The sequence below is a fragment of the Rutidosis leptorrhynchoides genome, chromosome 8, assembly GCF_046630445.1.
Source record: "Rutidosis leptorrhynchoides isolate AG116_Rl617_1_P2 chromosome 8, CSIRO_AGI_Rlap_v1, whole genome shotgun sequence".
Taxonomy (NCBI): domain Eukaryota; kingdom Viridiplantae; phylum Streptophyta; class Magnoliopsida; order Asterales; family Asteraceae; genus Rutidosis; species Rutidosis leptorrhynchoides.
The window spans coordinates 55,354,888-55,426,976 of NC_092340.1; the positions used below are offsets into that span (position 1 = coordinate 55,354,888).

The 72,089-nt window shown below is 34.0% G+C and overlaps 1 protein-coding gene and 1 non-coding gene across 2 annotated transcripts; one reads left to right on the forward strand and one right to left on the reverse strand.

The window, feature by feature from the left end:
- Positions 1-3,937: 3,937 nt before the first annotated feature.
- Positions 3,938-4,044, forward strand: LOC139865069 (small nucleolar RNA R71). The gene has a single exon (XR_011764599.1). It is a non-coding gene; the product is annotated as a small nucleolar RNA R71 (small nucleolar RNA).
- Positions 4,045-10,583: 6,539 nt separating this feature from the next.
- Positions 10,584-39,914, reverse strand: LOC139863422 (uncharacterized). The gene is made up of 2 exons (XM_071852060.1): positions 39,047-39,914; positions 10,584-10,798 (listed from the first exon to the last, which is right to left on the reverse strand). Exons 1-2 carry the CDS (start codon positions 39,912-39,914, stop codon positions 10,584-10,586), a joined length of 1,083 nt encoding a protein of 360 aa, XP_071708161.1.
- Between the last annotated feature and the right edge of the window lie 32,175 nt (positions 39,915-72,089).

Genomic DNA, 72,089 nt, shown 5'->3' on the forward strand with positions numbered 1-72,089 from the left:
GATACATAATCAATGGTAACGAGAATGTAGAGATTATTATGAGATTTTGGAAATGGACCCATAAAGTCAATACCCCAAACGTCAAATACTTCACATACTTGAATGACATTTTGTGGCATTTCATCACGTTGACTTATTTTTCCGGCCCTTTGACAAGCATCACAGGATTTACAAAGAAGGTGTGCGTCTTTGAAAATTGTAGGCCAATAGAATCCAGCGTACTTTTCTTGCTGTGAGTTGAGGCCCATAATGCCCTCCTGTTGGTCCTGTGTGACCATGGTTTAAGATTTGAGTAGTTTCATCTCCGAATACGCATCAACGAATTATTCCATCGGGACAACTTTTAAACAAATGTGGATCTTCCCAAAAATAGTGTTTTATATCACTAAAGAATTTATTTCGTTTTTGGTATGATAACCCTTTTTTAAGGAATTCACATACTAAGTAGTTTGCATAGTCTGCAAACCATGGAATTTCATTATAATTGATTTTCAAGAGATATTCATCAGGAAAGTTATCTTGTATAGCTGATTCATTTAGAACTTCTAATTCGGGATTTTCAAGGCGAGAAAGATGATCAGCGGTGAGATTTTCTGCTCCCTTTTGGTCTCAAATTTCATTATCGAACTCTTGTAAGAGTAAGATCCAACAGATTAATCATGGTTTGGCATCTTGTTTTGAGAAAAGGTATCTAAGAGCAGAATGGTCGGTATAGACCACCGTTTTTGCTAGAACGAGATATGAACGAAATTTGTCAAAAGCAAAGACAATAGCAAGGAGTTCTTTTTTAGTAGTTATGTAATTCGTTTGTGCTCCTTGTAACGTCTTACTAGCGTAATAAATAGGTTGAAATCGTTTTTCGATTCTTTGTCCTAAAACGGCTCCCATTGCAAAATCACTTGCATCGCACATGAGTTCAAATGGTAGATTCCAATTTGGTGTTATCATGATCGGCGCATTAGTGAGTTTTTCTTTAAGAATATTAAAAGATTTGATGCATTCATCTGAAAATATGAATGGAGCATCTTTTTCTAGGAGTTTATTCATAGAAGTGGCAATTTTAGAAAAGTCTTTTATAAAACATCGGTAAAAACCGGCATGCCTTAGAAAACTCCTAACTCCTCTAACATTGGTGAGATGTGAAAGTTTAGCAATTACATCTACTTTAGCTCTATCCACTTCAATTCCTTCCTTTAATTGAATGAAATGGCATTTCTCCCCATTAAGTACTAGATTTGATTGCTCGCATCTAATAAGCATTCGTTCAAGATTAACTAGACATGTTTCAAAAGTATCACTGAAGACTGAAAAGTCATCCATGAAAACTTCCATGCATTCTTCTATCATGTCGTGAAAAATCGCCATCATGCATCTTTGAAAAGTTGCAGGGGTGTTGCAAAGTCCAAATGGCATGCGTTTGTAAGCAAAAGTACCATAAGGGCACGTGAATATGGTTTTCTCTTGATCCTCGGGTGCTATTGGAATTTGAAAGTATCCGGAGAAACCATCAAGAAAATAATAGTAACTATTCCCAGCTAATCTTTCCAACATTTGATCAATGAAAGGTAAGGGAAAGTGATCTTTTCTGGTGGCGTCATTTAGTTTTTTATAATCAATACAAACACGCCATCCTGTTACAGTCCTAGTAGGAATAAGCTCATCTTTTTCATTTATGATGACAGTCATGCCACCCTTCTTAGGTACGCATTGAACTGGGCTTACCCATGGACTATCAGAGATTGGATAAATTAAACCTGCATCTAGTAGTTTAATTATTTCTTTCTTAAGAACATCTTGCATATTTGGATAGTCTTCGTTGGCATTGCACATATGTTTTATGACCTTCTTCCATAAGGATTTTATGTGTGCAATACAAAGGACTTATGCCTTTAATTTCATGAATCTTTCATGCAATAGCTGGTTTATGAGCTTTTAGCATAGAAATGAGTCGAGATTTTTCATTTTCAGTAAGAAAAGACGATATTATTACAGGTAATTCAGATTCACCATGTAAGTAAGCGTATTCCAAATGGGTTGGAAGTGGCTTTAACTCTAATATCGGTAGTTCTTCTATCGATGATTTATATCGATATCTGTCTTCCTCTTTCAGCATTTGAAGTTCTTCTGTTATTGGTTCGTATTCATTAGCCATGAGTGTAGCTAACATTTTAGCTTCATCAATTGGTTCTGTTCCTTCTCATAAACAACATTCTCCTGTTCCTTGTAATTCTGGAAATTCTTCTAACAATTCTGCATGTGAATCTATAGTTTGAATATAATAACATGTATCATCTGCAGATTGCAGTTGTTGCATGACTCTATCAACAGAAAAGGTAACACTCTCGTCCTCTATACTTAGGGTCAGTTTCTTACCAAACACGTCTATTATTGCTTTAGCCGTGTTTAAGAATGGTCTTCCTAATATAAGAGGAACTCGAGAATCTTCTTCTATATCCAGAATAACAAAGTCTACTGAAAATACTAAAGTACCAACTTTAACTAGCATGTTCTCCATTATCCTTCTAGGATATTTTATTGATCGATCGGCTAGTTGTATGCTTATTCTTGTTGGTTTCAATTCTCCAAGGTCTAGTTTAGCGTATAGTGAATACGGCATTAAATTTATACTAGCACCTAAGTCTGCCAATGCTTCTATTGAACTAAGACTACCCAGAAAACATGGAATTGTGAAACTTCCTGGATCAGAGAGTTTTTCTGGTAGCTTATTCAACAGCACTGCAGAACAATTAGCATTCATTATAACAGCCAAGAGTTCTTCAATTTTCTTTCTATTTGTGATTAGATCTTTCAAGAATTTAGCATATCTTGGCATTCCTGAAATCACATCAATGAAAGGAAGATTTACATTTATTTGTTTAAACATATCCAAGAATTTGGATTGCTCGACTTCAAGTCTTTCTTTTCTCATTTTACTCGGGTAAGGAAGTTGTGGTTGGTATGGTTTAACATAAGGTTTAGCCTTAACTGTATTATCTTCATTAACCTTTTCAACTACCGGTTCTGTTTCCTTCTCTTGCTCAGGTTGTGGTGCCTGTGTAATAGGAATAGCGTCATCAGAAATTACAGGTATTTCAGGTGGTTTAAGTGTAATACCACTTCTCGTGGTAATGGCTTTAGCTGTTTCATTCTGGGGGTTAGCATTTGTATTGCTAGGTAGACTCTCAGGTTTTCTTTCACCTATCAACCTTGCTAGGTTGCTCACTTCTTGTTCCAGATTTTGAATAGAAGCTTGTTGATTTCTAAATGCTTGAGCATTTTGTTCATTAGTTTGTTTCTGAGATGTGAAAAACTGCGTTTGAGATTCAACTAGCTTCGATATCATATCTTCTAAATTTGGTTTTTTATCATCAGTTTGTGGTGGTTTATTTGGAAAAATAGGTCTTTGCTGGTTGTAAGTATTATTAGATACTTGTTGATTGCTAGGACCTTGTTGGTTGTTGTATGGAACATTTCGGTTATAATTCTGATTTTGATTGTAGTTTGGTCATGGCGGTTGATAATTATTTTGATAATTATTTCCAGGCCTTTGATTCATGTATGAAACATTCTCTCTTTATTCCGTTGTTTGTTCGATACTGAGATAATCTTTTGTCAAATGTGGTCCTCCACACTGCTCACAACTAATTCGTATTGCGTGAATATCTTTAGTCATCTGTTCCATTCGTCTCTCGAAAGCATCTAACTTTGCGAAAATAGAATCAAAGTCATGGCTAGAATCGGCTCTAGCCGCTTTAGATGATTTAACGATGTCTTTTTCTTGATGCCACTCATGTGAGTGGGAGGCTGTGTTATCAATAATTTTGTAAGCTTCAGTTTTGTTTTCTTCATAATGGAACCACCAGCTGCCATGTCGATGTCTTTTCGTGTAGTAATGTCGCATCCTTGGTAGAATATTTATACTATTTGATAAGTGTCTAAACCATGTTGAGGACATCCTCTCAACAACTTTCCGAATCTTGTCCACACCTCATATAATGTTTCATTCGGCTTTTGTGTAAACGTAACAATTTCTCCTTGAAGTCTCACGGCTTTAGATGCCGGAAAGAATCTTTTAAGAAATTTCTCAACTAAAACATCCCATGTATCAATCGCTCCTTAAAGTAACGATTCTAACCAATCTTTGGCTTCTCCCTTTAAAGTCCAGGGAAATAACATGAGATAGATCTGTTCATCCTCAATAACTCTGATTTTAAATAGAGTACAAATCCTATTAAAGGTTCGAAGATGCTCGTTTGGATCTTCTTTTGGCGTACCACTAAATTGGCATTGATTAGTTACCATGTGTAGGATTTGTCCTTTGATTTCATAATCTGGCGCATTAATGTCTGGTTGAGTAATGGCATGACTTTGGCCAGTGCGTGTAGCTCTCATTCGATCTTCCATACATAGAGGTTCCTGATTTTCCATGATTGAATTTATTGAATCTGAATCACTAGAGGATTCTGATTTAATGGTTTCTTCCTATACAATCTCTGGTTGAATGATTGGTGGTTCCGGAGGAATGAGTAGTGGTTCAGGATCTCTGAATTTTCCTTGAATATCCTTCGGGTTCTCAATTGTGAGGTCGGGTTCAAAAAATGGATTATCAGAAACTTGAATTGGAGTACTTGGTCGACTAGATGATGATTTTAAAGAAAAATTAACGGCGACGATATTGGCTAGATGTCTTGATCGAGTTACAGGAGGTGAACATATGAAAGGTGGTGAACGTTTTGCTCGGTGCATTCACTGAATATCCTATTAGTTATAAAAATAAAAAAATTATATAAGTTATCTAATTAATAGACTTTTCTGATTTTGCCCACGTTTCGAATAGCCAATAGATGTAGCAGGTAGCCAGGACCCTTTAAATCGGAAGCCCACAACTCGCCACTAACAAATTCAACTATTACTACGAACCAGAAAATTTTGGATGTCTATTAATTTAACCGCTTAAAATAATTTTTTCGTCGAAATTTTAAGAAAATAACAGAAATCCTATGTCCTAAAAACTAGAGCGTAGAAATGAGAAAGAAAAAGCGTGTTGAAAAATAAGAATCGAAAAACAAACGTCAAAAAATAAAAAACGTTGAAAGGAAAGCGTCGAAACTTAAAAGTCTAAAAACTAAATATTAAAAGTTGCGTCTAAAGGAATTAAAGCTTAAAAGGAATTCTATATCCAAAACGGCAATAACTTAATTAGGCACTAAAATCTATTTAAAACTAAAGCGATAAGCGAGGTTCGTAAAAATCTAAAGCGCCTAAATTTTAATCTAAAGAAAAAGCACTTAAGGGATTTTACGGCAAAGCCTAAAAATTTAGAAATATAAAAGAACTACGGCAAAAACTAAGTTTAAAACTAATTACGAACGATAAAAATACAAATTACGAATTAAACGATTAAAAATATATAATTTATAAAAAGAAACAAAAAATGATAAAATTGCTTATTTTTATAAAAATATTATTTTTATATTATTATTTTATAAAAGTATTAATTTTATAATTACTAAAACTAAATAAAACTTAAAAGTACAAATTTAAATAAAACTAAAACTAATTATTATTTAATTAAAACCCTACTTTTAATTACTTATTAATAACAATAATTATAATTCGTAACCCTAATTCTGTCATACTAGGTACCAGGCCTGTCTTTACACCTCATGCGACAGCATGAGGTTTCTATGGTTTAGCCATACGATCGCATGGCTTCGGGTTCCAGGCCAAGTCTTGGGCTGCTACAGTGCCAGGCCCGTATTCTAATGTTAATTATTTTTTTTATTTAACTTTATATAAAATATTATGTAATAAAAATTTATATTTAAAAAAAAATTACTTATTAGTTTTAATTTTTAACAAAAGAAATAAAAAGATATAAACTTTTTAATTTAAATAATTAAAAATATAGAAATATATTTTTCTATTTTTATGTTTTTATATTTTTAAAACTTATGTATTTGTTTTACAAAAATAGCTTAAAAACTAATATTTTTTTATATATAGCGTTTCGCTTTCCGGTCCCCGGCAGCGGCGCCAAAAAATACTTGATGTTAAAGTGAAGGGTACGTAATACTATTAATTTTATTACGAAATACTATTAACTACGATACAATTTTATGCAATTTGTTTATTTATTTATTGAATGGATATACCTAAACCTTGCTACAACACTTATAGGAAATGTACCTAATCGTAGAGTAGTGTAGTTTTTAGTAAGTCCGGTTCGTTCCACAGGGACCTAGCTGAGTTTAACGCTATATATATTTTAAAGTATATTTGTATATATATATATATATATATATATATATATATATATATATATATATATATATATATATATATATATATATATATATATATATATATAAGTAGTATTATTATTATTATAAAGGGGGGTTTTTTACCGTTTAATGATCGGTTTGTCGATTTTACGTTTTAATTCACAATTAAAACCTAATGTAAAATATTAAATATAAATACAATTTAATTTAAAGCGTAAAGTAAATAATTATAATTAAAAGTGCGATAATTTAAATGTGCGATAATTTAAAGTACGATAAATAAAATGACAATAAATAAAAGTACGATAAGATATAAATTAAGAGAATTATGCTTATTTAAACTTCCATAATCATGATGTTTGACTTATTGATTTTAATTTATTACCAAGGGTTAATTGTCCTTTGTCCTGGATTATTCGATATGTCCATCTGGTTTTGTCCATAATAGTCCATCGGTCATAATTATAAAGTGCTAGAGTCTTCGTCAAATTACCCTTATACCCGAAGTCAAATATTCCAACTAATTAGGGACTTAAACTGTAACAAGGTCTTAATACTTTGTTTAATGATTACACCAGGTTATCGACTGTGTGTAATCCAAGGTTTTAATACTTTGTTAACAATTACACCAATTACCCTTGAATGTAATCTACCCCTGTTTTAATGAGTCCAGTGACTATTAATCCATCCCCGTGTCCGGTCAAATGAATAATTATTGGTATTTATAGATATCCCACCCACGGTACCTAGTCAAGCGTATGTGGTTATAAATCTCTATATTAAATCAACGAGATATTATTTAATTAATATAAAGCCAACTAAAAGTCCATAGTCCAATTTCCACAAGTGTCGGTCTTTTGTCCAAATTCCAATTATGGTCCAAAGCCCAATAACCCCGTCTTTAATATTTAGTCCAACATCACGATTACTTCGGCTTAAATAAGCATAATAATAACTTAGCTACGAGACATTAATTTAAAAAGGTTGAACATAACTTACAATGAGTATTAATCGCGTAGTGTTACACGGACAGAAATTCGACTTACAAACTTAAAACATTCACCACTATAACCTTATTATTATTAACTTAATATTAAAATTATAATTATAAAATATAAATATAAATATATATTGAGAGATAGAGTGTAATTGATTGAATATGGTGTCCTCCTCTCGTCCGAATTCGATTGCTATTTATAGACCTGGCCAGCAACAGTATCCCATGCGATCGCATGGGATTAAGCCTTCATGGCCATGCGATCGCATGGCCGCCTTCCACTGGTGACATGTCGATTAAAACGTGGGCTGCTGAGTTTTATTATAATATATAATGTAATATATATAATTCTATATAATTATATATATATATATATATATATATATATATATATATATATATATATATATATATATATATATATATATATATATATATATATATATATATATATATATAATTATATATTATATTCTTGTGCATAGTTGACTTGTAATTTTAGGTCCGTTGCGTCGCGCGTTGATAGTTGGTTCATGTACCGGTTCTGGATTTTTGAACGTCCTTTCGTACGCTTAGATATCTTGTACTTTGCGTTTTGCGGCTTGTACTATTGTAATTTCGAGACGTTTCTCATCAATAAATTTGAACCACTTGGATTGTACTTTGTACTTTTTAGCATTTTGGTCGTTTGCGTCTTCAAATCTTGGAATCTGTCTTTTTTGTCTTCACCTTTTATTATTTAAACAAATATCACTTGGAAATAGAACAATTGCAACTAAAAGCTTATCTTTCTTGAAGGATAATGCTATGAAATATGTGTTCGTTTTTAGCATTATCATCCGCCGTAGTCGTCTCCTCAGGAAACAGCTGCGGATACTTCAGTCTCATTTGGTCTTCACGCTCCCACGTGAATTCTGGTCCGTTGCAGGCGTTCCATCAAACTTTAACTATCAAAATACTGCTTTGCTTTAACTATTTGACCTCGCGACCCATAATCTCAATAGGTTCCTCAACAAAATGAAGCTTAAGGTTAACTTGTATTTCCTCCAAAGGAATTACTAAACTTTCGTCTGATAAGCATTTCTTCAAGTTAGAAACATGGAAAGTGTCATGAATTTCGCTAAATTCTTGGGGTAGTTTCAGTCTGTATGCTATCGGTCCAATTCTCTCAGTAATCTTAAATAGTCCAATATATCTCGAACTTAGCTTGCCTCATTTACCAAAACGCACTACACCCTTCCAGGGTGATACTTTGAGCATAACTTTGTCTCAAACCAGAAATTCCAAATCTCGCCTTCTAACGTCGGCCCAACTCTTTTGACGACTTCACGCCGTTTTCAATCTCTCCTGTATCTGCACGATCTTCTCAGTCGTTTCATGTATGATCTCGGGACCAGTCAATTGACTATCTCCCAACTCAGTCCAACATACGGGTGATCGGCATTTCCTACCATACAGTGCTTCAAAAGGCGCGGCCGTAATGCTTGCGTGATAACATAGGTAGCAATATCAGCTTTCATGTTAGGCCACTAGTACAGTGCCTTAAGATCTTGATACATATTTTCGGATCCAGGGTGAATAGAATACCTCATCTTGTGTGCCTCATCTAGCATTAGTTCCCTTAATCCACCAAACTTTGGTACCTAAATTTTGTCTACGAAGTACCGGGTTTCATCTTCTCGTATAACAAACGTCTTATTGATTCCTCGAAGTGACTTAGTAGTAATGTTCCCTTCTTTCAACACCTCAAGTTGCGCATCACGTATCTGAGAAGTAAGGTTCGTTCGGACAGTCATGTTCAATGCTCTAACTCGGAGAGGTTTAACCTTTTCCTTCCGGATCAAGGGATCTGCAACGACATTAGCCTTGCCAGGATGGTAGCATATCTCGCAGTCATAGTCATTCAATAGCTCTATCCAACGCCTTTGCCTCATATTGAGCTGTTTCTGGTCAAAAATATTCTATAAACTCTTATGATCGGTGAAAACAGTAAACTTAGTAAAATACAAAGAGTGTCTCCACATCTTCAGTGCAAAGACCACAACACCAAGTTCCAAATCATGTGTAGTATAATTCTACTCATGTACCTTCAACTGTCGTGATCCATAGGCAATCACTTTCTTACGTTGCATTAACACGTAACCAAAACCCTATCGTGAAGCATCACAATAGATCACGAAATCTTCATTTCCTTCAGGCAAAGACAAAATCGGAGCAGTATTCAACTTCTCTTTTAACAACTGAAATGCATACTCATGTTGCTCAGTCCATTCATACTTCTTACCCTTGTGAGTCAATGCTGTTAATGGTCGGGCAATAGTAGAAAATACCTCAATGAATCTTCTATAATAACCGGCGAGACATAAGAATTGTCGTATCTACGTTGGTGACTTAAGCATATCCTATTTCTTAACCATCTCTATCTTCGCAGGATCAACTTGAATACCATTGACACCTACGATATGACCCAAAAATTGCACTTCTTGCAACTAGAAGTCATACTTCGAAAATTCCGCGTACAACTGCTCCTTCCTGAGCATCTCAAGTAGCAAACGGAGATGTTGGTCATGTTCTTCCTCGTTCTTAGAATATACCAGAATATCGTCAATAAACACAATAACAAACTTGTCTAGATATGGCTTACACACACGGTTCATGAGATCCATGAACAAAGCCGGTGCGTTTGTCAATCCAAATGGCATTATGGTAAATTCATGATGTCCATAGCGTGTTCTAAACACTGTCTTCAGTATATATGTCTCCTTAACTCTTATCTGATGGTATCCTGACCTCAAATCAATCTTAAAGTAACATCCTGATCCTTGCAACTGATCAAACAGATCATCAATCCTCGGCAACGGATATCTATTCTTGATAGTCAACTTATTCAGTTCCTTGTAGTCGATACAGAGTCTCATAGATCCATCCTTCTTCTTTATAAAAAGAACAGGAGCTCTCCATGGTGAAGAACTCGGTCGAATGAATCCTTTGTCTAAAAGCTCTGGTAATTTATTGGACAACTCTTGCAGTTCTGAAGGTACAAGCCTATACCGTACACGCGCTACAGGTGCTACTCCAGGTACTAAATTAATCTGAAATTCTACGTCTCTATGCGGAGGTAATCCGGGTAACTCGTCCAAAAAAACATCGGGGAATTCTCTAACGATCGGCAGATCTTCGAGTTTCTTGCCTTCAGATTCAGTTTTACTCACGTGAACCAGCATAGCAAGACAACCCTTTCTTATGTGTTTCTGCGCCTTCAGACAATTAATGAAGTGTAACGATGTATTGCTTCGCTCTCCTTACACCATCAAAGGCTCATCTTCGATAACAGGTATGCGAATCGCTTTCTGGTGGCAAACGATGTCGGCTCTATTCTCAGCTAACCAGTCCATTCCAACCACAAGGTTAAAACTTCCTAGCTTAATCAGTATCACATCAATTCTAAAAGACGTTCCAGCCAAAATCAAAGTACAATCACGATAGACCTTATCAGCTCTCATTAGATTACCATTCCCTAGTTCTATAGAGTATAAGTTTTCTAATGACGACACAGGATTCTTAAGATTATGGCAAAAATAAACACAAAGCTTCTATCAGCTCCAGAATTGAAAAGTACATAAACATGATGATTGTCGAGTAGAAACGTACCCGTGACTAGCTTGGGATCATCACGAGCTTCACTGGAGTTAATGTTGAAAGCTCTTCCTCTAGCAGGTTCAGCACTCTTACTTGCTGATGTGTGCGAGGGGTAGTACGAAATAGATTATATTTTACTACGAAATACTATTAAATACGATACAATTTACACAAGTTATTTATTTATTTATTGAATGGATATACCTAAACCTTGCTACAACACTTATAGGCATTGTACCTAATCGTAGAGTAGTATAGTTTTTAGTAAGTCTGGTTCGTTCCACAGGGATACAACTGAGTTTAACGCTATATTTATTTTAAACTATATATATATATATATATATATATATATATATATATATATATATATATATATATATATATATATATATATATATATATATATATATATATATATATATATATATATATATATATATATATATATAAGTATTATTATTATTATAAAAGGGGGTTTTACCGTTTAATGACCGATTTGTCGATTTTAAGTCCTAATGCAAAATATTAAATATAACTTAATTTAAAGCGTAAAGTAAATGACGATAATTAAAAATGAGATAAAATAAAAGTACGATAATTAAAAATGCAATAAAATAAAAGTACGATAAATAAAATGACGATAAATAAAAGTGCGATGAGATATAAAATAAAGGAATTATGTTTATTTAAACTTCTGTAATCATGATGTTTGACGTGTTGTGTAACGACCCTGGATTTTCCGACTTATATTTATTAATATTTATTATTAATACTTGCGTTGTATTAAATGTATTCTTATACATTTTACTTGTTACCGTAATTGACTTTCCAATGTCTTGACTTGTCTTTGTGACACACGCTTTTCACGAATAATATTTCGAATATTATTTACGTTCATAATTAATTATTATTAATTATTTCTAATTAACTAATGTAAGTAGTTAATTACTTGGGATTTTATTAATTTGTTTCTTACTTATACTTGGGCTTATATTATTGGACTTGGAAGCCCACCCTACACTACTTAATGGACTACTAGTAAGCCCAGTATTATGCTAATGACTCTTTAAGGTTAAACATGGATTAATTAGTTAAATGAGGAGACAAAAATGTTCAAGCATGCATGACCATCTTCTCATGTATTTAACTTATTACTCTTACTAGCATTCACCACCTTCCAACACTTGAAAGACAAACTTGACCTTCCCCTTTGGAGCCTCCAAAACCGACGGTTTGTGTAGCATAGGAGGGAGTTCAAATTTTTTTTCTTTTGTTACTTATATGCTTGTATTATTTCATTTCACACACACCTCATTCTTACACTACTCTCACTCTAAGACTTTTCTCTCTAATTTTAAGTAATATGATTTATTTTCTTCTTCTTTTTCCCTTTGAAAACCGAATACATTCATCATCATCATACTAGTTGCTTGTTGTTGTTAAAGATCAAACTTTATAGTTTGTATCTTCATGAATCTTGCTTCTTCTATCCTTTGTTTGATGAGAAGTCAAGAACAAGGATCTAAGCTTGTTAGCTTATGGTTCTACACTTGAAATATTATGTAGATCTAAAGTTTATAAGCTTTAAGATCTTACTTGTGTTCATGTTTTGTAAACTTAAGGTTTATTTTCTTAAGATCCAAGCTTTGGCTTGAATCTTCTTAAGTATGAAATAAACATGAACTTATTAATTGTAACATACGGAGCCATAGCCACTGACTAGGCATCTTTTTGATTTGTATAAAGGTCGTAGAAGCTGAGCGAAGTCAGCCTTTGTTTCGATCTATATTCTTGATTGAAAACTTACTTTACTTTTTTACTTATTTTGTTGATGATGATGATACTTAAGACCTAATTTACATACTTTTAAACCTTTGGGAACGATTTACTGACTTAGTAACTTTTGACTTAGGTTGAGGACCTTTCAAATAAACTACTTTCTTACTTATCTCGTACCGACTTTACTATTTTTCACTGTGAGTTATAGCATCCCTTTTTACTTTAACTATTTTGGGAACTGAGAATACATGCACGTTTTATGTTTTACATACTAGGAACGAGTACATAAACTTTATATATGTGTGGGTTATACAACGGCATAAACTTTCCCCTTAGCTCGGTAACGTTTAGTCATTGGTCTTTGAACCGGTGAACGCGAATCTTAAATATGGATCCATAGGATTTGATATCCCCACTCGGGCTAGTAGCGCTAGCATTTAACGGGTGTTTAATAATTCGTAAACTTACGCACTCGCCAAGTGTACTTTTAGGGAGTGATATTACGTTAAGTTAGTTACCAAGTGCCCACGGTTGAACATATACTTTTCATACTGTTTTGAAACAAAGAAATATTGTGGCCTACCATACATTACTGTTATACTTAAACTATAGCTCACCAACATTCGTGTTGACGTTTTCAAGCATGTTTTCTCAGGTGCTTAGTGGTTTGATGCTTCCGCTGTTGTAGTATTGCTGTGTAGACACCCGCTGCTTCTGTTAGAGATGTCTCCGCATGAAACATTTATTTTGCATTCAAACTATGTTACTTTTGAAACAATGTTTTGTAATGACCTAAGGGTCTCGTACTTATGTTAATTGCTTCTATTCATAGAAGCCTACTTTCGTTTGTAAAACTTTTGACGTTGGTTATGACGTCACCCTTTCTTGTGAATGCAAACCTATTTTAAAACAACATATAGTGTTTGACCTTGTAATGATCCTGTTGTTGATGATCCGTACACGTTAATTTTGTACGGGGCGTCACAATTGGTATCAGAGCATTGGTTGTAGGGAATTAGGTTTCATTAGTGAGTCTAGACAGGACCGAGTAGGATTCACTAATATGACTAATCTACAACTTGCTAGTTTACTTGTTTCTGCGGAACTTGCTGCATGCTGCTGCTTACTTTTACTACTATATGCCGTATACTGCTACTTGCTTTCACTACTGCATGCTACTATCTGCTTTCGATTGCATGATACTTGTCATTATTGCCATGCTACTTACTGCTATAGATGATCTAGACTGTCGTAGTTACTTTGCCTAATACGTGCTTGCTATATGACTTACTGACATGGAAAAAGTTATTTTTCCTTGTTCAGATGTCGGATATTCCACCCATCATTATTGACTTGGACAGCGACTCAGATTCATCTGCCACCTCGCCTGCTATTGCCGCCGACTCACAGATCCTGTCATCGCTACACTCCAGTGACTCTGGCGATTCATCCTCTGGGGACAGTAGCCACGCACCTGACCTGATTGATGTGCGTAGAGGTGTATACGAAATAGTTATATTTTTACTACGAAATACTATTAAATACGATACAATTTTACGCAAGTTATTTATTTATTTATAGAGTGGATATACCTAAACCTTGCTACAACACTTATAGGCAGTGTACCTAATCGTACAGTAGTGTAGTTTTTAGTAAGTCCGGTTCGTCCACAGGGAACTAGCCAAGTTTAACGTTATATTTTTAAAAACTATATTTGTATAAATATATATATAAATATAAGTAGTATTATTATTATTATAAAAAGGGGTTTTTACCGTTTAATGACCGGTTTGTCGATTTTATGTCTTAAGTCGCAGTTAAAACCTAATGTAAAATATTAAAAATAAAAATAACTTAATTTAAAGCGTAAAGTAAATGACAATAATTAAAGTGCGATAAAATAAAATGACGATAAATAAAATTGCGATAATTAAAAAGTACGATAATTAAAAATACAATAAATAAAATGACAGTAAATAAAAGTGCGATAAAATATGAAATAAAGGAATTATGCTTATTTAAACTTCCATAATCATGATGTTTGACGTGTTGATTTTAGTTTATTACCATGGGTTAATTGTCCTTTGTCCTGGATTATTCGATATGTCCATACGATTTTGTCCATAATAGTCCATCAGTCATAAATATAAAGTGCGAGAGTCTTCGTCAAATTATCCTTATACCCGAAGTCAAATATTCCAACTAATTGGGGATTCGAACTGTAACAAGGTCTTAATACTCTGTTTGATGAATACACCAGGTTATCGACTGTGTGTAATCCAAGGTTTTACTACTTTGTTAACAATTACACCAATTCCCCTTGAATGTAATCCACCCCTGTTTCAACGAGTCCATTAACTATTAATCCATCCCCGTGTCTGGTCAAATGAATAATTATTGGTATTTATAGATATCCCACCCACCGTACCCAGTCAAGCGTATGTGGTTATATATAAATACGTCAAATTATAAGTCTATATATTAAATTAACGAGGTATCATTTAGTTAATATAAAGCCCATTAATAGCCCATAGTCTAATTTCCACAAGTGTCGTTCTTTTATCCAAACTCCAATTATGGTCCAAAGCCCAATTACCCAATCTTAATATTTAGCCCAACATCACGATTACTTCGGCATTAAATAAGCATAATAATAACTTAGCTACGAGACATTAATTTAAAAAGGTTGAATATAACTTACAATGATTAATAATAGCGTAGCGTTACACGGACAGAATTTCAACTTACACACTTACAACATTCGCTAACATACTCTTATTATTATTAATCTTAAATTAAAATTAAAATTATAATTATATATATATATATATATATATATATATATATATATATATATATATATATATATATATATATATATATATATATATATATATATATATATATATATATATATATATATCTGTGAGAGAGAGATTGAATTAGGATATTGAGCTCGAGCACCAGACTGCCTTTTATAGGAATGTTGCCAGAAAAACTAGGCCATGCGATCGCATGGGAATTAGGCCTCCAGGCCATGCGATCGCATGGAGCAAGGATCCTGCTCACAATCATTTGTCTCCTAGTTTGCCGACAGTTTTTAATATATAATATAATATATATAATTCTAAGAATTAATTATATATTATATTATATTCATGTGCATAGTTGACTTGTAATTTTTAGTCCGTTGCGTCGCGCGTTGAGAGTTGACGCTGGTCCCGGTTCCGGATTTTCGAACGTCCTTTCGTACTATTTAATATCTTATACTTTGCGTTTCGTGGCTCGTACTCTTGTAAATTTTAGACGTTTCTCATCAATAATTTGAACCACTTTGATTGTACTTTGTGCTTTTGAGCTTTTTGGTCATTTGCGTCTTCAATTCGTCGAATCTGTCTTTTGTCTTCACCTTTTAATATTTAAACGAATATCACTTGTAAATAGAACAATTGCAACTAAAAGCTTGTCTTTCTCGAGGGATAATGCTATGAAATATATGTTCGTTTTTAGCATTATCAAATATTCCCACACTTGAGTGTTGCTTGTCCTCAAGCAATATAGTCTTGAAATAAAAATACTAGAATCACTTCTTTATTCTTCACACTTTGTACATTAGTGATTTCTATATGGCGGTATGAACAATGATAGTAACGTTGTGGTTTACAGTCCCACATGGCTATGAAAATTTAGATCCTTTAGGAAATTGGATCTTTATGAAAACATTTGATCTTTTGAAAATTCATTCTAGCTTTTACCCTAGATAAGTTTTCCGGAATAACCCTTCACCGGTGTTTGCGAAATTGTTTTTGTGGGTTTAGTGGGTTTCAGATTTGAAAATTTTAGCTTAAAACTTGCGGTTTTGTGTCACCCACTTGCTAACCTTGTATTAGGAAAGCAACACGTCCAGTATACTTGCTCCGTATATTACCTTTCAGTAAACTACCGTCCGGTTGTAAAGGAAAGCGTTGAACAAGCAACTGTTAAGGTAATGTCCCGTGACATGCTTTTGATTATGGTCTATATCGTGTCGGATGCAATTACTATTCTTTGTAGGAGCAATAGTAAAGATCACCCTATAGTTTTTTTGGTCTGGCACAAGGTCCTGTCTTCGACCATGCTATGCAACCACCGTTCTTACGGTTGACACCCGATTTGGTTCAGGTGACCTAATGAATTCCAGGTGAATTCCTAGGATTTTACGTTCAATGGTAATGAACGCATTGAAAATAGGTTTTCAGAAAATAAATCGGTTTGTAATTTGATCAAAATATTTTCTCGTTCAAGCTCAAGTTTAGATATCATCGAATTCCATGAGTTTGTAATTCTCAATCTTTAAGGTCAATCTCAAGGATTGAGTAATATCAGTCTTAAAAGCTGATTTTTGATCTTTAAGGAGATTATCCTTTCTGGGGATCTGATTCATTAGTCTTATAAGCTAATTTGCACGGTGCCCCCCCCCCCAATTGTACAAGACAGATCCTCCCATGGTTAGGATAAGTCTGACCACTTGGCGACCCTGTTTGATGCTGAGGTCCGTGGATTTCCAGCCAATTTTCGAGAAAACTTTTCAAGGTTTTTCGTAGACTCTACAACTAGTCTGGACGACAACTTCCAGACCTAAATCAAGAAGCACGTGTATTTTTCTCTCGGAAGACTTACTTTCTTTTAATGATGGAATTGATTCATCGTGTAGATCCATCTTTCTTTCAAATATATTACAATTTTTCGGGTAAAACAGTTAATTTTGTCCAAAACAAAAGTATCTTCAATTATTTGTACAAAAATATGTGACATATGTTCTAAATAACTTGGTAAATTTTTTCCACACTTGGCTTTTATTTTCCTTTCTTTGCCTTTTTATTTTCCTCTATTCCATTTTAAATGAATTCTAACATTTTGGGTTGTTTCTCAATTTATGTTCTTTCCGAGGTAACAATAATTTCGGTGTTAACACCTAGTTTTATCGTTCATAAATATGTATAAACATGATTTTGAATTCATTTATTTGAAAATTTTTACTAGGATTGGGTAGTCAGTATATAAGACTAGGGCTGTTCTTTATTATCAGAGAGCACTATATTCTAATACAACTACTGCGTTACTAGTATTTTTAATGGTAACCAAGTGTATAAGTAAAAAATTTTAAAAATCCGAAAGGATTTAACCCCTTCCCACACTTAAGATCTTGCAATGCCCTCATTTGCAAGAAATCAGTAACAATTTAAATTATTGAGGGTGATTAGCGTAGAAAAATGATTAAATTTTACCAAAGTTTCCAAACATATTGGCCTTTTTTGTTGAATGATAAATGGTGCACTTCATTTGTTCATTCCATCTTGTTGTTACATCACATTTGTTTTTTCGTTTTGTTTTCAAAATTAGTAGCTTTTGCTGAACTTAATGTCAGTCTTTGAAAGTTCGTTGTTTTACCCTGTTGTGTACAATTGACAATATACATACATACAAATAATAACATGCATGGTAATTTGAAATGGGACTTAACATCCCACTTTCAAATTAAATATGAAATATTAGTACAACATAATAAAAATGTTAAAACTTACATAAAAGTATCACAATATTATATGTTTTAAACAAAAGTAAATAAAAATAATAAAAGATAAAAATCACCAACTGGAACTATATCAATCTGGATAGGGGTTCCAGTTCATGTCGTCGGGCGGGTTCCATGGTTGGTTATAGGTGTACTGATAGGCCTGGTTGGGGTCGTAGAGAGTAAATGGTGGTCGCATATCGGGCTGGTGTGGAGGATAGTAAGCAGGTCGGGTCGGTACGTAGTTATTTGGTACCTGAGGTGATAGCTGTCTCATGATCTGATGCTGATGATAGTGCCATCTATCATGCTGTCGTTGCTTGGAATGCTCGTACACATTCTCGACGTGCCACTGCTCGAACTGACTAAATCTAGCCTCGTTTGTCATTTCTACCTCATCTATACGCTGATAAACGTCAGTAACAGCCTCCCTAATGACATCCCTAATGTCATCCGGTTCCTCCATTTCTTCATCTGAATGTGGATGACGACCATCATATGGTACTGCCTGATTGCGTCTGCTCTTTAATACCTTTGCACCCTGATAGACCTTCAATCCTAAAGTATCAACCTGTTCCCTATACACCATCAGTGGACCCCCTTGATTCCTATCTACACACAAATACTCTCCAATGAGAATAACAAAAATACCTCCTCCTATTATTCCCCTTTCCTGTATTCCTGCCACCATTTTGGACAGGTAAAAACCAACACAGTAGGGGATATTAACAAAGCTTCTAGGGTTTCGAATACACTTAAGGTAAAATAAATCGTGTAAGGTTATCTTCTCCTTGTTTTTACCTCTTTGTGTAATCGAATTAGCTAAAAATCTATGTATAATACGAAGCTCTGCTTTTGTCAATATCTAAATATGAGTGTCTTCCTCCCAGCGTAAAAACATTATAATTTGACATACGCCTCCAGACGGCGTCCGCGTCAAAATTCCTATCTACCCTTTCACCATGATAAATCAAATTTGTACAATCAGGTAGTAGTAATTCACCAGGAGTGTAAATCTGTAAAGCTCTGGCCATGTCCAGCATGGACGTCCTATACATCCTACGGCCATGTAAAAATCTAAAAAAATTCCTATCATCTAAACTAACTACATCCGTATTTAACGCTATAGTACTCATAAGCTCAACACACCATTCCTTATATACAGGCCTACGAATGGTGAATAAACATTCCCAATCGAGAAAAGAAGAGCTACCATACCTTTGGATCAGATGCTGTCTAACTGAGTTAACTAGTTGGACCCTTTCCAAAGGCTCCCAATCGATTACCCTCGGTACTTCTACATTTTTCGTTACCAGTTTAAATTTATTACTTTGGTACGTCGGGTAATCTCTCCAGCTTCGATCAAATCTCAAATTGGGATGCAACTGTTCTTCATGAATCGTTAGGTGTTCTATTATCGGGTGAATTGGAAATTGTACATAGGCATTAACATATTCTTGGTACGGATCATAGTATGGTATGTGTTGATCAGGTTGTTGTTGTTGTTCATGTTGTTGCTCCGGTTCATATTGCATTTCTGGTTCAGGTTCTGGAGCAGGTTGCCTAGATGATGATGATGCACCATCAGTATCGGTATATCTCTGCAAAACACATTAAACACAAAATTTGTGCATCCAAATATGCATTAGTGTTAGCAAAATAACAACTTGAAACAACTACAATAACATGTTCAATCAAAATTAAACTTATACACATTTTCACAATTTTAACAATTCTACACTTTTTCAAATAAGCATATATGAAAATGTTTACAAAGTTCATAAGTATTCAACTCAAATAACATGTTAAAATAACCATTACTAGCAATTAAACAAGTTTCAAATGGCATTTACATCAATTTAATCAAGTTCATGAATTTTAGACTTAAAAAGTCCACTTTAATTCTCAAAAATCATGTTTAGGATCAAAGTTTGGATCATTTAGCTACCTAAACATGTTACACTACTTAATTTAGCAATAATTCATGACAAAAATCGGCCATAACCTGTTTATATCAAAAAGTCCCAAATTGCTCAAGAACACAAACCCTAGATTTCTAAAAATTTTGAAGTTTTTGGCTTCAAATCATGTTAAATAGCATCAATCTAGGTTATACATGCATAATATACTAACAATTTAACTCTAATTAAACTAGAAATTAACAAAATTAAATTAGGTAAAATTTAGCTCAAGAACACTAAAACTGAAAATTTAAAGAGTTTAGGGGTGAAATTTCTACCTTCTTTGAAAAACTTCTGAACAATTTCATGATTAGAGCGGATTATAGCAAGAGATTTGGTGAATTTTGGTGAAAAAATGAAGATTTTAGGGGTGTTTTTGGAGTGTGTTCGTATGTATGTGTGTGTGTTTATGAAGAAACAGAACAGGTCAACTGAATTTTGTTCCTGCCCAGATTTTGTGCCTCATGCGATCGCATGAGTTTTACAAGGGAACCCCATGCGATCGCATGGGGTCTGTTATTTTTTTTATTTTTTTAAATATAAAAAACCTTATACTTTTAAAACAAATAATTAATTTTATTTAAAATTTTGTTTCTTTTAGAATGAGGGCGTTTCGGATCTTAGTCCTAGTTCGTCCCTCGACAAAATTTTAAAATTTGTCACTTTAAAGCGTTGTTTGAAAACCAAAGATTTTTGGGTTTTTTAAATATTTTTGGCATACTTTAATTCAATAATATTAAAAATAATGATAACAAAATTTCCCGTCCCTCCCTTGGGTAAAGCAATTTCGGTTCAACGACCTAGTCTTCAACTCACGACGAATTTTTGAAATCATATTTTTAACTCAATGAAATAAAGTAAATTTTTGTATTTAAATTCACACCAAACTTAAATTTAAAATGCATAAAATTAAAAATTCATATAAATATTATTAATATTTTTATACATTAATTTTACAAACTTATATTAAAAATATTACTTTTTAAAATATTTAAAAACTTAAATATATTGGTTCTAAAAATTTACAATATTAATTTTAAAAACATGGTAAAAATTAAATTTAAAAATCTTTTTGGTCTTTTATCCCACTTTAATCAATCAAATATTATCAAAAATATACGCCCCTCTTTTCGGTAAAGTAATTTCGGTTCCATAACCTAGTTTTACTCCTGACGAATTTTTGAAATATTTTGGGTTGATTGATTAAAGATATTTATACCTTAAGAATAAACGGTAAATTTCGCAGTGATGTAATAAATTTTTGTATGATATCAATAATTTCGGTTACGCATACCTAATTTTATTGAATATCAATTTAATACTTTATAGCGAATGATTTAGCGTTTATTATCAAAAGGTTAAAAGCAATAAAATAAAATAAAAACTGTACATACTTACCTGTGAGATAGAATTCTCAGAGACCTGCTTTAGCCGACTCATAGGAGAGTCGTGTGATTTGGTTTTCCATAGCTACATAAGCGTAACCTCGATTCTTCAATATCTTTTCTTCTAAACATATAAACGGTCATTCTTTACATAGAGTAACAAATTTGGTATTTGAATATGTTTGATTATTTGAACATTTACCTTCGTGTGACCATTTTCCGCATTTATGACATCTTTCAAGGTGTCGTGCTCTTCTTTTTGTTGTGGACTTTGATTTTCCTTTACCAAAATGTATCTTATGATGATCTTTCCTGAGTTCTTTTCTTACTCCGTCCATTTTGCCTCTTATGAATGATACCAATTCACTCGGAAGGGTGTCATTATTACGTTTAGTAATCATAGCATGTAGCATTAGACCATGGTTTAGTTCAAAGGAATTCTTCATCTCGTAAAACCCAAAAAAATAAAAATTCAGAATGGAGGGAGAAGACTAGTTCTTTAGGGTCTGCTAGGGAAAGACCATTCGGATTCCATTCTCGGAAACTACACGAAAATAGAATATCTAACTCTAACAGAAATACATATTATCCTAAAAAGATTTGATTCTCCCCACACATAGTTAGCTGTGGTTTCGAAATTGTGATTAACTTCGTTGTCAACTTCCATTGGATCATGTATGTAATGTTTAACTCTGTGACCATTAACTTTAAATTCAATCCCATTTGAATTTATTAACTCTACTGTTCCGTACGGGAAAACTCTTTTGACTATGAATGGTCCAGACCATCTTGATTTCAATTTTCCAGGAAGTAGCTTGAATCGTGAATTGAAAAGAAGAACTCTGTCTCCTTCTTTAAATTCTTTTGAACTTCTGATTCTTTTATCATTCCATTTCTTCATTCTTTCCTTATAGATTAAAGAATTTTCGTATACTTCATGTCTTAATTCTTCTAATTCGTTTAGTTGACTTAACAGTAGACGTCGGGCTTCATGTAAATCAAGATTACATGTCTTCAAAGCCCAAAATGCTTTATGTTCAATTTCTACTGGAAGATGACATGCTTTTCCGTAAACGAGTTTAAAAGGCGTGGTTTCAATTGGAGATTTGTAGGCTGTTCTAAAAGCCCAGAGTGCATCCTCCAATTTCATGGACCATTCCTTCGGATTTGAGCCTACAGTTTTCTCTAGAATACGTTTTAAAGCTCGGTTGGTATTTTCAACTTGTCCACTTGTTTGTGGATGATAAGCGGTTGAGATTTTTTTAGTTACTCCATATCTTTTGAGAACTTTCTCAAGTTTATTATTACAAAAATGAGTACCCCGGTCACTTATTAAAGCTTTCGGTGTTCCGAACCTAGCAAAAAGACGTTTTAAGAAGTTGACTACAACTCGTGCATCGTTAGTTGGGAGAGCTTGTGCTTCTGCCCATTTAGATATATAATCAATGGCAACGAGAATGTAGAGATTATTATGAGATTTTGGAAATGGACCCATAAAGTCAATACCCTAAATGTCAAATACATCACATACTTGAATAACATTTTGTGGCATTTCATCACGTTGACTTATTTTTCCGGTCCTTTGACAAGCATCACATAATTTACAAAGAAGGTGTGCATCTTTTAAAATTATAGGCCAATAAAATTCAGCATCGTAAACTTTTCTTGCTGTAAGTTGAGGCCCATAATGCCCTCCTGTTGGTCCTGTGTGACAGTGGTTTAAGATTTGACTAGCTTCATCTCCGAATACACATCGGCGTATTATTCTATCGGGACAACTTTTAAACAAATGTGAATCTTCCCAAAAATAGTGTTTTATATCACTTAAGAATTTCTTTCATTTTTGGTACGACAACCCTTTTTCAAGGAATCCACATACTAAATAGTTTGCATAATCTGCAAAACATGGAATTTCACTATAATCTATCTTCAATAGATATTCATCAGGAAAGTTATCTTGTATGGCTGATTCATTTAGAACTTCTACTTCAGGATTTTCAAGACGAGAAAGATGATCAGCGGCGAGATTTTCTGCTCCCTTTTTGTCTCGGATTTCAATATCGAACTCTTGTAAGAGTAAGATCCCACGGATTAATCGTGGTTTAGCATCTTGTTTTGAAAATAGGTATCTAAGAGCAGAATGGTCGGTATAGACCACCGTTTTATCTAGAACAAGATATGAACGAAATTTGTCAAAAGCAAAGACAATTGCAAGGAGTTCTTTTTCAGTAGTTTTGTAATTCGTTTGTGCTCCTTGTAATGTCTTACTAGCGTAATAAATAGGTTGAAATCGTTTTTCAATCCTTTGTCCTAAAACGGCTCCCATTGCAAAATCACTTGCATCACACATAAGTTCAAATGGTAAATTCCAATTTGGCGTTATCATGATCGGCGCATTAGTGAGTTTTTCTTTAAGAATATTAAAAGATTTGATACATTCATCTGAAAAGATGAATGGAGCATCCTTTTCTAGGAGTTTATTCATAGGAGTGGCAATTTTAGAAAAATCTTTTATGAAATGTCGGTAAAAACCGGCATGCCCTAGAAAACTCCTAACTCCTCTAACATTGGTGGGATGTGAAAGTTTAGCAATTACATCTACTTTGGCTCTATCCACTTCAATTCCTTCCTTTGAAATTTTATGACCAAGAACGATGCCTACTCTAACCATGAAATGGCATTTCTCCCAATTAAGAACTAGATTTGATTGCTTGCATCTAATAAGCATTCATTCAAGATTAACTAGACATGATTCAAATGTATCACCGAAGACTGAAAAGTCATCCATGAAAACTTCCATGCATTCTTCTATCATGTCATGAAAAATCGCCATCACGCACCTTTGGAAGGTTGCAGGGGCGTTACAAAGTCCAAATGGCATGCGTTTGTAAGCAAAAGTACCATAAGGGCACGCGAATGTGGTTTTATCTTGGTTCTCGGGTGCTATTGGAATTTGAAAGTATCCAAAAAAACCGTCAAGAAAATAATAGTAACTATTCCCGGCTAATCTTTCCAACATTTGATCAATGAAAGGTAAGGGAAAGTGATCTTTTCTTGTGGCGTCATTTAATTTTCTATAATCAATACTAACACGACATCCTGTTACAGTCCTAGTAGGAATAAGCTCATTTTTTTTATTTGTGATGACAGTCATGCCACCCTTCTTAGGTACACATTGAACTGGGCTTACCCATGGACTATCAGAGATTGGATAAATTAAACCTGCATCTAGCAGTTTAATAATTTCTTTCTTAACAACATCTTGCATATTAGGATTTAGTCTTCGTTGGCGTTGCACATACGTTTTATGACCTTCATCCATAAGGATTTTATGTGTGCAATACGAAGGACTTATGCCTTTAATATCATGAATCTTCCATGCAATAGCTGGTTTATGATCTTTTAGCACAAAAATGAGTCGAGATTTTTCATTTTCGGCAAGAGAAGACGATATTATTACAGGTAATTCAGATTCACCATGTAAATAAGCATATTCCAAATGGTTTGGAAGTGGCTTTAACTCTAATGTCAGTGGTTCTTCTATCGATGATTTGTATCGATATCTGTCTTCTTCTTTTAGCATTTGAATTTCTTTTGTTGTTGGTTCATATCCATTAGCCATGAGTGTAGCTAATATTTCAGCTTCATCAATTGGTTCAGTTCCTTCTCCTAAAGAATATTCTCATGTTCCTTGTAATTCTGTAAATTCTTCTAACAATTCTGCATGTGAATCTATAGTTTGGATATAATAACATGTATCATCTGCAGATTGCGGTTGTTGCATGGCTCTATCAACAGAAAAGGTAACACTCCCGTCCTCTATACTTAAGGTCAGTTTCTTACCGAACACGTCTATTATTGCTTTAGTCGTGTTTAAGAATGGTCTTCCTAATATGAGAGGAACTCTAGAATCTTCTTTCATGTCCAGAATACCAAAATCTACTGGAAATACTAAAGTACCAACTTTAACTAGCATGTTCTCCATTATCCCTCTAGGATATTTTACTGATCGATCGGCTAGTTGTATGCTTATTCGTGTTGGTTTCAATTCTCTGAGGTCTACTTTAGCGTATAGTGAATATGACATTAAATTTATACTAGCACCTAAGTCTGCCAATGCTTCTATTTAACTAAGACTACCCAGAAAACATGGAATTGTGAAACTTCCTGGATCAGAGAGTTTTTCTGGTAGCTTATTCAACAGCACTGCAGAACAATTAGCATTCATTGTAACAGCCGAGAGTTCTTCAATTTTCTTTCTATTTGTGATTAGATCTTTCAAGAATTTAGCATATTTTGGCATTCCTGAAATCACATCAATGAAAGGAAGATTTACATTTATTTGTTTAAACATATCCAAGAATTTGGATTGCTCGGCTTCAAGTCTTTCTTTTCTCATTTTACTCGAGTAAGGAAGCGGTGGTTAGTATGGTTTAACATAAGGCTTTGCCTTAACTATGTTATCTTCATTAACCTTTTCAACTACCGGTTCTGTTTCCTTATCTTGCTCAGGCTGTGGTGCCTGTGGAGTAGGAATAGCGTCATCAGAAATTACATGTATTTCAGGTGGTTTAAGTGTAATACCACTTCTTGTGGTAATGGCTTTAGTTGTTTCATTCCGGGGGTTAGCATTTGTATCGCTAAGTAGACTTCCCGGTTTTCTTTCACCTATCAACCTTGCTAGGTTGCTCACTTCTTGTTCCAGATTTTGGATTGAAACTTATTGATTTCTAAATGCTTGAGCATTTTGTTCATTCGTTTGTTTCTTTGATGTGAAAAATTGAGTTTGAGATTCAACTAGCTTCGACATCATGTCTTCTAAATTTGGATTTTTATCATCGGTTTGTGGTGGTTTAATTAGAAAAATAGGTCTTTGCTGGTTGTAAGTATTATTGGATACTTGTTGATTTCTAGGACCTTGTTGATTGTTGTATGGAACATTTCGGTTATAATTCTGGTTTTGATTGTAGATTGGTCTTGGCGGTTGATAATTATTCTGATAATTATTTCCAGGCCTTTGGTTCATGTATGAAACATTCTCTCTTTATTCCATTGTTTGTTCAATACTGAGACAATCTTTTGTCAAATGTGGTCCTCCACACTGCTCACAACTAATTCGTATTGAGTGAATATCCTTAGTCATCTTTTCCATTCGTCTCTCGACAGCATCTATCTTTGCGGAAATGTAATCAAAGTCATGGCTAGAATCGGCTCTAGCCGCTTTAGATGATCTAACGATATCTTTTTCTTGATGCCACTCATGTGAGTGGGAAGCAGTGTTATCAATAATTTTATAAGCTTCAGTTGGGGTTTTCTTCATAATGGAACCACCAGCTGCTATGTCGATGTCTTTTCTTGTAGTGATGTCGCATCTTTGGTAGAATATTTGTACTATTTGATAAGTGTCTAAACCATGTTGTGGACATCCTCTCAATAACTTTCTAAATCTTGTCTGCGCCTCATATAGAGTTTCATTTGGCTTCTGCGTGAACGTAACAATTTCTCCCCAAAGTCTCACGGCTTTAGATGCCGGAAAAAATTGTTTAAGAAATTTTTCAACTAAGACATCCCATGTATCAATCGCCCCTTCAGGTAACGATTCTAACCAATCTTTGGCTTCTCCCTTTAAAGTCCAGGGAAATAACATGAGATATATCTGTTCATCCTCCACTTCTCGGATTTTAAATAGAGTACAGATCCTATTAAAGGTACGAAGATGTTCGTTTGGATCGTCCTTCAGCGCACCACTAAATTGACATTGATTAGTTACCATGTGTAGGATTTGTCCTTTGATTTCATAATCTGGTGCATTAATGTCTGGTTGAGTAATTGCGTGACCTTGGCCAGTGCGTTTAGCTCTCATTCGGTCTTCCATACTTAGAGGTTCTAGATTTTCCATGATTGAATTTGTTGAATCTGAATCACTAAGGAATTCTGATTTAATGGTTTCTTCCTCGACAATTTCTGGATGAGTAATTTGTGGTTCAGGTGGAATGATTAGTGGTTCAGGATCTCTGAATTGTCCCTGAATATCCTCCGGATTCTCAATTGTGAGGTCGGGTTCAAAAAATGGATTATCGAAAATTTGAATTGGAGTACTTGGTCGACTAGATGACGATTCTAAAGAAAAATCAATGGCGACAATATTGGCTAGATGTCTTGATCGAGTTACAGGTGGTGAACGTATGAAAGGTGGTGAACGTTTTGCTCGGCGCATTCACTGAATATCCTATTAGTTATAAAAGATAAAAAATTATATAAGTTATCAAATTAATAGACTTTTCTGATTTTTCCCACGTTTCGAATAGCCAATAGATGCAGCAGGTAGCCAGGACCCTTTAAATCGGAAGCCCACAACTCGACACTAACAAATCCAACTATTACTACGAACCAGAAAATTTTGGAAATCTATCAATTTAACCGCTTAAAATAATTTTTTGTCGAAGTTTAAAGAAATTTTAGAGAAGAAATAGAAAATTCTATGTCCTAAAACTAGAGCGTAGAGAAATAAGAAAGAAAAAGAGCGCGTCGAAAAACGTCAAAAAAATAAAAGGTCAAAAAATAAGCGTCGAAAGGTATTAAAGCTTAAAGGAATTCTATATCCTAAACGGCAATAACTTAAAAAGTACTAAATTTATTTAAAAACTAAAGCGATAAACAACGTCCTAAAATTCTATAGTGCCTAAGTCTTAGTCTAAAGAAAAAGCACTTAAGGGATTTTACGGCAAAGCTTAAAAATATAGAAATAAAAATAACTACGGCAAATACTAAATTTAAAACTAAGTACAAACGAAAAATATACCAAATATGAATAAACGTTTAAAAAGATACCAAATATATAAAGATATAAAAAGTGATAAAATTACAATTTTATAAAAATATTATTTTTATATTACTATTTTTTATAAAAATATTAATTTATAAATTAATAAAACTAATTAATATTACAAATTAAATAATAAAACTAAAACTAATATTAAAAACTAATTAATTAAACCTAATTAGGGTTTAATAAAAATAATAATAATAATAATTAATCAATCCCTAAATCATAATTAATGCGTACAGTTTCTGGTGTGTCAGACCAGGTCATGCGGTCGCATGGCCTTAATACTCCAATCTCATGCGGTCGCATGAGAGGCAGATTCAGTTCAGATGCAGGCCCAAAATTTGTAGGTTCAACGTTTTTTTTTTCTGTTTTTAATTTAAATAGAATATTTATATAAAATAAATAAAAACTTAATTAAAAAAAACTACCTATTAGTTTTTGTAACTAAAAGAAAATACAAACTTTTTTATTTTTTTTTTATTTTGAACAACTCTTAAAAATATATATATTTTGTTTTTATTTTTATATTTTTGTATTTTTAATATTTAAAACGTATTTTTACAAAAAGAAATTAAAACTTAATAAAAATCTTTTTTATAGCGTTTCGCTTTCAGCGTTTATGTTATTTCCCCGACAGCAGTGCCAAAAATACTTGATGTGCGTAGAGGTGTATACGAAATAGTTATATTTTTACTACGAAATACTATTAAATAAGATACAATTTTACATAAGTTATTTATTTATTTATAGAGTGGATATACCTAAACCTTGCTACAACACTTATAGGCAGTGTACCTAATCGTACAGTAGTGTAGTTTTTAGTAAGTCTGGTTCGTCCACAGGGAACTAGCCAAGTTTAACGCTATATTTTTAAAAACTATATTTGTAAAATATATATATAAATATAAGTAGTATTATGATTATTATAAAAAGGGGGTTTTACCGTTTAATGACCGGTTTGTCGATTTTATGTCTTAAGTCGCAGTTAAAACCTAATGTAAAATATTAAAAATAAAAATAACTTAATTTAAAGAGTAAAGTAAATGACAATAATTAAAGTGCGATAAAATAAAATGAAGATAAATAAAATTGCGATAATTAAAAATACAATAAATAAAATGACAGTACATAAAAGTGCGATAAAATATGAAATAAAGGAATTATGCTTATTTAAACTTCCATAATCATGATGTTTGACGTGTTGATTTTAGTTTATTACCATGGGTTAATTGTCCTTTGTCCTAGATTATTCGATATATCCATACGGTTTTGTCCATAATAGTCCATCAGTCATAAATATAAAGTGCGAGAGTCTTCGTCAAATTATCCTTATACCCGAAGTCAAATATTCCAACTAATTGGGGATTCGAACTGTAACAATGTCTTAATACTTTGTTTAATGAATACACCAGGTTATCGACTGTATGTAATCCAAGGTTTTACTACTTTGTTAACAATTACACCAATTACCCTTGAATGTAATCCACCCCTGTTTCAACGAGTCCATTAACTATTAATCCATCCCCGTGTCCGGTCAAATGAATAATTATTGGTATTTATAGATGATTTTGTTTTTGTATCTTTTCTAAAAGTATATATATATATATATATATATATATATATATATATATATATATATATATATATATATATATATATTGTAGGTGATACCACAATAATAATTGATCACATTTTGTTTTATATTATAGTTTGGATTCAATTTCTATTGAATTGAGATCGACGTGTAACAAGATTTGAAAGACAATTGTATTGTAGTGTGATATGAGATCGACAAGAAGAATCAATCTGAAGAGATATCAACAAAATAAAAGAAGATCGAGAAGATTAACAGAAGTATTCGAGCCAGGGGTAACAAACAAGAAAAAGAAAAGTAGATAATGAACCTAAACAGAATTTGGTTGTATCTATGATTCAATCTCGACTGGTAACAAATTCTTGTTGTATAGAGATCGATTGGTACAATTTTGCAGATAGGAACAACAATTATATAAAGCATGATAATGATATTAAACAGATTCGTACCCTTTAGATGATATAGATGGCTAACAACTTCTTGGATTATTCTTTTGATTGAATTGTGATTTGTACGAATATTGAAAATCAAATACAGTGTAGTATTGGTGGTCGATAGCATCTTGGAGGAAGGACAGAGAATGAAGAAAAGAAGAGGAAAAAAATATAAAGTTGATTTGGATGTGCAACTGATTTTGTAATCTGTCTGTTGCAAATTTTTATTGAATTGCGGTAGATAGTGATGGAATATATATTGAGAATGATTTGTAACAAGTTAACCGCATATTTATCTGTTCTTCATTTTAGATATTAGTAAAATATAAGTATAATAATAATAATAATAATAATTATAATACTAATTAAAAATAATTATTTTAATAAGAATAATGTTGATAATATTATTTATAAAAATACTAATAATGACAAAAAATAATAGTCAAAATAATACCAATAATAAAAATGATATCAATGATATTTAATGATAATAATAATTAATAATCTATTTAACTCCTAACTAGTTTATAACCTCAACCATTCTTATTATAACATTTATTTTAAAAATCTTTATTTTGATAACCCTAAAATTTATTAGGAGTTTATTAATTATAATTATAACAGTAATAATAATAATAGTAATATTGATAATACAAATATTGATATTAGTAGTAATAATAATAATAATGAAGGTAATAATTATGTTATTACAACATTATATTTTATCTTGTAATTATTTACATATGTGTAATTATTTTAAAGTCCTACATATAATACTTATAACTTATTACAATATTCACATAATAATTGTGTATAGAAATTATATCTAATTATTTATATATACATATTTATTTACAAATAGTTGTTCGTGAATCGTCGAGAATGGCTGAAGTTAAATGAATGCAAGAAAATAGTTCAAAAATTTTGAGATTCAACCTAACAGACTTTTCTCATTGTGTCAAAAATAATTAAATTGTATCGAGAGTTTGGCTAAAAATTTGTCGAAGAATGCCCTTCTCGGGTCAAAAATAATTAAATTGTGTCAAAAATAATTATTACTATTAAAAATTTGGACTCAGATTCTTAATAGAAAGATTTGTAGTCGTCTAAGAATGTTTCATCGAAGAAAAATGTTAAGATTAAAGATTTCTCCGAGACTGATACACAAATAGTTTTATGAATGCCCTTCTCGGGTCGAGTTCGGTTTCATGATGACTTCGAATCAAGTAACATGGTTTAGGATGAATACAAGTCAAGTAACACGGTTCGTGGTGATAGTAAGGTCGATCAAGCATTACCATCATCACGTTCCATTAGAACTTCCGTTTGACTTACTGTAATATAATCACGTTGATCAAGTGTCATTATATTACATTAACTCATGCTTTCATTCCAATATTACTCAAGAATATTCAAGGATTTAAAACTTCAGGGTTTCACTGAAATTTAGAAGTCAAAATAGTTTTCGATATGATGTACTAAGGGTAGAATGACAGTGAAGATAATTACAAACAAAAAGATACCTTCGGGAATGTTGAGGATATTTACAACTAAGGAAGGTATAACTATATCATAGAAATATTGAAGATGTTTATGATGAAGAAAGAAGATTCAATCTTTTTCCGAGCTTTTCCAACGTTCCATTCTTTTGTTATCAAACTCCTGTCTTCTAAGACTTTCAGTCGTTTATACTACTTCATCAATATTCTCATATCTGAATCATTGGTTATTAATCCGTGGTGTTTCAAGAATTCCGAAGGGTTTGAACGCAAGTTGTAATCTTCAAGATATATAGGATGTTTAAGATGAAATCAAGTGGCAAACTTGAGGAATTATTTAACTGTAGCAGGTGTAATTTATTAACGATATTTTAAGTCAAAATGTTGTAATTAATATTTCCTACTCTTTTAATACTTTTTAACTGTCCACGGTTAGTAGTCCAATGTTAGTAATCCAGTAGTCCAAGGTTAGTATTGGTTTAAAGTTTTACATAATTAATTAATTGGTTACTAATCAATTTTATTTTTGTCAATTATTTTCTTCATTATGCCACTTGTCAAATCTTGACTTGGATTCTGATCGGTCAAAATCCAAATATGAAATTTGATTTGAATGAAAATAGTTGTTCTTCGGTGAACGGATACGTATATGTGTGGATTTGGGCAGTATTGTTAATGACTGCTGAATCTGAATTGAAGAATGTATAGTGTAACTTACTACTGTGAAAACTAAATATTCCTCGAGTATTACCTAGACGTTAAAATATTTTCACCATTAACAGTTTGTACAAAAGAACTTTTAATTAAAATCTTTATGAAAATATATATACACATATATTTTCTTCAGATGTAATCATGGATTTAATGAGTCAATATGATATTTAACTCATTTGATTTACCGTTAGAACAAGAATATATAATCTCTAAAACATTAGAGATTACATAATCGCCATGTCGAACGAAGATAAATGATGTAGAACGTCATGAAGAACGAAGATAATCGATGTAGGACATCATGTAGTATGATAATTATGCTGGAGGTACAGACTGTGAGTTTGAGGCATTTAGTATTGAGGCTTGTGCTGCGGATGTTGTTGTTGGTGGTACTGGTGTTGCTGGTGCTGTTGATGAAGCTAGTACGTTTTGCACCATATTTTCCAATGCTACAAATTGGGCGCGAAGCTCGTTGACTTATTACTTCGGGATAATTGTTGGTAGGAACAAGTGAATGATTAAGGTTTAGAATCTGAGTTGTGATATAGTCGTGGTGAGATACTCTGGGAATGAGAGAGAAAATGGTGTTTCGAACAGGTTCGCCAGTAAGTGCTTCAGGTTCTTCGCCAAGAGGTGAATTCAATTGGAGGGTAGAAAGGATCGCCTTCTTCACATCTCCATTGATTAAGTCGACTACCAACCCATCCCCAATTCATCCAGAATTGATGATGGCTAAATGGTTGGTCCATTCCGGTTATACTGCCTTCGGAGCTCAGGTAGAAATTCATATCGAAATAGCTGTCGGAATCCGAGGGACTTGAACTGGTTGCAGAATTCATTTTACACGGTTAGATAAAGGATTTTCAATATGAAATGATTTTCGGATATCGGATGATATTCTAATTACTTAGAATACCTAATACCTATATATAGTATAGAGTATCCCTTAGATTACGGTGGGAATTAAGGAAACGTGTTAGACAAGGTCTAATGTGATGGAATATGAATTCGTCTGTACACCATCTATGCAATATTTGCAATATGACATGTCGAGACTGAAGATGCTAGATATATATATTTATTTTTTTGACAAAGAATGATATGCAATCTTTTTACATGCAGACACGGTCGAAGTCCAGACCTACTAATGCATCTAAAAAACTATCAGTTAGACACACTAATGCAAGACTTGGTTCGCTAAGACCACCTCTCTGATACCACCTGAAGCTCATGTGAGGACAACCACCGTCCCACCCAGTGCCTTAACTATCCGGCGACCACCTGATTTTAGGGCCCGCCTCTCGGCTTCTGCCTACCCTCGTAAGGGATCGCAAGGAGTAAGAGTCAATGCTTCGCCACAGGTCATACTGTGAGAACCTCCTTTACGACTAACCTGCCACACATGGAGGCGATTATACCAGCTCTGATACCACCTGAAGTGACCTGGATGAAGTCTTCATCAGATGGTCCCATTGCGAGGTTCTGACCTCTATATGCCATGAACGACTCCAAGTAATATCTCTAAATGAGCAAATGCACAGCGAAAGACTTCTTTAATACCTGAGAATAAACATGCTTTCAAGTGTCAACCAAAAGGTTGGTGAGTTCATAGATTTATCATAAACAATAAAATTCATCATTTTGATAGACCACAAGATTTAAATACAGTACACCTATCTCGTGTACGAAACCATTTTTCATAATGCTTGGCAGAGTAGGTTCGTATCCTTTTCTCCCCCGTAGGTTGCCTCACGATTTTTAAATAACCGTACACATATCTCGTGCACAAAACTAATACACATAACCTGTGTATAAAATCATTCTCTCGATACATAACATTCATTTTTCATTCATTTCTTGGCTTGATAACCGACCTTAACATATAATGCGCATCAATAATATCCCCAAAAATAGAACATCTCGTCTGTATAATATATAAAATTCGAAGTACTAAACACCACGCCCACTAGTTCTTCCGTCTAGTGAACATTCTGGGTGGGGGTGTTAAACCCGGTAGCTACCTTTAAGATTCACGTGAATTAGGGCCATACCCGTTTCTAATTCTTAGGTTACCAAACAATAATAATCAGGGTAAATATTCACAACAATTAGTGGCAATTATAACGTCCAACTAATTCAATAATAATCCACAGAACTTCTGTCTACGTAATAATTCATTCGAGGAATGTTTTGCTTGTGTCTATCTCATCAAACATTTATAAAAGCATTTCATTTATTCTCAGTTCAAAATATATTTCAAGAGCATTTAATAAAGCAGTTGTAAAACAGCGCATGTATTCTCAGTCCCAAAAATGTAAAGAGTAAAAGGGAGCAAATGAACTCACAATACGATATTTTGTAGTAAAAATATGCATACGACGGAACTGAACAATGCAAGGTTGGCCTCAGATTCACGAACCTATATCATTTGTGTATCTATTAAAACATATAATGGAGATCACATAATTTTCATTTATTAATATATATTATTTTTATATTTATGGTTATATGAATTTATAATAATTTCCTTTTTAAAAATGTATACTTATATTATATCTTCAATTACATGTTATATATAGCTATTTGTTAAAATGATAGTTTTGTTAATAATAATTTACTAATAATAATAATAATAATAATAATAATAATAACTTTATTAATAACGATAATACTAATAATAAAAATGATAATGATAATCTTTAATAATAATAATAATAATAATAATAATAATAATAATAATAATAATAATAATAATAAGTTATTTCATTTTTATAATGAAAACAATAATATTGATAAGAATACTTATATTCCTAAAAATGATATGATAATAATAATAATAATAATAATAATAATAATAATAATAATAATAATAATAATAATAATAATAATAATAATAATAATAATAATAATAATAATAATAATAATAATAATAATAATGATAATAATAATGCTAATAGTAATACTACCTCAAAGAAGTATCCCTAAAAAAATGCCCAAGTCCGGGTTTGAACCCGCGACATCCCGCTAACTCGATAACGCATTTAACCAATCTTCCATTTATGTTTATCTGTTTAATCTCACAACCAATATATGTATAACCCGAACTTCTGTTTCTATTTTCTTCTACCATCATCATAATCATAATTATAACTCATAATAATGATCATAAATCATAATCATCATCGAACCTATTATCAATAAACGTCATCAACATGATTATTTTCTTGAATCCTCACATCATAACTATATTTTTATCATCGTCTTTAACTCTCCTCCTCATCGTTTATCACTCGCTTTATCACCTATGCAACATCACCTAACCGTCATCATCACATCATCTATCATTTTCGTTTATAATTACCATCATCACCTTCACTTACTCAACGAATCCACATCATAATTCTAACATCATCAAATCTTGTCATCATCTTCGGTTCAATCCATCTCTACGATTATGCATAACCATCGTCATCATATCTTAATCATATCATAATCATGGTTTTACTATCATTATCTTAATCCTACTCAAAACCTCCTCATCATCATAATCACAGCATCATCGTCCATCATCCTTTGATTATCTCTGTAATCTCGTATCATCATCATTATTATGTATCGCTATCCTTAACCATCATCTTAATACATATTCATTTTGTATAGGAAGTAGAATTACGGCTCACTTAAGACTATTAATTACCTTGATCAAACAACTCAATATAAAACAGCCCATTTATCATGGCCCAAGAACTTAGTCCCTTTTTTGTAGATAAATAAGTCCATTAGCCAATTATGAAAACAGATTCATAACAGCCCAATATTTACAAGTGTTTTTATTCGGATAAAAGGATTCTAGGCTCGTATTTGATACTAAGTTTCTGTCGGCATCACCTAATCAGTAATATAATAGATAATTACACTTATATAGAATCCTAGGTGTGGGATCCGGTCTCCTTTTTCTTTTTGTTTCTTTTAAATCGAGCCACTTTACAGCACACAACATCTTTATTATCATAAAATAGTTCGAAATAATTTGATGCAGTTGTTACCTTCTGAGCTGGTCTTACGTGATAGTGATGTGGGTGTGGGGTTTGTCTGGTAAAAGAAGCACCAACGTAACATCATCATCTTTAATCACCACACATATCATTATGCATCATTCCTTATTCGCTCACCATATTACAAAGTTGGTACCCATCCAACTCTTGACCCACTCATGTGTACCGAAAATAGAAATTTTAATAATCTTAATCATCTTACCGTAACCTCCACTAGCTACACGATATAAATTCACAAACGCGTTTGCAACCAGTTTAAAGAAGTCCTTCATTTATTCCCCATTTCTTATCTCGTTCATAGTAAAAAAAAATTACAGCAGACACTAGGGGTTTGAAGGTAATAACTTTCGAAAACAAGAGAGAAGTACAGCAGTAGCAATTAATTTAAAAGACGGTGTTGGTTGCTTCGGTTCAAAACAGGATTAGATGAGCCGTTGATAATGGTTCGGGTTGGTGGTTGATCATAGGTTCATGGTGGTGGTGTTTCAACGTTGTAGGGTAGAAGTAAAGTGAATAGCAATGAAACGAGCTGCAAAATTTGGAGAGAGAGAAGAAAGAGACTAAGGTGGTCGTGGGAGTGATAATGGGTGATTGTGGAAACAGACGTGTACCGTGACAAAAGAAGCAGATTCATGTTGGTCTTTGGTGGTTGTTTCCTTGGTTGTTTGGGCACATGTTCGAAAAGAAGCAAAACTTCTAAATTGTTAAACATAGTGGCAATCGTGATGCTTGTTGAAGAAAAGGAAATGATTGAGATGGCACAAGTAACTCAAGAGGTGATGATTTTGTTTTTGTATCTTTTCTATATATATATATATATATATATATATATATATATATATATATATATATATATATATATATATATATATATATATATATATATATATATATATATATATATATATATATATATATATATATATATATATATATATATTGTAGGTGATACCGCAATAATAATTGATCACATTTTGTTTTATATTATTATAGTTTGGATTCAATTTCTATTGAATTGAGATCGACGTGTAACAAGATTTGAAAGACAATTGTATTGTAGTGTGATATGAGATCGACAAGAAGAATCAATCCGAAGAGATATCAACAAAATAAAAGAACATCGAGAAGATTGACAGAAGTATTCGAGCCAGTAGTAACAAACAAGAAAAAGAAAAGTAGATAATGACCCTAAACAGAACTTGGTTGTATCTATGATTCAATCTCGACTGGTAACAAATTCTTGTTGTATAGAGATCGATTGGTACAATTTTGCAGATAGGAACAACAATTATGTAAAGCATGATAATGATATTAAACAGATTCGTACCCTTTAGATGATATAAATGGCTAACAAATTCTTGGATTACTCTTTTGATTGAATTGTGATTTATACGAATATTGAAAATCAAATACAGTGTAGTATTGGTGGTCGACAGCATCTTGGAGGAAGGACAGAGAATGAAGAAAAGAAGAAGAAAAAAAATATAAAGTTGATTTGGATGTGCAACTGATTTTGTAATCTGTCTGTTGGATCTTTTTATTGAATTGCGGTAGATAGTGATGGAATATATATTGAGAATGATTTGTAACAAGTTAACCGCATATTTATCTGTTCTTCATTTTAGATATTAGTAAAATATAAGTATAATAATAATAATAATACTAATTAATAATAATTATTTTAATAAGAATAATGTTGATAATATTATTAATAAAAATACTAATAATAACAAAAAAATAATAGTCAAAATAATACCAATAATAAAAATGATATCAATGATATTTAATGATAATAATAATTAATAATCTATTTAACTCCTAACTAGTTTATAACCTCAACCATTCTTATTATAACATTTATTTTTAAAATCTTTATTTTGATAACCCTAAAATTTATTAGGAGTTTATTAATTATAATTATAACAATAATAATAATAATAGTAATATTGATAATACAAATATTGATATTAGTAGTAATAATAATAATGAAGGTAATAATTATGTTATTACAACATTATATTTTATCTTGTAATTATTTACATATGAGTAATTATTTTAAAGTCCAACATATAATACTTATAACTTATTACAATATTCACATAATAATTATGTATAGAAATTATATCTAATTATTTATATATACATATTTATTTACAAATAGTTGTTCGTGAATCGTCGAGAATGGTCGAAGTTAAATGAATGCAAGAAAATAGTTCAAAAATTTTGAGATTCAACCCAATAGACTTTTCTCATTGTGTCAAAAATAATTAAATCGTATCGAGAGTTTGGTTAAAAATTTGTCAAAAATTTCCGGGTCATTACAATTATCACTTGCAGTTGGACAATCCTTTCTAAAGTGACCAGCTTTTCCGCATCCATAGCACATATTTGAACCAGCTTTACACTCTGCAGCCAAGTATCCATTCTTCTTACACTTATCACACTTCCTTATGCAATCTCTCGGATGGTGCCTATTGCATTTAGTACACAACGGAAATCTTCCCTTATAGCCAGAGTTAGTACTCAGGGTAGTAGTGTTGCCCTTGGTAGTATCTTGTTTCTTATAGGACTGTTGGTTGTAGTTCTTCCCAGAGTTGTTGTTGTTATTATTCCATTTCCTCTTGTTGTCATAAGCCTTAGTCTCAGTCGATGCAGGAGCCTTTCCTCGATGTTCAACTTGATCCATTAACTCATTAGCCATCTCAATGGCCTCTTGGACAGTCCTTGGTTTTGAAGTAGTCACACTGCTCTGAATGTTCTCAGTTAATCCTTTCATATACAAAGTGATATTTCGGCGTTCGGAAGTAACCATGTTCGGGTACATAAGAGCAAGCTCGAAGAATCTCCTATTATAGCTGGCTAAATCAGTACCAACTAGTTTTAAGTTCTGGAGTTCCCGCTCCATTTTAACAATCTCATTATAAGGACAATACTCTTCAATCATCCTTTGTTTCAAATCCTCCCATGATGTCTCAAAACCCTGATCCATACCTACAGACTTTGCATACGTATTCCACAAAGTTAAAACGTCATCTGAAAGCTTACAGGATGCAAAGTTCATCCAATAAGCATCTCTACAACCGCTGATACGAAAAACAGACTCAAGCTTCTCGAACCAACGAGTCAGGCCGACTGGGCCTTCAGTACCAGTGAATGTGTGCGGCTCGCAGCTCTTGAAAGCCTTATACATGCACCCTCATTGATTGGTGTTGATGTTGACATTGATGGATTGTTGATCTTCGGTGTTGGCAGTGTTGGTGGTATCCTAGTTGGTCTGGTTTCATTGGTTGCTGTTGGTTCCATTCCGGAGTTCAGCTACAGCTTCGGTTAGACCTTCGGCGATCCAACGACGAACATCATCTTGGGTAACACTCTTGGGCGGCATTATCTTTCTGGTTAAGATAACACACCAGGTTAGCGTCAATGAAATCAGTATGTAAAAATATACTAGCAACGGGTAGTGATGCATAGTAAGTAATATTAAATCATAAAGATTCTAGTAGTACTAGTAATAAGTAGTAGTGGTACATAGTGCTTAGTAGTAACAGTAGTAATGGCAGCGTACACTAGTAGCATTAACACTAAGTAGCAACAGCAGTAGTGACAACATATAATTCGTAGCAGTAATTAATATCTTATCATGTATTACAGTACAGTAGTAAACCAAGCACTTAATAGTCAAATCCTCCTTCAAAATTCATGCATATCCAAAGAAAGTAAAATATCCCTCATGTCATAAGTAAAAACTACAAAAGCAGAACCACATCTAGGAATGTATATGCGAATATCAAGTAATAACCAATAATATAAAATAGTATCTAGTAAAGGGCAACGAGTTCAAATAAGCAGCTCTATTTCGGTTTTTGAAGTTCCTTCAACGGATACTCGACCATATTTTCTAGGTACTCAACTCTCGATCTAAGGTCACTGGTATTATTGTCATTAGCAGCAGCAGTGGAGGTGTTAGGTTTAAAGGTAGAAGCGTCATAAGAATGGAAACGACGGCACATCTGAAGTGATTGGTTGTCATAATGAAAACTGTTCCAAAATGGGTTATTAGCTCGAGCAGGTCCTTTCGGTATCCTACGGCTGCCTCTCAGTCCGTAGGGGTTAATAAAGTCGGGATCAACAAAAGGTGATTGGGAGCAAGTTGGTGAATCGGGTAAATTGGGTTCAGATTCGGACCCGGGTTTCGGGTCCTCCTCGGGATTCTCCCCAGTTTCCTCTTCCGATTCCTCTTCCAGCTCTTCTTCTGGTTCATACTCTTGATCCTCATCGGGTTCAGATTCCATCTCAGGTTTGAACTTATCCATGAACTCAATTATAGTGTTTCCTTGCACTTGCACGGTCTCTTCGGATTCCGTGTCAGAGTCGGTAAGAATGATAGGATTAGAGGAAGTCATCTAGCACACAAGAAAAACACAAGTTAGTACACTAGTAATTATATCATTAAGATATAATAATCAAATAAAGTAACAAGTAGTGTAACTATCGTCTATGTAACTTAACTAGTCTATGGTTACGGTCCAGACTCAAAAGATGTCCTAAATTCTGACACTCCAATGCAGCCTAGTCCTAGGTAACCGTTTAGCTCTGATACCAAATGTAATACCCCGTCAAAATTCACTAACGGTGAATTAACTCCGCTCCCACAGTTTAACGGTCACGCCCTCTATATGATACGTTTCTGAAAAGTATTCGCATTAAATTTCAAAGTAAAGTCATTTGTTTAAGAAATAATTCTGAAAAGCAGTTGACATAAATGACCAACGTAAGTAACTCAAAACATTATTCAAAACAAACGGTTTTCAATGCGAATATATATGTTCTTGAAGTAAATCATAACAAAGCATGCTTGATGACATTCCAGAACTAGCAGCGAACAAGCATGACAACTCTAGCAACGTGGAAGCAATACCTCTATGCACCGGAGATAAAAACATGCAAAACGTCAACGAAAAATGTTGAGTGAATCTACGGGTTTAATAAAGCATTTCGTAAGTTAGGCCATGAGATTTCTGAATCAAAACATCGTAAAAATTATACATAAGAATGAGCACTTGATTATAAAACTTTATGTAACGACCCTACTTTTTCCATTATCTTTTACCGTTAATCATTTAACGACCGTTAACTGTTATTCGTGCCACGTCATTTCTATGACCTATATTATTATTTTAGTAATAATATATTATGTATTATGTGTTAAATGAATATTTGTATTCATATTTTAAATTGTACGTTTACACGAATCGTGGATTTCTATCTGGCGAATCTTTTCAGTTTTCAAACCAACGGTCAAGCTTTCGGGATTTTTAAGCCCTAATTCTTTTAAATACGATATTTTAGTGTCATATATTTATATATAGTGTTTATATATATTTTTCTTCGCGTATTTGTTATCTCTCTGAATTTTTAATCGCGTAGTCGTGTTTTCGCGTTTCTGGTTTCGATCGAGCGTTCGGGCCACATGTAACAACCCTGATTTTTCCGTTACTTTCGTTAACCTTCCGTTAGTTTATTTAACAGCGATTATTTAACTTTTGTGCGTTTACGTGTGTTAAATGCGTACTTGATCTTCGGAGGGTATTAATAATTGATATGGGTTGATATTAATTTAAATAAATATTTCAAAAAATGAAATACGATAAAAATGATACGATTTTAATAAAAGCTTTTTGAGCAACGAAACGCTCGGGTTTATTTTAATAATTAATTTTATTAATTATTAACTTTTTAAAATATTTAATTTATTGGGTTTTTAATAAATTAGACAATTGGTTGCGTTTAACGATCGGGTTAGCATTCCGGGCCTTCGGTACGACTAAACGGCACTTAAAACGGACCACGGTTACACGAGATTGCAAAACGAGAGCCCGGGAACCCCATGAGGGCCCCATTCGGCCGAACCCCCCTCCCCTCCCCCTTATATTTTAATTTTTGTTAATTGTTGAGGGACTTATGTGCATTTATTTATATTAGGGCTTAATATATATACTTAGTAATACCCTAACTGCACAAATCATTCTCCATTTATTTTTTTTGGTCGATCCCTCCTTCTCCCACCCTCTTGGCCGTCGCCCAACACACACACACACACACACACACACACACACACACAAACTCAATTTTTGATTAAACCTCAAGAACAAAAGTTGCAATTCGCGTTATCCTCTACGTATTGGTGTGCTTTGATTGTTGATCTAAGGTATATTTACATGAACCCTAATTCTTAAAAATCTTATTTTTATAAAGTTTCATAGTTATGTTGTCAATTACTCAAGTCTATACGCGTACGTGTTAATTGTAATCGTTATTTTGTTTGTTTGAAGCGCTAGGGTTTAAAAACGAATTTGTATTTGTTTGATCAGAAAAATTAAGTTTTTCAAATGTTAATTATTAAATTATAATCATATTCCTTGCGAAAAACTATTGAGTTTAGGCTTTGGATTCGCTTGATTTCGTTTCCGTATGATTAAGTTATGTCGATTTGAATTTTCGTTGTGTTTTTGTTGCTTGATCAGAAATCTGGTATTGATAGAAAATGAATTGGCATGTGAAACTTATACCACTGGAAATATAATTTAAAAACACTCAAGTTAGACTAGGATATCATGTAGTTTGCTTATGTATAGCCCGAGATATGCTAGAATTAGTGTAAAAGTAGTTTTATACAACACTTGCATGAAAATAACCTTGTATGATAAAAAGTTTTAACTTCTGTGATTAAAGCTTTACATATTTGAAAAGTAGACAAAAATTACTTCATCTTTCATGTAGATATCATAGGTAATTGTATCTAGATCTTCGGATAATCGTATGCGAATGTGACTAACTAAATGAGAATCGAATCTGTAAATTACACACGGTTTTGTACTCTGTGGATTTTGTGAATTGTTTGAGCATGTATGCTTCTGAAAAATGAAACTTAACATGATATGTGACTTATTGTTATTTTATTTCAATCTCTGAAACCTTATGCATTGGGCACAATAGAGCCATACTTTATGTGAATTCTAATTTGAGCTGAAAACTGAATGTTCAACTTACATGAATAAACTGTACCAATTGGATAAACAAAAGTGGCTAGATTTTTTATATGTGTTACTTTGATTTGTCCTTGAACTATTTCCACTGGTATTGTATCAATTGCATGTTCCTAACTCCGGTTATAGCCAAAATGAAATCAGTGCGCGGTCAGAAACTGACTTGGCAAACCCCAAATGTATCCCTCCTGATTCCTGACTTTTAATTGTCGTATGAGTCCCTGGCCGGACTTTTTGGAATCAATTTTAAGTATATTTATGATCTGGAGTTTTTTATATTTAATTGAATTTTGTACTATGAGATAATGTGCTAAGTATGCTACGTGTTCATAAATTTTGTGCATGACGATAAACTGAAATTGTGAAAATGATCATTCATGACCTAAAACGTATTTTTTGACTTAGGTTTGACATGTTGATCAATATTTGACATGAACCTACTGATGTTGACTTTAGTTGACCACATTGACCAAGTTTGACTTTCGGTTTGACTTCAGTTGACTTTGTTGACTTGCATGATATAGTTGACTTTTACTTTGAAACGCGTCGAGTCGAGCAATAAGACAACGTACACTATGAAACCACACTTATATAAGATACATATATTGACCAACCTACATACGTATACTTAGGTTACATTACTCGGGTCTAAACCGTACAAGTCATTTGTCTTTGATTCCGAGCTTATTCAAAGGTGAGTCTACAGTCCCGCTTTTTACATGTTTTCAGGGATGAGAATACACGCTATTATATTTACATTTTCAATTACTTTTATATTGACATGAGTACTACACATATGCATAATGAGTTTGTTCAAAAAGCCTCTAGCTTGAATACTTTTAATACCATCGGTGTAAGCACAATTTAGATGGACGGATCCATTAGGTTGACAACCTCACCCGCTATAAAAACAGTGGTGCATTTACTTTGAACATTAAATACATTTGAACAAGTGTATAACATTTTACGAGGTAAGGTCGGGTGTAGTGGTTTCTATACTCGGGTCATTGCTAGTATTCAGGAGCTCGGTTTATGCAAGCGATAGAATCTCGTGGTCAAGGAAATCAAACTATTTTTCTGATAACTATTTTTCAGATACTGTTACATTACTTTAAACCTGTAGATTCACCAACATTATTTGTTGACCTATTTTTACGTGTTGTTATTCTCAGGTCCTTAAGAGGTATGCTTCCGCTATGTTTGCTGCATGACTGTCCGTGGAGTCAGCATTTGATTTTAAAGAACATTATTTACTTTCGCATTTAAAACTTTTATACTGTTTAAATACTGTTGGCTTATGGTTACGATCACAACAGTGTTTCTATTTTGGGATTATTGGCTTATGTTTTTGAAAGTTAATATTTTAAATAAAATTAAATGCGATTGCTTTAAACGTCTCATATAGAGGGCGTAACTGTTAACTGTGGGACCGGAATTAACATGCCGTCAGATGGTAATTTGGCGGGGTGTTATAGTTGGTATCAGAGCTAACGGTTCGTAGGGAAACTAGGACTTGCATTTGTGTGTCTGTTTTGGTCATTAGGACGCCTTGATGAGTATAGACTACGACCGGGACTTAGTCATTACATGAGTACTTTGTGACTAACGTTATTTACTTGACTAATTTGTTTTGTTTGTGTTCTTGTACTATGAGTTAGATGTCACAGGATTCAAGAAGCAGTGACAGCGACTCCAGTGTGGCTGAGGTGAATGCTCTAGCCCCAGCACCAGCACCTGCTCCGCATCGGATACTTAACCATCCCGTGAACCTTTATGTATTCGATTTGGTTCATACTAACCGTAACAAGGATATTGTTGATCGTGTTAACGCCTTGAGCGATATTGCTAGGACATATCCGCACCCCGATGATCTTGAGAGAATGGAGGAAAGAGTCACGGCTATAAATACTTATACGTACGAGGTTGAAGCGAGGTTCGTTGAGATGGCGAGATTGATAGCAGCCTTAACTGCCAGGGTTGCTGCGTTAGAGGCAAAACGTAATAGGCTGAGGAATGATGGACCTGCCTTCCATACCCGACAGAAGAGGAAGTGAAGGGTCGTTGACCATAAGCTTCTTTTCTTTTTCCATCCGCCATACTTTCTTTATATAAGACTTACCGGGTGTTATAAACCGTGCTATTAGCACATTATGTTTATTGTTTGGTTTACTACTTTGGAATTTGGTTTATCACTCTTGGATTTTATTTATATTAATGGCGGATTATGCTATTAGTAACTATTATCTTTTATTGCATGCGGTAATATTCTATATTTAGTAACTTTGTATGATCATAATACTTGTGTTATGTTATACTACTACTATTACTATTAATGTTACTACTTAGTGTTACTACTATCATTACTATCACTACATGACACTAGTACCACTACTACTACCACTAGTGTTACTACTAACACTACTATCACTACTTACACTACTTCTCACTACTAGCGAATCTTTTCGTACTATTATTTACTAGTCTTCAACACTCGTTGCTAGTATATTTTTTAGTAACTCTGTTTTTCATTGATCTTACCACGATGTATCGTTTGTGTAGAAGGAGACCATGTTTACTATGGAAATGCTCGAGGCTCAAGTGGAAGAACTCGTTAACCAGCGTGTGACGGAAGCTCTATTAGCTACAGGTTTTGATTGCACGATTGAGAAATACTGTCCCAGACGAGAGCGGATAAGGTGGGAAAATGAACTTCTGAACTTAAGGGTCATTGGAACTGACATTGCTAGTTACACTAATCGATTCTGGGAGCTATCGTTGCTTTGCCCACATTTGGTCTCATCAACGGAAAGAGCAATCGAGAGGTACATGTCAGGATTGCTGATGGAAGTGTTTGGTTTTGTCCTTTCCCATCAACCAAAGACAATACTCGGAGTCATCAACATGGCGATAAACAGGATGAAGCAAGTTAGCCGATCGGAAGGAAAAGAGGTGCCTGTTACAGGAAATGAAGTTAATGGAAAACGAAAACCAAGTGAGAACATTTTTGGGAGTCTCGCACAGAACCGAGGTGAGAAGCAAGAGATGCCCCGTAACTTTGAGAAGGGATCATCATCCAACACGAATTACAAGGGAAAACTACCATTGTGTGGAAGATGCGGAAAGCACCATCGTGGGGAATGCAAAGTGCTGGTTTGCACCAAGTGTAAGAAGTTTGGTCATTTGTCAAAAGATTGCAAGGTTAATCTCAACGGCAACACCAACAACAACAACAACAACAACAACAACAATACAAGCAACAAGAACAATGCTAATGGTGGTAAGAACTGTTATGGTTGTGGACAGCCGGGTCATTTCAAGAAGGACTGCCCTAAGAACAACAATGAGAATGCTCGAGGAAGGGCGTTCAACATCAATTCTGAGGAAGCTCGTGATGATCCAAAGCTAGTCACGGGTACGTTTTCACTTGATGATCAACTTGTTTATGTTTTGTTTGATACTGGCGCCGATAGAAGTTTTATATCTAAGGATGTTTGTCACAATGTTAAGAAACCTATTTCTCCCCTAGATAACGTGTATTCCATAGAACTAAGGAATGGTAACTTGATGAGAGCTGATAAGATTTATCGTGATTGTACTTTGACGTTAGAAAGTAAGCACTTTAGCATTAATGTGATACCTATTAAGCTGGGAAGTTTTGACTTTGTGGTTGGAATGGACTTGTTAGCTAATAATAAAGTCGAGGTGGTCTGTGACCTAAAGGCTATTCGTATTCATATTGCTGACGGTGAACCTATGATGATTTATGGTGAAAAGAATGGCTCACAATTACATCTCAATAACTGCTTGAAAGTCCAGAAATATGTGAGAACGGGATGTATCGCGTTCTTGGCTCATGTAAGCCAAATTGTACCGGAAGAAAGGAGACCCGAAGACGTTCCTATAGTTAAGGAATTTCTTGAAGTTTTTCCGGAGGAATTACCTGGTCTCCCACCGCATCAAGAAATTGAGTTTCAGATAGATTTAGTGCCAGGAGCAGCACCGGTGGCTTGCGCACCGTACAGACTTGCACCCCCAGAGCTTCAAGAGTTGTCGAGTCAATTGCAAGAGTTGTTAGAAAAGGGATCTATTCGACCGAGTTCTTCGCCTTGGGGAGCTTCAGTCCTGTTTGTTAAGAAGAAGGATGGGTCGATGAGATTGTGTATCGACTACAGAGAATTGAACAAGCTGGCAGTCAAGAATCGGTATCCACTACCAAGGATTGATGACTTATTTGATCAGTTGCAGGGATCCAGTTGTTATTCGAAGATTGATTTGAGATCCGGGTATCATCAATTGAGAGTCAAAGAAGCTAATGTACCGAAGACAGCGTTTAGAACACGTTATGGGAATTATGAGTTTACAGTGATGTCGTTTGGTTTGACGAACGCACCAGCAGTGTTCATGGACCTCATGAACCGTGTGTGTAAGATATACCTAGATAAATTTGTCATTGTGTTCATTGATGATATATTGGTGTACTCCAAGAACAGAGAAGAGCACGAACAGCATCTACGCTCGATATTGACTATGCTTAGAGAAGAGCAGTTGTATGCAAAGTTCTCTAAGTGTGACTTTTGGTTACCAGAGGTACAATTTCTTGGCCATGTTGTAGGGGCCAATGGAATTCAGGTCGATCCAGCAAAGATTGAGTCGGTTAAGAATTAGGAAACTCCAAAGACGCCAACACAGATTAGGCAATTTTTGGGTCTAGCTGGTTACTACCGGAGATTCATTGAAGGATTCTCTAAGATTGCCCGACCATTAACCGCATTGACTCATAAGGGCAAGAAGTTTGAGTGGTCAGAACCGCAAGAGACTGCATTTCAGTTGTTGAAGGAGAAGTTAACAACTGCACCAGTATTGTCTCTACCCGAGGGAAGTGAAGATTTTGTTGTTTATTGTGATGCCTCACGTCAAGGAATGGGTTGCGTGCTTATGCAACGAAACAAAGTTATTGCTTATGGATCGCGTCAGTTAAAGATTCATGAGCAGAACTACACTACGCACGACCTTGAGTTAAGAGCTGTTGTCTTTGCACTTAAAATGTGGAGACACTACCTGTTTGGAACCAAGTTCACTATCTTCACCGACCATAAGAGTTTACAGCACATATTCGATCAGAAGCAGCTCAACATGAGACAGCGACGTTGGATGGAACTACTTAACAATTATAACTGCGAACTTCAATACCATCCGGGCAAGGCGAATGTTGTGGCAGATGCCTTAAGCAGAAAGGAGCGAGAGAAACCTCTTAGGGTTAAAGTGCTTAACATAGTTGTCCGTACGAATCTCACATCACAAATCCATGAAGCACAACAAGAAGCCACGAAACAGGAGAATGTTGATGTTGAATTTCTCAAAGGGATGGATAAGAAGTTTGACATCAAGGAGGACGGAACACGGTACTTTGCTAACCGAATTTGTGTACCAAAGTTTGGTGGATTGAGAGAACTAGTGTTGGAGGAAGCACACAAGTCGAGATACTCAATTCATCCGGGATCAGATAAGATGTACCAAGATTTGAAGGCATTTTATTTGTGGCCGAACTTGAAAGCTGACATTGCCACTTATGTCGAGAAGTGCTTGACTTGCGCTAAAGTCAAGGCTGAGCATCAGAAGCCATCAGGATTACTAATTCAACCAGAGATTCCCCAGTGGAAGTGGGAAGGAATTTCCATGGACTTCATTACGAAACTGCCGAGAACGGCGGGAGCTCACGATACCATTTGGGTTATCATGGATCGTCTCACTAAGTCCGCACACTTCTTACCGATAAGGGAAACTGATAAAATGGAGAAGTTGTCTCAGATTTACATTAAGGAAGTCGTCTCTAGGCATGGAGTGCCTATATCCATTATATCCGACCGTGACAGCAGATTTACTTCCAGGTTTTGGCAATCATTACAGAAAGTAATGGGGACCCATTTAGATATGAGTACAGCATATCACCCCCAGATGGATGGCCAGAGCGAACGAACTATTTAGACTTTTGAGGACATGTTGAGAGCGTGTGTCATTGATTTCGGAAATGGATGGGATAAGTATTTACCACTAGCTAATTTCTCATACAATAACAGCTACCATACGAGTATTAAAGCTGCACCTTTCGAGGCATTGTATGGAAGGAAGTATAGATCTCCCGTTTGTTGGAGCGAGTTGGGAGATAGTCAGTTGACAGGTCCTGAGATTATTCAGGAGACAACTGAGAAAGTTCTACAGATTCAGGAATGATTGAGAACGGCTCGAAGTCATCAAAAGAGTTACGTCGATGTTAGACGGAAGAACATAGAGTTCCAAGTTGGTGACAAGGTTATGCTTAAGGTATCACCTTGGAAGGGTGTTGTACGATTTGGAAAACGAGGTAAACTGAGTCCTAGATATGTTGGACCGTTTGAGATAACTGAAAGAGTTGGACCAGTAGCTTACAGATTGGAACTGCCACAAACACTCAGCGGTATTCATGATGTTTTCCATGTATCCAATCTAAAGAAGTGCCTAGCTGATGATAATTTGATTATTCCTCTAGAGGAACTACGCATCGATGACAAACTTCATTTCATTGAGGAACCTGTTGAAATCTTGTGCCGTGAGGTCAAACAGTTGAAGCAAAGCAGAATTCCTATCGTTAAAGTTCGGTGGAACGCGAGAAGAGGACCAGAGTTCACATGGGAGCATGAAGACCAGATGAGGCTGAAGTATCCGCAATTGTTTCCCGAGGAAACTACTTCAGCGGACGATCACTAAAATTTCGGGACGAAATTTTCAATAACAGGTGGGTAATGTAACAACCCTGATTTTTCCGTTACTTTCGTTAACCTTCCGTTAGTTTATTTAACGGCGATTATTTAAATTTTGTACGTTTACTTGTGTTAAATACGTACTTGATCTTCGGAGGGTTTTAATAATTGATATGGGTTGATATTAATTCAAATAAATATTTCGGATAATGAAATACGATAAAACGGATACGATTTGATAAAAGATTTTTGAGCAACGAAACGTTCGGGTTTATTTTAATAATTAATTTTATTAATTATTAACTTTTTAAAATATTTAATTTATTGGGTTTTTAATAAATTAGACAATTGGTTGCGTTTAACGATCGGGTTAGCGTTCCGGGCCTTCGGTACGACTAAACGGCACTTAAAATGGACCACGATTACACGGGATTGCAAAACGAGAGCCCGGGAACCCATGAGGGCCCCATTCGGCCGAACCCCCCTCCCCTCCCCCTTATATTTTAATTTTTGTTAATTGTTGAGGGACTTATGTGCATTTATTTATATTAGGGCTTAATATATATACTTAGTAATACCCTAACTGCACAAATCATTCCCCATTTATTTTTTTTGGTCAACCCCTCCTTCTCCCTCCCTCTTGGCCGTCGCCCAACACGCACAAACACACACACTCAAACTCAATTTTTGATTAAACCTCAAGAACAAAAGTTGCAATTCGCGTTATCCTCTACGTATTGGTGTGCTTTGATTGTTGATCTAAGGTATATTTACATGAACCCTAATTCTTAAAAATCTAATTTTTATAAAGTTTCATAGTTATGTTGTCAATTGCTCAAGTCTATACGCGTACGTGTTAATTGTAATCGTTATTTTGTTTGTTTGATGCGCTAGGGTTTAAAAACGAATTTGTATTTGTTTGATCAGAAAAATTAAGTTTTTCAAATGTTAATTATTACATTATAATCAGATTCATTGCAAAAAACTATTGAGTTTAGGCTTTGGATTCGCTTGATTTCATTTCCGTATGATTAAGTTATGTCGATTTGAATTATCGTTGTGTTTTTGTTGCTTGATTAGAAATCTGGTATTGATAGAAAACGAATTGGCATATGAGACTTATACCACTGGAAATATAATTTAAAAACTCTCAAGTTAGACTAGGATATCATGTCGTTTGCTTATGTATAGCCTGAGATATGCTAGAATTAGTGTAAAAGTAGTTTTATACAGCACTTGCATGAAAATAACCTTGTATGATAAAAAGTTTTAACTTCTGTGATTAAATATTTGCATATTTGAAAATTAGATAAAAATTACATCATCTTTCATGTAGATATCATAGGCTAATTGTATCTAGATCTTCGGATAATCGTATGCGAATGTGACTAACTAAATGAGAATCGAATCTATAAATTACACACGGTTTTGTACTCTTTGGATTTTGTGAATTATTTGAGCATGTATGCTTCTGGAAAATGAAACTTAACATGATATGTGACTTATTGTTAGTTTATGTCAATCTCTGAAACCTTATGTATTGGGCACAATAGAGCCATACTTTATGTGAATTCTGATTTGAGCTGAAAACTGAATGTTCAACTTGCACGAATAAACTGTACCAATTGGCTAAACAAAAGTGGCTAGATTTTTTATATGTTTTACTTTGATTTGTACTTGAACTATGGCCACTGTTCTTGTATCAATTGCATGTTCCTAACTCCAGTTATAGCCAAAATGAAATCAGTGCGCGGTCAGAAACTGACTTGGCAAACCCCAAATGTATCCCTTCTGATTCCTGACTTTTAATTGTCGTATGAGTCCCTGGCTGGACTTTTTGGAATCTATTTTAAGTATATTTATGATCTGGAGTTTTTTATATTTACTTGAATTTTGTACTATGAGATAATGTGCTAAGTATGCTACGTGTTCATAAATTTTGTGCATGACGATAAACTGAAATTGTGAAAATGATCATTCATGACCTAAAACGTATTGTCTGACTTAGGTTTGACATGTTAATCAATATTTGACATGAACCTACTGATTTTGACTTTATTTGACCACATTGACCAATTTTGACTTTCAGTTTGACTTCGGTTGACTTTGTTGACTTGCATGATATAGTTGACTTTTACTTTGAAACGCGTCGAGTCGAGCAATAAGACAACATACACTATGAAACCACACTTATATAAGATACATATATTGACCAACCTACATACGTATACTTAGGTTACATTACTCGGGTCTAAACCGTACAAGTCATTTGTCTTTCATTCTGAGCTTATTCAAAGGTGAGTCTACAGTCCCGCTTTTTACATGTTTTCAGGGATGAGAATACACGCTGTTATATTTACAATTTCAATTACTTTTATATTGACATGAGTACTACACATATGCATAATGAGTTTGTTCAAAAGGCCTCTAGCTTGAATACTTTTAATACCATCGGTGTAAGCACAATTTAGATGGACGGATCCGTTAGGTTGACAACCTCACCCACTATAAAAACAGTGGTGCATTTACTTTGAACATTAAATACATTTGAACAAGTGTATAACATTTTACGAGGTAAGGTCGGGTGTAGTGGTTTCAATACTCGGGTCATTGCTAGTATTCAGGTGCTCGGTTTATGCAAGCGATAGAATCTCGTGGTCAAGGAAATCAAACTATTTTTCTGATAACTATTTTTTAGATGCTGTTACATTACTTTAAACCTGTAGATTCACCAACATTATTTGTTGACCTGTTTTTGCTTGTTGTTATTCTCAGGTCCTTAAGAGGTATGCTTCCGCTGTGTTTACTGCATGACTGTCTGTGGATTCAGCATTTGATTTTAAAGAACATTATTTACTTTCGCATTTAAAACTTTTATACTGTTTAAATAATGTTGGCTTGTGGTTACGATCACAACAGTGTTTCTATTTTGGGATTATTGGCTTATGTTTTTGAAAGTTAATATTTTAAATAAAATTAAATGCGATTGCTTTAAACGTCTCATATAGAGGGCGTAACTGTTAACTGTGGGACCGGAATTAACACGCTGTCAGATGGTAATTTGGCGGGGTGTTATACCACAAGTTATTTAACATTTAACAAGTTGGGCTAGTTGGACCCACCCCCATGCCATGGATTCGGCCGAACCAAAAGGGGAGGGGGAACCCCTTTTGTTTTTCATTTTTGCATTTCAATTTTCATTTCATCATTTACACTACAAACCTATTTTTCTCTCTAGCATTTTCCCTCTTCCTTTTTCTCTTTGTGGGCGCCGAATACCACCATCAACATCATCATCACCATCAATCAAATTAAAGCTTGGATCCTCTAATCGTTTACACAACCGCGTTCATCTCTTCGATCTCTACACGCTCATATCTTTCTTTTCTCGATTAGGGTATAAATCCTAACCCTAGCTTTTCAATTTTTCTTTAATTTTTCTGTTTTTATATGTTATAATGATAGTATGATGTTTATATGTTATTGTATTGTTGATTGTATGCGTAGAAATGCTCGATTACATATGTTTTCGGTTTGATTGTTATGGGACATCGGTTTGTTTGTTATTTTCTGTAAACATAACTTTAGACTCCGAATTTTAGACTCCGAATTAAAGTTTCTAGATGAGTTCATCTCATCAATACATTAATTTTAGACTCCGAATTCATGTTATTTCGATTCCCAAAGCTCTAGATATGATTAAAATGGTGTTTAATTGAAATTAAAATGTAAGAACGAATTGGTACAGGTATGGTCCGACTTTGTGACCACTTTTGGAGTCTTTAGGGTGTACTAGTTTGTTTGGATTGATGATTGGATGAACTTTCATGTTCGGGTCATCGAAATCCGAGCCACGGATCACCCGTTATTACTAAAACATGTTTTTGAACGGATTAAAGCTCCAAGCTGAATAATGGATGTAGGTCACGACTTGGTGGCTATTCTTGGGGTGTTCTTGAGTACACTAATGTGTCGGGTGGGTGGATTAGGCGAAGATATATATAAGACTCGCCGAAAACTGATTCCCGGGGCTCAAGTTATGACCCGATGAACTTTTAATTAAAACTTATGGTTATTAATTATGACTTATGATATAAATAATGAATTTCATTATTAATAAATTACTTATGATATAAAAAGTAATTAATTTAATTTAAGACTTATGATATATATATTTATTATATCATTTATTGATTAATTATGATTTAATTAAACTTTTAATTAAACTTATGATTAATAATACTTTTATTATTAATGAAAAATACTTATGGTAAGTATTAAACTTATATTATGAGATTATTATAATAAGACTTATAATAAGGATTAATTAATTATTTAATTATTATAAGGCTTAGTTATTATTTAATTATAATTTAATTATTAAACACTTATGATTTAATAATTATAATTAGAAACTTATGATATGAATAATAATTCATTATTAATTAATAATACTTATGATATGATTAATAATTTATTATTAATTAATAATACTTAAGATATGATTTAAAATCTATTATTAATTAATAATACTTATATTATGACTAATATTTAATTAATTAATTAAATACTTATGTTATATTAATTATATCATTTAAACTTATGTTAACTTTAATAATTCATTTTAATTTAATTAAACTTATGTTATGACATAATTATACATTTATGACTTTAAATAACATTATAACCTATATTATTATTATAACCTATACTTTAAAATTCAATGTTGACTATGATTGACCAAGGTTGACTTTTGAGTTGACTTTCGGTTGACTTTGACTTTCAGTTGACTTTTGTTGACTTTCTAATTAAGGAAATTTTCCTAACTTATAAACTTTCTAAAAATAGAAACTTTCTAAAAATAGAAACTTTCCTAAAATAGAAACTTTCCAAAAATGGAAACCTGCTAAAAATAGAAACTTTCTAAAAATAGAAAATGTGTGTCCGTACGCTGTTCCGATCAAACCGATGCATGTTGAGTGTTGTTCTATGTCTACTTGCTACATGTACAATAGCTATCATACTAAGACTTGACCTAAGTTAGTTATTTATATCTACCTGCTTTATTTATAGGTCGGCGTTGTGATCATCCCTGATCACTTTACTTCATTTGATGTTTGCATTATTGTGTGGTTACTTCGTTTGCTTTAAGGTGAGTTATAGTTCCATTTTTACATACTTTTCAAAGTATATTTTTAGGATATGATTACATGCATTTTATTTTTACGTTTAGACACAAGTGGCAATTAAAGTTAAATTATTCATTGTGAGTTAAACAAAAATATTCCATATTCTGGTAACTGTAATCACTGGTTTCTGCTGGTGAACGCGAATCCTACGGATAGATCTATCGGGTTTGACAACCCCATTTCGAGCTAGTCGCGCTAGCAATTTATAATCAGAATGTTTAGTACTTCGTATTTAGTTGAAGATACACTTCTTCAGTGTATATTATTTATTGTGTTTGGCAAGGGTAAATAAAGGGTTAAGTAGTTACCAGGTGGCTCATTGATAATGGAATAATGTTTTATATTTTCTAACATTTTAAATCTTGTGGTCTAAAGCTTATACGTTTATTTAAACATATAATTCACTCAACATTTTTGTTGACAGTTTACTCGCATGTTTTTACAGGTACTTGAGTTTGTTTGATGCTTCCGCTGTGTTACAAAAGTCTGCATGCATTTGGGCAGATTTTTGTTAAACATTTATGAAACTTTGAACTTGCATTCTATTTTTGGATAAATTAAACTTGTGGGTTTTGTTGACAATGTTTTAATGTCAACTTTAGTTATTAATATGTTGGGTTGTTTAAACTACATATTTTGATAAATTTCCTTTTTGGAAAACTTTTGAATAAAAGAATGCAATGTTGTTTATTAAATTCATTTAAGTTCGATCAAGTTGTGGGACCAAGTGACAGAGCCGTTAAGTGTATTGACGGGGCCATCAAAGTTGGTATCAGAGCTCTGGTTGTAGGGAACTAGGCGATCATAATGTGGTCAACCCATGGTTTTTAGGGTGCATTAGAGTCTAGTCTATAGCCCGACCTTCCTTGTTATAGCATTATTATGCATTTCATTTCGTATGAGGAATAATTGTAAGTTATTATTGCTTATGATATTTCTATTTTATATGTGGTTTGTGGTTTTACTATTTGTAGATGTCGGCTTCGAGCAACAATTCCGTTCCTGCTCCCGTTTCCCCGTCTACTGCTGCTCGTCGTGCACGACAGCCTCGCCTAAGAGATCCTGTTAACTACTACATGGCTACCATCACTCACATGACCAGGGCATATACGAATGAGATTCGTATTGATGCTCTCAGTGACTGTATGCGTGTTTTGCCGCATAACGAGGTGATGGATGAGATTAGAGTTGATATAGATAGGTTCGTTAGCTTCAAGCATAGGATCGAGTTTGAGACTAGGAAGCGTAATCGTGAGGTGGACGCTAAGTTCGAGGCTCTTGAGAGCGTGGTTCGTGGTTTGAAGACGGAGTTGGAGGATGTGAAGGGAAAGTTGAGGAAGTACGAGACTCCTGACGAGCATTATACAGGCCCAGCTTATCACACCTGCTCCAAGAAGATGTGATGTGATGATTCATGATTGATTATTCATTTCATAAGACTTAATGTCCTTTTATACATTCATTTTTGGGTGATGTACGGCGTTTTGCCGAGGATTTTGTTAAGAGATATTTTTCATTTATGTATGGATGGTTATTTCTTTTATAACATCTGGTTATCATTATCATTTTATTTCTGATGTTGTGACTCTTGGCATGTTATATTATGCGTAATATAATTCATGTATGTTAGGTGCTATGTATGTTGTATGATTTCTATCATAAAGTATGTATGCATGTGGTGGCTATTTCTATAACTATCATAACTGTCATGTTATTACTCATAGTGTTCATTGACTATTATTTTAATGGTTAATCTTTTTGTGTTCGATCTATTCCTTTATAACACTGGTATTATTCTTAGTACTAACAGTTATGTTATTCTGTTTTGAAGATCATGCCTCCCCGTGAGTCCAACAAAGCTCGTATGCAATGCCTGATCTCCGAAGGGATTGAGGATGCTATGGCAGCTAATGCTAATGCGAATGTGAATAACAACAATCAGGTGGGATGCTCCCACAAGATGTTTATGGCAAGTTGTCCACAAGAGTTTAGTGGCACTGAAGGACCCATTGGACTTACTCGTTGGTTCGAGAAGATTGAGTCTATTTTCAGGGTTAGCGAGTCCGGGAAGAGGATAAGCTCAGTTTCGCAAGCTACACTCTTACAGATAGTGCATTGACTTGGTGGAACAACTTAGTTAGTAGTTTGGGTAATGATGTGGCATATGATTTGACTTGGAAAAATTTTAAAGAGAGGATGATCACCCGTTATCGTCCTAGGGGTGAACTTAAGAAGTTAGAGGCTGAGCTTAAAAACTTGAAGATGAAGGGCACTGAATTAGATGTCTATGAACAAAGGTTCTTTGAGTTGACTTTGTTGTGTCCTAATACTTATGCTGATGAGAACCTTAAGATTGAAGCTTATATTGATGGGTTATCTGAGCAGATTGAGCATGGGGTTGAGTCTAGTGAGCCCCAGACTATTGAAGCGGCTATGTCTATGGCGTACAAGCTTAATGATAAGATTTTGAGGAGAAGTAAGGCAGCCGTGACTGATGCTAGTGAGGAGGTTGTTAAGAAGGCTGATAATGGGAAAAGGAAGTGGGATAACAACCGCAATCAGAACCAAAGTTAGCAGAAGAAACAAGATACTTCTGGTTCTAATAACCGAAATCAGCGTGTTTGTCCTCGATGTTATAAGGCTCATGATGGTTATTGTATGTTTACTTGTAAGAGGTGTTCCAAGCAGGGACACATTGCTAAAGATTGTACGGTGCTTATACTGGGTACTGCTACTCCTGCTGCAGGTAGTAGTAACAATGCTGGTAACAATGGTGGTAATGGTAATGGTAATGGGAAGCTGAGAAATGGTGGTAATCAGAGAGTTTGTTATGAATGCGGTAAGCCAGGGCATTTCCGTGATGCCTGCCCTAACAAGAAGACTACTGATAATGCACGTGGAAGAGCATTCAATATTAAGGCCAGGGATGCTGAGGAAGATCCAAAACTTGCTACGGGTACGTTCTCGGTCAACGATTTATCAGTTTATGTACTATTTGATTCAGGGGCTGATTTGAGTTTTATGTCGAGTAAATTTAGTCCAAAAATCAAAACTCCGTTAACTCCTCTAGATAATACTTATGTTGTAGAGATAGCTAATGGTAAGGTGCTTACTGCTAAGACTGTGTATCGTAAATGTAACTTAATCTGGCTGGTAGAGATTTTGAGGTAGATTTAATACCGATTGACCTAGGCAATTTTGATGTTGTTATTGGTATGGATTAGTTGTCTACGAATCGTGCTGAGATTGTGTGTTATGAGAAAGCTATTCGTGTTACTAATGTGGTTGGAGAGCTGCTGATGGTTTTTGGGGATAAGAAATGCAGACAGTTAAATCTTATTAGCTGTTTGAAAGTTCATAAACATCTTCGCAAATGCTGTCATGCTATTCTAGCCCATGTTGTTGATTCTGATAGAGAAGAGAAGAGCGTTGGTGATGTTCATATTGTTAGAGATTTTCCTGAGGTATTTCCCAAAAATTTACCTAGCCTTCCGCCGCAACGCGCGGTAGAATTTCAAATCGATCTTGTTTCCGGTGCTGCTCCTGTAGCACGTGCTCCTTATCGACTTGCGCCTTCCGAACTTCAAGAATTGTCGAGTCAACTTCGTGAGTTGTTAGACAAAGGTTTTATTCGTCCTAGTTCGTCCCCTTGGGGAGCTCCTGTTCTGTTTGTTAAGAAGAAAGATGGTTCTTTTCGTTTGTGCATTGATTATCATGAATTGAACAAGCTTACTGTTAAAAACCGTTACCCTCTTCCAAGAATCGATGATCTGTTTGATCAGCTTCAAGGTTCGTCTGTTTATTCTAAGATCGATCTTAGTTCCGGTTATCATCAACTGCGTGTTAAAGAATCTGATGTTTCGAAAACCGCTTTTCGCACCCGTTATGGTCACTACAAATTCCTTGTTATGCCGTTTGGATTGACAAATGCACCAACTGTGTTCATGGACCTCATGAACCGTGTGTGTAGACCCTATATGGACAAATTCGTTATCATTTTCATTGACGACATCCTGATTTATTCCAAGAGTGATGAAGAGCACGAAGAACATTTGAAGTTGGTGCTTGATTTGTTGAGGAAAGAAGAGTTGTACGCTAAGTTCTCTAAGTGTGCTTTCTGGTTAAGAGAAGTTCAATTCCTTGGACATATTGTTAGTAAACAGGGAATACAAGTTGATCCTGCCAAGGTTGAGGCAATTGAGAAGTGGGAAATTCTGAAGACTCCTACTCAGGTTCGTCAGTTTCTAGGGTTGGCAGGTTACTATAGAAGGTTCATTCAAGATTTCTCTCGTATAGCGAAACCTCTGACTGCTTTAACGCACAAGGGGAAGAAGTATGAATGGAAGGATGAACAAGAAACTGCTTTTCAAACTCTGAAGAAGAAGTTGACTACCGCTCTGATATTGTCGCTACCTGAGGGTAATGATGATTTTGTAGTTTATTGTGATGCTTCACTTCAGGGCTTTGGTTGTGTTTTGATGCAACGAAAGAAAGTTATTGCGTACGCGTCACGACAGTTGAAGATCCATGAGCAGAATTATACAACCCATGATTTGGAGTTGGGAGCTGTTGTGTTTACGCTCAAGATTTGGAGACATTATCTTTATGGGGTCAAAAGTACTGTGTACACAGATCACAAAAGTCTTCAACATATCCTTGATCAAAAACAGTTGAATATGAGGCAACGAAGATGGATTGAGACGTTGAATGATTATGATTGTGAACTTTTATATCATCCGGGAAAAGCCAATGTTGTGGCTGATGCGTTAAGTCGTAAAGAGAGGGTTGAACCTCGCAGATTTAGAGCTTTGAATATGACGATTCGAACAAACCTCGCAAGGCAGATTCTTGAGGCACAACAAGAAGCCTTAAAGGATGAGAATTTTGTGAACGAGAAAGTCAGAGGCATGGCAAAGAAGTTTGAGGTACGAGCAGATGGTACTAGATACTTTACAGGACGCCTTTGGGTTCCGAAATTTGGCAATTTGCGACAACTTGTTTTAGATGAGGCTCATAAGTCTAGGTACTCTATTCATCCTGGTTCAGGAAAGATGTATCATGATCTTAAGGAGCTGTATTGGTGGCCTAATTTGAAGGCTGATGTGGCTACTTATGTGGCTAAGTGTTTGACCTGTGCTAAGGTTAAAGCCGAACATCAAAAGCCGTCTGGACTGTTGGTGCAACCTGAGATTCCCAAGTGGAAGTGGGAAGGTATTACAATAGATTTTATTACAAAGTTACCAAGAGTTACGGGTGGCTATGATACCATTTGGGTGATTGTAGATCGACTCACTAAGTCAGCTCTCTTTTTTCCGATTAAGGAAACGGATTCGATGGAGAAGCTTACTCGTTTGTATTTGAAGGAGATTGTTTCTAGACATGGTGTTCCTGTATCAGTCATTTTAGACCAAGACAGCCGATTTATATCGAGGTTTTGGCGATCCTTACAGGAATCTTTGGGAACTAAATTGGATATGAGCACCGCTTATCATCCGCAGACGGATGGTCAGAGTGAAAGGACCATTCAAACGTTAGAAGACAAGTTGCGAGCGTGTGTTATTGATTTTGGTAATAGGTGGGATAGATATTTGCCGCTAGCTGAATTTTCTTATAACAACAGTTATCATGCAAGTATTAAGGCCGCACCGTTTGAAGCTCTGTATGGTAGGAAGTGTAGGTCTCCTGTCTGTTGGAATGAGGTTGGGGATGCTCAACTCACAGGCCCAAAAATTATTCATGAGACTACCTAGAAGATCGTACAGATTAAGGAAACACTGAGAACCGCCAGAAGTCGGCAAAAGAGCTATGCCGATAAGAGAAGGAACGATATTGAATTTCAGGTCGGTGACCGTGTTATGTTAAAGGTAACACCTTGGAAGGGCATGATACGTTTTGGTAAAAGGGAAAGTTGAATCCTCATTTTGTTGGACCTTTTGAGATTATTGAGAGAGTTGGACCCCTGGCTTATCGTTTGAAATTGCCACAAGAACTCAGTGTTGTTCATGACGTTTTTCATGTATCGAATTTAAAGAAGTGTTTGGCCGAGGTCGATAAGACTATTCCTCTGGAGGAACTTCATGTTGATAAACAATTTCATTTTATTGAGGAACCTGTTGAAATTATGGATCTAGAGGTTAAGACTCTTAAGCAGAGTAGAATTCCTATTATCCGAGTTAGATGGAACGCCAGACGCGGTCCCGAGTTCACTTGGGAGCGTGAAGATCAGATGAAGCAAAAATACCTTCATTTGTTCCCAGATGCTGAGTCAACCCCTGCACCTGCTTAAATTTCGAGACGAAATTTCCGTAACGAGAAGGTACTTTAACAACCCTACTTTTTCCTTATCTTTTACCGTTAATCATTTAACGATCGTTAACTGTTATTCGTGCCACGTCATTTCTATGACCTATATTATTATCTTAGTAATAATATATTATGTATTATGTGTTAAATGAATATTTGTATTCATATTTTAAATTGTACGTTTACACGAATCGTGGATTTCTATCCGGCGAATCTTTTCGGTTTTCAAACCAACGGTCAAGCTTTCGGGATTTTTAAGTCCTAATTATTTTAAATATGATATTTTAGTGTCATATATTTATATATAGTGTTTATATATATTTTTCGTCACGTATTTGTTATCTCTCCGAATTTTTAATCGCGTAGTCGTGTTTTCTCGTTTCGGGTTTCGATCAAGCGTTCGGGCCACAAGTTATTTAACATTTAACAATTTGGGCTAGTGGGGCCCACCCCCATGCCATGGATTTGGCCGAACCAAAAGGGGAGGGGGGAACCCCTTTTGTTTTTCATTTTTGCATTTCAATTTTCATTTCATCATTTACACTACAAACCTATTTTTCTCTCTAGCATTTTCCCTCTTCCCTTTTCTCTGTGTGGCCGCCGAATACCACCATCAACATCATCATCACCATCAATCAAAATAAAGCTTGTATCCTCTAATCGTTTACACAACCGCGTTCATCTCTTCGATCTCTACACGCTCATATCTTTCTTTTCTCGATTAGGGTATAAACCCTAACACTAGCTTTTCAATTTTTCTTTAATTTTTCTGTTTTTATATGTTAAAATGATATTATGATGCTTATATGTTATTGTATTGTTGATTGTATGCTTAGAAATGCTCGATTATATATGTTTTCGGTTTGATTGTTTTGGGACAACGGTTTGTTTGTTATTTTTTGTAAACATAACTGATATAAAAGTGAAATTAAAGTGTCTATATGTGTTCCTCTCATCAAGACATTAATTTTAGACTCCGAATTTGAAATGTCCCGTTCATATTTATTATAAACGTTCCATATTAATTGATTTTGTCGCGAGGTTTTGACCTCTATATGAGACGTTTTGCAAAGACAGCATTTATTTTTAAAACAACCATAACCTTTATTTTATCTATAAAGGTTTAAAAAGTATTACGTAGATTATCAAATAATGATAATCTAAATATATACTGTTTACACACGACCATTACATAATGGTTTACAATAAGAATATATTACATCAAAAATAAGTTTCTTGAATGCAGTTTTTACATAATTTCATACAAGCATGGACTCTAAATCTTGTCCTTATTTTAGTATGCAACAGCGGAAGCTCTTAATAATCACCTGACAATAAACATGCTTAAAACGTCAACAAAAATGTTAGTGAATTATAGGTTTAACCTATATATTATCAAATCATAATAATAGACCACAAGATTTCATATTTCAATATACATCCCATACATAGAGATAAAATTCATTCATATGGTGAACACCTGGTAACCGACATTAACAATATGCATATAGAATATCCCCATCATTCCAGGACACCCATCGGACATGATAACATCGAAGTACTAAAGCATTCCGAATTCCAGAATGGGGCTTTTTGGGCCCGATAGATCTATCTTTAGGATTCGCGTCAATTTGGGGGGTCTGTTCCCAAATTATTAGGCTACCAAGCTAAAAAGGGGCATATTCGGCTTCGATCATTCACCCATATAATGTAGTTTCATTTACTTGTGTCTATTTCGTAAAACATTTATAAAATTGCATGTATTCTCATCCCAAAATATTAGATTTTAAAAGTGGGACTATAACTCACTTTCACATATTTTTACTTCGTCGGGAAGTAAGACTTGGCCACTAGTCGATTCACGAACTTATAACAAATATGTACATATATATCAAAGTATGTTCAAAATATATTTACAACATTTTTAATACGTTTTAATGTTTTATGTTTATTAAGTCAGCTGTCCTCGTTAGTAACATACAACTAGTTGTCCACAATTAGATGTACAGAAATAAATTGATATATATTATCTTAAATCAATCCACGACCCAGTGTATACATGTCTCAGGCTAGATCACAACTCAAAGTATATATATTTTTGGAATCAACCTCAACCCTGTATAGCTAACTCCAACATTACTGCATATAGAGTGTCTATGGTTGTTCCAAATAATATATATATGGGTCGATATGATATGTCAAAACATTTGCATACATGTCTATGGTATCCCAAGATTACATAATATATTAGAATACATGTATAATACAATATAAGTTAGCTAGGATATGATTTGTATAGAATTGTTACAATATTTCCCTTAGCTACAACAATCAAAAAATATCCAATCTTGTTTTACCCATAACTTCTTCGTTTTAAATCCGTTTTTAGTGAATCAAATTGATATGGTTTCATATTGAACTCTATTTTATGAATATAAATAGAAAAAGTATAGGTTTATAGTCAAAAATACGGGTTACAAGTTATTTTTGTAAAGGTAGTCATTTCAGTCGAAAGAACGACGTCTAGATGACCATTTTGGAAAACATACTTCCACTTTGAGTTTAACCATGATTTTTGGATATAGTTTCATGTTCATAATAAAAATCACTTTCCCAGAAGAACAACTTTTAAATCAAAGTTTATCATAGTTTTTAATTAACTAACCCAAAACAGCCCGCGGTGTTACTTCGACGGCGTATGTCCGGTTTTACGGTGTTTTTCGTGTTTCTAGGTTTTAAATCATTAAGTTAACATATCATATAGATATAGAATATGTGTTTAGTTGATTTTAAAAGTCAAGTTAGAAGGATTAACTTTTGTTTGCGAACAAGTTTAGAATTAACTAAACTATGTTCTAGTGATTACAAGTTTAAACCTTCGAATAAGGTAGTTTTATATATATGAATTGAATGATGTTATGAACATCATTACTACCTCAGGTTTTGTGGATAAACCTACTGGAAATGAAAAAATAGATCTAGCTTCAAAGGATCCTTGGATGGCTTGAAAGTTCTTGAAGCAAAATCATGACACGAAAACAAGTTCAAGTAAGATTTCCACTCGAAATAAGATTGTTATAGTTACAGAATTTGAATCAAAGTTTGAATATGAGTATTACCTTGTATTAGAAAGATATCTTACTATAAATAGGAAATATTTCTTGTGGTTGGATGATCACTTTACAAGATTGGAAGTAAGCTAGCAAACTTGGAAGTATTCTTGATTTTATGAAACTAGAACTTATAGAATTTATGAAGAACACTTAGAACTTGAAGATAGAACTTGAGAGAGATCAATTAGATGAAGAAAATTGAAGAATGAAAGTGTTTGTAGGTGTTTTTGGTCATTGGTATATGGATTAGATATAAAGGATGTGTAATTTTGTTTACTTGTAAATAAGTCATGAATGATTACTAATATTTTTGTAATTTTATTAGATATTTCATGCTAGTTGCCAAATGATGGTTCCCACATGTGTTAGGTGACTTACATGGGCTGCTAAGAGTTAATCATTGGAGTGTATATACCAATAGTACATATATCTAAAAGCTGTGTATTGTACGAGTACGAATACGGGTGCATAAGAGTAGAATTGTTGATGAAACTGAACGAGGATGTAATTGTAAGCATTTTTGTTAAGTAGAAGTATTTTGATAATTATCTTGAAGTCTTTCAAAAGTGTATGAATACATATTAAAACACTACATGTATATACATTTTAACTGAGTCGTTAAGTCATCGTTAGTCGTTACATGTAAATGTTGATTTGAAACCTTTAAGTTAACGATCATATTAAATGTTGTTAACCCAATGTTTATTATATCTAATGAGATGTTAAATTATTACATTATCATGATATTATGATATATTAATATATCTTAGTATGATATATATACAGTTAAATGTTGTTACAACGATAATCGTTACATATATGTCTCGTTTCGAAATCATTAAGTTAGTAGTCTTGTTTTTACATATGTAGTTCATTGTTAATACACTTAATAACATGTTTACTTATCATTTATCATGATTAAATATAGTGTATCAATATCTTAATATGATTCATATGTATTTAGTAAGACGTTGTTATAACGATAATCGTTATATATATCGTTTCGAGTTTCTTAATTCAATAAACTCAATTTTATGTATATAACTCCTTGTTAAAATACCTAATGAGATACTTACTTATCATAATATCATGTTAACTATATATATATATATATATATATATATATATATATATATTCATATATATGTCATCATATAGTTTTTACAAGTTTTAACGTTCGTGAATCACCGGTCAACTTGGGTGGTCAATTGTCTATATGAAACCTATTTCAATTAATCAAGTCTTAACAATTTTGATTGCTTAACATGTTGGAAACACTTAATCATGTAAATAACAATTTCATTTAATAAATATAAACATGGAAAAGTTCGGGTCACTACAGTACCTACCCGTTAAATAAATTTCGTCCCGAAATTTTAAGCAGTTGGAGGTGTTGACGTATCTTCTGGAAATAAGTGTGGGTATTTCTTATCCATCTGATCTTCTCGTTCCCAGGTGAACTCGGGTCCTCTACGAGCATTTCATCGAACTTTAACAATTGGTATCTTGTTTTACTTAAGTCTTTTAACCTCATGATCCATTATTTCGACGGGTTCTTTGACGAATTGAAGTTTTTCGTTTATTTGGATTTCGTCTAACGGAATAGTGAGATCTTCTTTAGCAAAACATTTCTTCAAATTTGAGACGTGAAAAGTGTTATGTACAGCCGCGAGTTGTTGTGGTAATTCAAGTTGGTAAGCTACTGGTCCGACACGATCAATAATCTTGAATGGTCCTATATACCTTGGATTTAATTTCCCTCGTTTACCAAATCGAACAACGCCTTTCCAAGGTGCAACTTTAAGCATGACCATCTCTCCAATTTCAAATTCTATATCTTTTCTTTTAATGTCGGCGTAGCTCTTTTGTCGACTTTGGGCAGTTTTCAACCGTTGTTGAATTTGGATAATCTTCTCGGTAGTTTCTTGTATTATCTCCGGACCCGTAATCTGTCTATCCCCCACTTCACTCCAACAAATCGGAGACTGCACTTTCTACCATAAAGTGCTTCAAACGGCACCATCTCAATGCTTGAATGGTAGCTGTTGTTGTAGGAAAATTCTGCTAACGGTAGATGTCGATCCCAACTGTTTTCGAAATCAATAACACATGCTCGTAGCATGTCTTCAAGGGTCTGTATCGTTCTTTCACTTTGCCCATCAGTTTGTGGATGATAAGTAGTACTCATGTCTAGACGAGTTCCCAATGCTTGTTGCAATATCTGCCAAAATCTTGAAACAAATCTGCCATCCCTATCTGAGATAATAGAGACTGGTATTCCATGTATGGAGACAACTTCCTTCAAGTATAATCGTGCCAACTTCTACATTTTATCATCTTCTCTCATTGGCAGAAAGTGTGCTGACTTGGTAAGACGATCGACTATTACCCAAATTGTATCATAACCACTTGCAGTCCTTGGCAATTTAGTAATGAAATCCATGGTAATGTTTTCCCATTTCCATTCCGGGATTTCAGGTTGTTGAAGTAGACCTGATGGTTTCTGATGTTCAGCTTTGACCTTAGAACATGTCAAACATTCTCCAACGTATTTAGCAATATCGGCTTTCATACCTGACCACCAAAAGTGTTTCTTGAGATCTTTGTACATCTTCCCCGCTCCGGGATGTATTGAATATCTGGTTTTATGTGCTTCCTTAAGTACCTTTTCTCTCACATCTCCAAACTTTGGTACCCAAATTCTTTCAGCCCTATACCGGGTTCCGTCTTCCCGAATATTAAGATGTTTCTCCGATCCTTTAGGTATTTCATCCCTTAAGTTTCCCTCTTTTAAAACTCCTTGTTGCGCCTCCTTTATTTGAGTAGTAAGGTTAGTACAAATAATTATATTCATAGCTTTTACTCAAATGGGTTCTCTGTCCTTTCTGCTCAAGGCGTCGGCTACCACATTTGCCTTCCCCGGGTGGTAACGAATCTCAAAGTCGTAATCATTCAACAATTCAATCCACATGCGCTGCCTCATGTTCAATTGTTTCTGATTAAATATGTGTTGAAGACTTTTGTGGTCGGTATATATAATACTTTTGACCCCATATAAGTAGTGCCTCCAAGTCTTTAATGCAAAAACAACCACGCCTAATTCCAAATCATGCGTCGTATAATTCTGCTCATGAATCTTCAATTGTCTAGACGCATAAGCAATTACCTTCGTTCGTTGCATTAATACACAACCGAGACCTTGCTTTGAGGCGTCACAATATATCACAAAATCATCATTCCCTTCAGGTAATGACAATATAGGTGTTGATGTCGAACGAGGTGTATATAAAATAGTTATTATTTTACTAGAAAAACTATTAAATACGATACAATTTTACACAAGATATTTATTTATTTATAGAATGGATATACTTAAACCTTGCTACAACACTTATAGGCAGTGTACCTAATCGTACAGTAGTGTAGTTTTTAGTAAGTCCGGTTCGTTCCACAGGGAGATCTTTGAACAAAGCTCAACGCTATATTAGTTTACTTTTATAAAAATACAAATATATATATATAAGTAATATTATTATTATAAAGGGGGGTTTTTACCGTTTAATGACCGGTTTGTCGATTTTAAGATTTTAGTCGCAGTTAAAACCTAATGTAAAATATAAAATAAATACAAGACTTAAATTAAAGTGTAAAGTAAATAATGATAATGAAATTGCGAATAATAAAAATGCGATAAAATAAAATTGCGATAATTAAAAAGTACGATAATTAAAAGTGCGATTAAATAACAATAAATAAAAGTGCGATAATTAGAAGTGCAATTAAATATAAAATAAAGGAAATTAAATATGAAATAAAAGAATTATGCTTATTTAAACTTCCGTAATCATGATGTTTGACGTGTTGATTTTAGTTTTATGCCCATGGGTTAATTGTCCTTTGTCCTGGATTATTCAATATGTCCGTCTGGTTTTTGTCCATAACAGTCCATCAGTCATAAATATAAATTGCAAGTGTCCTTGTCAAATTATTATTATACCCGAAGATAAATATTCCAACTAATTGGGGATTCGAATTGTAACAAGGTTTTAATACTTTGTTTAATGAATACACCAGGTTATCGACTGCGTGTAAACCAAGGTTTTACTACTTTGTTAACAATTACACCAATTACCCTTGAATGTAATTTCACCCCTGTTTTAATTATTCTAGTGGCTATTAATCCATTCCCGTGTCCGGTTAAATGAACGATTATTCGTACATATAAATACCCCGCCCATCGTGTCCGATCGAGTGTATATGGTAATTTATAGGGACGCCCAATTGTAAATCTTTATATTAACATTAACAAACTTTCATTTAGTTAAACAAATATAAAGCCCATTAATAGCCCATAGTCTAATTTCCACAAGTGTCGTTCTTTTGTCCAAACCCCAATTATGGTACAAAGCCCAATTACCCAATTTTAGTAATTAGCCCAACATCATGATTACTTCGTTTTAAATAAGCATAATAATAACTTAGCTACGAGACATTAATATAAAAAGGTTGAACATAACTTACAATGATTAAAAATAGCGTAGCGTTACACGGACAGAATTTCGACTTACACCCTTACAACATTCGCTAACATACCCTTATTATTAGAATTATAATTAAAATTAAAATATAAATTATAAATATAAATATATTTACGTATGAAGAGGAAGAGAAAAAAGATGATAAAAACTCGGCACAAAACTGGCTTTATATAGGACCTGACCAGCAATCTCACTCCATGCGACTCGCATGGATTTGTGCCTTTGGCCATGCGAGTCGCATGGCCACCCTGGATCCAGCCAAATGACTTTGTTTTCTTCTTGCCGACGTAATATAATAATAATAATATATATAATATATAATTATATATAATTATATATATATTATATTATATTCTTGTGCATAGTAGACTAGATATTTTTGGTCCGTTGCGTCGGGCGTTTCTTCTTGGCTCAGGTCCCGGTTCCGGATTTTCGGACGTCCTCGCGTATTATTTTAAATCGCGTACTTTGCGTTTTGTAACTTGTACTCTTGTCATTTTGAGACGTTCCTCATCAATATTTTGAACCTTTTTTATTGTCTTTTGTACTTTTGAGCTTTTTGGACCTTTTTGTCTTCAATTTGTCGAATCTGCCTTTTGTCTTCACTTTTTAATATTTAAACGAATATTGCTTGTAAATCGAACAATACCAACTAAAATCTTGTCTTTCTTGGGGAATAATGCTATGAAATATATGTTCGTTTTTAGCATTATCAAATATTCCCACACTTGAGCGTTGCTTGTCCTCAAGCAATATTGTCTTGAAATACTAGAATCACTTTTTTATTCTTCACACTTTGTACATCAGTGATTTCTATACGGCGGTATAAACAATGGTAGTAACGATATGGTTTACAGTCCCACATGACTATAAAAATTTAGATCCATTAATGAAATTGGATCTTTATGAAAACATTTGATCTTTTGAAAATTAAATCTAGTTTTTACCCTAGATAAGTTTTCCGGAATAACCCTTTACCGGTGTTTGCAAAATATTTTTGTGGGTTTGGTGGGTTTCAAATTTGAAAATTTTAGCTCAAAACTTGAGGTTTTGTGTCACCCATTTGCTAACCTTGTATTAGGAAAGCAACACGTCCAGTTTACTTGTTCCGTATATTACCTTTCGGTAAACTACCGTCCGGTTGTAAAGGAAAGCGTTGAACAAGCAACTGTTAAGGCAATGTCCCGTGACATGCTTTTGATTATGGTTTATAACTTGTCGGACGCAATTACTATCCTTGGTAGGAGCAATAGTAAAGCTCACCCTTATAATTTGTCGGTTTGGCACAAAGTCCTGTCTTTGACCATGCTATGCAACCACCGTTCTTACGGTTGACACCCGATTTGGTTCAGGTGACCTAACGAATTCCAGGTGAATTCCTAGGATTTTACGTTCAATGGTAATGAACGCATTGAAAATGGGTTTTCAGAAAACAAATCGGTTTGTATTTTTGATCAAAATATTTTCTCGTTTAAGCTCGAGTTTAGATATCATTGAATTCCATGAGTTTGTAATTCTCAATCTTTAGGGTCAATCTCTAGGATTGAGTAATATCAGGCTTAAAAGCTGATTTTTAATCTTTAAAGGAGATTATCCTTTCTGGGGATCTGATTCATTAGTCTTATCAAGCTAATTTGCACGGTGCCCCCCCATTGTACGAGATAAATCCTTCTCATGGTTAGGATAAATCTGACCACTTGGCGACCCTGTTTAATGCTGAGGTCCGTGGATTTCCTGCTGATTTTAGTGATGACTTCTCTAGATTTTTCGTCAACCTACAGCTGGTCTGAACGACAACTTCATGACCTAAATCAAGAAGCGCGTTTCTTTTTCGGAAGACTTTACTTCCTTTTAATGATGGAATTGATTCATCGTGTAGATCCATCTTTTCTTTCATCGGGTAAAACAGTTTAGTTTAGTCCAAAGCAAAAGTATTTTCAGTTATTTGTTACAGATATATGTGACATATGTTTAAAATAACTTGATAAATTTTCCCACACTTGGCTTTTTATTTTTCTTTTTATCGTCCTCTATTCCATTTTAAATGAATTTTGACATTTTAGTTTGTTTCTCAATTTATGTCCTTTTTGAGGTAACAATAATTTCGGTGTTAAAACCTAGTTTTATCGTTCATAAATATGTATAAACATGATTTTTAGTTCATTTAATTGAAAATTTTGAAAAATTTTACTAGAATTGGGTAGTCAGTATATAAGACTAGGGCTGTTCTTTTTTATCAGAGAGCACTAGATTCTAATACAACTACTGCTTTACTAGTATTTTTAATGGTAACCAAGTGTTTAATATAAAAATTTTAAAATCCGAAAGAATTTAATCCCTTCCCACACTTAAGATCTTGCAATGCCCTCATTTGCAAGAAATCAGTAACAATTTAAATTATTGAGGGTGATTAGTGTGAAAATGATTAAATTTTTACCA

Bases quoted from the DNA above. Each gene is read 5' to 3' on its own strand.
- LOC139863422 (XM_071852060.1), bottom strand. From the start codon at position 39,914: ATGTATAAGGCTTTCAAGAGCTGCGAGCCGCACACATTCACTGGTACT. The intron at 10,799-39,046 runs GTAATGACCCGG...CTATAGAACTAG, and splicing joins TCCAACTGCAAGTGATAATT to GGAATGGTAATCTAATGAGA.